Below are 72,089 nucleotides of genomic sequence, written 5' to 3'. Positions count from 1 at the left end.
CTGCAGGCAAGCTTGGATACAGATGTGTTAATACTTTTTTTTTTTTTTTTTTTTTTTTTTTTTTTGCTGTGGCTGTAGCAGAGATCCCAGCATTGATCTCCAGCTTTCTGGGTGTCAAAAAACAGGGTGGATGGCTGGGCACTGTGGCTCATGCCTGTAACCCCAGCACTTTGAAAGGCCAAGGTGGGCAGATTACCTGAGGTCAGGAGTTCAAGACCAGCCGGGCCACGTGGTGAAACCTCATTTCTACTAAAAATACAAAAATTAACCAGGCATGGTGGCGGGTGCCTGTAATCCCAACTACTTGGGAGGCTGAGACTGAAGAATTGCTTGAACCTGAGAGGCGGAGGTTGCAGTAAGCCGATATCGGACCACTGCATTTCCCGGGTGACAAATAAAAACTCTAGCTCAAAAAAAAAAAAAGTCAGGGTGGAGGCATCCATTTTGCTGTTCTATTCATCTCTGTGATATCTCCAAGTCTAGTACGATGTCTGGCACATAGTAGGAACTCAGTAAATTGATATGTGAAAGAAGTCTGTGCTACTATCAAGCTCAAATAATTACCATCCGCCATAAATTTCTTCTCTTATATTTTATTGGTCTATTGGTATATGGAGGAATGAATTCCTGTTATTAATATCAGAGAGGTAGGGAATCCCAGGAGACTATCATGCTGGTGGGAAGGGGCTTCCCAAGTGGTGAGAGTCCCTGGGAGGAGTAACCAGAGCAAAGCATTCTGGGAGGGTTTTGGGGTGCACATTGGTCATGGTAGATGTCTTCACTGTGCCTAATGACGCAGGTCCTAAAGCGCTCTCATCTCAGGCTCTTTGCATGTAGGCGTTTTTTCCTTTATTTCTTTTTATTTTTTTTTGAAACAGTCTTGCTCTGTTGCTCAGGCTAAAGTGCATTGGTGCAATCATAGCTCACTGCAGCATCAAACTCCTGGGCTCAAGTGATCCTCCCGTTTTAGCCTCCTGCGTAGCTAGGTCTACAGGCACACACCACCATGCCCTGCCAATTTTTAAAGTTTTAAAATTTTGTGTAGAGACAGGGTCACAGTATGTTACTCAGGCTGGTCTCGAACTTCTGGCCTTGAGCGATCCTTTCACCATAGCGGTCCAAAATGCTGGGATTACAGGCATAAGCCACTGTTCCCAGCCTACATGTAAGCTTTTGATGAATGCTGTTTTGTATTCTTATTATTAATATAATCATATTATATTAAATATTAAGTATATCACATATTTAATAATATCAATATATTAAATACCATAAATATATAAATATTATTAAATATATCACATATTTATTATATTAAATATATTTAATGTAAACCAAAAATAAACTGTAGATGAAAAAGTAACTCATATCCAGTGTTCTATGAAAACAGTGTCTTTGAATTTAGTTTGAGAATACATAGTTGTCTTACCTAGTATTACACGTTCCTTTATCATCGTTATGTTTCTTTCTTTCTTCTTTCTAATTTATTTATTTATTTATTTTTGGAGACAGGATTTCGCTCTGTCACCCAGGCTGGAGTACAGTGGTGTCATCATAGCTCACTGTAGCCTCAAAGTCTTGGGCTCAAGGGATTCTCCCATCTCAGCCTTCCAAATAGCTGGGACTACCGGCATGAGCCACTCTGCATGGGTAGTTTTTTTTTTTTTTTTTTTTTTTTTTGAGACGGAGTTTCGCTCGTTACCCAGGCTGGAGTGCAATGGCGCGATCTCGGCTCACCGCAACCTCCGCCTCCTGGGTTCAGGCAATTCTCCTGCCTCAGCCTCCTGAGTAGCTGGGATTACAGGCACGCGCCACTATGCCCAGCTAATTTTTTGTATTTTTAGTAGAGACGGGGTTTCACCATGTTGACCAGGATGGTCTCGATCTCTTGACCTCGTGATCCACCCGCCTCAGCCTCCCAAAGTGCTGGGATTACAGGCGTGAGTCACCGCGCCCGGCCTGCATGGGTAGTTTTAAAAACTTTTTGTAGAGATGAGGGGCTTGCCATATTGCCCAGGCTGGTCTTGAGCTCCTGACTTCAAGTGATCCTCCTGTGTCAGCGTCCCAAAGTGCTAAGATTACAGGTGTGAGCCGCTGTGCCCAGCCCAGTCCTTACATCTCTAAGTTAGCTCTTGTTCCAGCCACCTCTGGAAGGACTGTGGTCAAATCCCACAGGTGGGTCTAAGTATACTGGAGCCACTTCTTCAGTTCTCCTCCCACTCCGTGGCCTGTCTCTGTGTCATTTCCACTGGCTTGTCATTTCAGATTTAACCACCACACAGCTTCAATGTCTATTATCTCAGTATGATTCCGTCAAACGGAAAAAGAATTTCTGGAAATATAATCCCCAGCACCCAGATAAAATGAACCCTGTCTCCTAATGTCCCATCTTTTAGGTCTTCTCCACTCTGGGGGCTTCCTTCTCCCAACCCTCCCCACCCTCTTATGAACGGTGTTGGATTTGAGGCTGGAATACACCTGCTTCTCTCAGAGTCAGGAGTAGAATACCAGGGAAAAACTATTTGCCATTTGGTGACTTCCAGCTCTGGTGTTCTGACATTTGTTGCCAGATGAGAGTTCTTTTAGTTGGCTAGAAACATTAAGGCATAGTGAAATATTAAAATATCTCAAGGCTTTGGGAGGCTGAGGTGGGCAGATCATGAGGTCAGAAGATCAAGACCATCCCGGCCAACATAGTGAAACCCCATCTCTACTAAAAATACAAAAATTAGCTGGTGTGGCAGCACATGCCTGTAGTCCCAGCTACTCAGGAGGCTGAGGCAGGAGAATTGCTTGAACCTGGGAGGTGAAGGCTGCAATGAGCTGAGATTGTGCCACTGCACTCCAACCTGAGTGACAAGAGCGAGACTTCATCTCAATGAATCAATCAATCAAACAAATTAAAGTATCCAAGGCAGTATAGGATTTAAATAATCTGTAAAAGCTGGGGGGCTGGGCGTAGTGGCTCACGCCTGTAATCCCAGCACTTTGGGAGACCAGGCAGGTGGATCACTTGAGGTCAGGAGTTTGCAACTAGCCTGGACAACGTGGTGAAACCTTGTCTCTACTAAAAAATACAAAAATTAGCCAGGCATGGTGGTAGGTGCCTGTAATCCCAGCTACTTGAGTGGCTGAGGCGGGAGAATCGCTTGAACCTTAGAGGCGGAGGTTGCAATGAGCTGAGATTGTGCCACTGCACTCCAGCCTGGGTGACGGAGTGAGACTCCGTCTCCGAAAAAAAAGAACAGGGGTCTGCAAAACTTTTTTTTTTTAAGAGACAGGGGCCGGGTTTGGTGGCTCACATTCGTAATTCCAGCACTTTGGGAGGCCGAGGCAGGTGGATCACGAGGTCAGGAGATTGAGACCATGCTGGCCAATGTGGTGAAACCCCGTCTCTACTAAAAATACAAAAATTAGCTGGATGTGGTGGCACGTGCCTGTAATCCCAGCTACTCGGGAGGCTGAGGCAGGAGATTCGCTTGAACCTGGGAGGCGAAGGTTACAGTGAAGTGACATCGCACCACTACACTCCAGCCTCACGACAGAGCGAGACTCAATCTCAAAAAAAAAAAAGAAAAGAAAAGAAAAGAAAAAGAAAAAAAAGACAGGGTCTTGGAATACTGTAGTGCAATCATAGCTGACTGCAGCCCTGAGTTCTTGGGTTCAAGCTATTCTCCCATCTTAGCCTCCCAAGTAGCTGGAACTACAGGCGTGCACCACCATGGTCAGGTAATTTTTAAATTTTTCGTAGGGACAGGGTCTTTCTATATTGCCCAGGCTAGTCTCCAACTGCTGGACTCAACGATCCTCCCACCTCGTCTTCCCAAAGCATTGGGATTATAGGCATGAGTCACCCCGTCCGGCAAGCTTTTTCAGTCAGGAACCCCATAGTAAACATTTTCAGTTTACCAGGCCATATGGTTTCTGTCTCAACTATTCAACTCTGCCCTTGCTGCGGGAAAGCAGCCACGGACAGACTAGAAAGACATCGATGAACTGGCATTGCGACACTTGGCTCACTCACTGTAGTTGCCAACCCCTGCACAAGAGAACGAAATAAATCCTAACCGCACTGTGATCCTTTCAAGTGTCCTCGGTCTAAGGTCCTAATAGCCGACAACCTGCTTCATTTCTGATTCAAGTTTCAGTTATTCACACTGGGCGTGGTGGCTCATGCCTGTAATCCCAGCTACTCAGGAGGCTGAGGCAGGAGAATTGCTTGAACCTGGGAGGCGGAGGTTGTGGTGAGCCGAGATCGAGCCATTGCACTCCAGCCTGGGTAACAAGAGCGAGACAAACAAAAAAAGACTAAAATGACATATTTTATGTTATGTCTATTTTACCACAATAAAAAAGTACAAAGAAAAAAGGCAGCTGAATTCTCATATCTGCTTCTACATTTAATCTCTTGAAATACGTTGTTTTGATTAATGTTTCTGAAGAAAATCTGGCTTCATAAAAATATGTAGTCGGAAACAGGAATCAGTAATTTTCTGACATAACTGTGAATTTCGTTCTTTGATACTCCACCAAAATTGGACAAGATTAGTTGCAATGCGAAATCTGCACCTATACTCATACACTTTTTGTTACATTTAAATTAATATAACAAAGACAAGTCTGTACCTCATGTGTATTGCAACACTAGTTACAAAAATGAAGTTACAGAATTAGCCTAAGTGTCCATTAATGTATAAATGGAGAGAGAAAATGTACATATACAGCATGGAATACTATTAAGACTTTACGAAGGAGGAGATTCTGTCATTTGCAACGACATGGATGACGCTGAAGAATGTTCTGCCAAGTGAAATAAGGCAAATTCCAAAGACAGATACCACATGTTCACGTAAACACGAAAACTAAAACAATGGAACTCAGAAGCAGAGAGTATCCTGGTAGGAGTGGGGAAATGACAATTGAAGGTTACAGGGCCTCAGTTAAATAGGAGAAATATGTTTGCATTTTTTGAGATCTATTGCACAGGTTGATGAATATACTTAATAATTGTGCACTGTCAGCTGGGCGCGGCAGCTCACGCCTGTATCCCAGCACTTTGGGAGGCCAAGGTGGACGGATCACCTGAGGTCAGGAGTTTGAGACCAGCCTGGTCAACATGGTGAAAATCCATCTCTACTAAAAACACAAATATTAGACAGATGTGGTGGTGCATGCCTGTAGTCTTAGCTACTTGGGAGGCTGAGACAGGAGAATCACTTGAACCTGGAAAGTGGAGATTGCAGTGAGCTGAGATTGAGTCACTGTTTTCCAGCCTGGGCAGCAGTGAAAGAAAGAAAGAGAAAGAGAGAGAGAGAAAGAGAGAGAGAGAGAGGAAGAAAGAAAGAGAGAGAGGAAGAAAGAAAGAGAGAGGAAGGAAGGAAGGATAGAAAAAAGAGAGAAAAAGAAGGAAGAAAAAAAGAAAAGGAAGGAAAGAAAGGAAGAAAGGAAGGAAAGAGAGAAAGCAAGAAAGAGAAAAAGAGAAAGAAAAAGAGAGCAAGAAAGGAAGAAAGAAAGGAAGGAAGAGGGAAAGGAAGAGATAGGGAGAGAGACATCTGTTTACTGAGTTACCTGATTTAATGGTTCTTAGCTGGGAGTTACTTTGCTCTCCAGTTTGGCGCTGTCAGGAGAGATCAGTTGCCACACTTGTGGGTTGCTAGTGACATCTGGTGGGTAGAGACCAGAGATGCAGCTGAGCACCCCCTAGTGCACTGAACAGTCTTCAGAGCAGAGTTACACAGACCAATATGTTAACAGTGTGGAGGCTGAGAAACCTTAATCTCTTTAATGTTGACACATTTCATTATACAATATCAAACAGTGGCATTGTTAATATCGCCACCAATGTTTTTAGAAAAGTTTTTTAATGTTGGGAAGCTGTCAAGGTCATGATGGTTGATACAATTCTCTAAAAACTCTGATTTTAGCTGTAAAGCTCATACTACAAAATTTACAAAAATGTAGACTTTACTATTTAAAACAGTATACTTTGAGTTAGTTTTCTTTTTTTTCTTTTCATTTATTCATTCTTTTTTAGACAGGGTCTCACTCTGTTGTCCTGGTTTGGAGTGCAATGGCATGATCACAGCTCACTGTAGCCTCAACTCTGGGGCTCCAGCAATCTTTCTGCCTCAGCCTCCCAAGTAGCTGGTACTACAGGCACATACCATCCTGCCTGGCTAATTTTTAAGTTTTTCTTTTGTAGAGACCTGGTCGCTATGTTGACCATGCTGGTTTCAGACTGGGCTCGAGCAGTTCTCCTGATTCAGCTTCCCAAAGTGCTAGGATTACGGGATCCACCTCTCCTGGCTTAGTTATTTTTCTTGATGTTACAAATCACACTTCATTCATTTTCAAGCATCTGTCTTAGAAATCCCCAAATTTAAATCATCAGTGTTTGTCAGTTGTACATGAAATTAACAATGTTCCATGAAGAAAGGAGTTCCTGTTTCTCACAACTCAATCACAGAACTTGTTTTCCTCGAGACGACCATCATATTTCTCTATGGTACAAATGCTTTATGGGTATTCACTGTTTTTTGTTGTTGTTGTGAATGTGTGAGGTGAATAATGTAATAACTAATAATACAATTTGGTGCCATTTTTTGGATGAAGGTAGCAGTAGTTTTAGCTGCCGTTGCTTTGGAACCATCAGTGTAAATATCAATACAGTGGAAAGGCAAATTAAACCCTAGTATTAGCCAAGTGAGGTGGCCACACTACTCACAGCACTTTGGGAGGCCAGGCAGGAGAATTGCTTAAGTTCAGGAGTTCGAGATCAGTCTGGGCAACATGGCAAAACCCCGTCTCTACAAAAAAATACAAAAATTAGCAGGGTGTGATGGCAGGTGTCTGTAATTCCAGCTACTTGGGAGGCTGAGGTGGGGAGGATCGCTTGAGCTTGGGAGGCTGAGGCTGCAGTAAGTTGCAACTGTGCCACCACGCTCCAGCCTTGGTGACAGAGTGAGATCGTATCTCAAAATAAAAACAAAACCCAAAAAACCCCTAGTATTAGAAAAATATTGAACCCATGGGTCCCCCAAAAGAGTCTCAGGAATCCTCAGGGCCCAGTGATCACACTTTGAGAACTTCTGCTCTAGATGTATGTGAAAGAAATAAACCCCACTTTGTTTAAGACACACAATTAAGCTTTTAAATATGAAATAACTTGTGCCTCTAGTTCTCAAATAATTTTTGGCAGACTTGCCAAAAAGTCAGCTATTATACAGAGATAGAGACTCTTGAATTTGTAGTAATTTTCTTCAAATTATTACAATATTTCAAAAACAATACTTGTTGATTTAAATAAGCATTGTTTGTTTGTTTATTTTTTGAGTCAGAGTCTTGTTCTGTCACCCAGGCTGGAGTGCAGTAGCGGGATCTTGGCTCACTGCAGCCTTTGCCTTCTAGGCTCAAACAATGCTCGAGCCTCAGCCTCCTGAGTAGTGGGATTACAGGCCTGCAACACCATGCCCAGCTAATTTTTGTATTTTCAGTAGAAATGGGATTTTGCCATGTTGGCTAGTCTGGTCTCATACTTCTGGCCTCAAGTGATCCTCCTGCCTTGGCCTCCCAAAGTGCTGGGATTATAAGCATGAGCCACTGCACTGGGTCAAACACTGTTGACTTAAATCAACAATATTTATTGCTGATTTCTGTTAAAGGCTGTAAATCACTGCAATGTCCACCATTTAGTTTCTGATAAATAAATAAAAAACCCTTTGTATATACTGGATTAGAGTAACCCATACCACAAAACAGAACTCTATATCAGAAAACCTTGTTTAATTTTAGGGTAAATGAGATACATTTGTATACTAAAGTGCAGTAATCCTCAGGATAGAGCAAGTGAAGAAATTATGGCGCAGAGCCGTTCTTTTCTTCTGTTTGCTTCTCAAATATTTCAAATATTTACTTTACAAATATATCAGATTTTCTTTTGAAACATGGCTCATATTCTTAGTATCTCTGTGCTGTGTTCGAAAGTAGGGTAGCACGGCCTTCGCAGGCGGTTCTGCTTGGAGATCAGCACAGCACGCTCTCTCGTACCTCTCCTCCCTGTTCCCAACTGTTACAAACAGTGGATATTTATTTGGTCTATAACTGGGGACAGTAGAAAAGACACCAGCTTGGAATCAGTTTGGACCTGTGTCTGCTGAACAGCTGAATCCTTGGAAAAGTAAGTTACTTAATCTTTCTGAGTCTGAATTTTTTCACCTGGCCTATGGCAATGAAAATACATATATCTCAGATTTACTATGAGGACTAACGGAAGTAAATAAAGCACGTAAACTCTTCGCACAATGCTAGGTGCATAATAGATGCTTCATAAATGAGAATTATCATTATCTTAGTTCAGTGGCTAAAGGACTTGTTTAGATTTTATAAGGTCTGCTTTCACAATTCTTTTTCAGTGGGTAAAGGTGAATACCCAAGCCTCCTCTGGCATGCTACTCTGGAAAGTTAAGTGCTTATGAGTGTGTCTTGCTTTTTTTTTTTTTTTAAAAAACCATTTTTAAAGCAAAATTTTCTACTTCCTTTCTTATGACCATAGAGTCATTTAAAGAAGAAGAGTTCTCAGAGGTCAGGAGGTCGAGACCATCCTGGCTAACATGGTCAAACCCGTCTCTACCAAAAATACAAAAAATTAGCTGGATGTGGTGGCACACACCCGTAATCCCAGGTACTCAGGAGGCTGAGGCAGGAGAATCACTTGAACCCAGGAGGTGGAGGTTGCAGTGAGCTGAGATCGCGCCACTGCACTCCAGCCTGGGAGACAGAGTGAGACTCTCTATCCAAAAAAAAAAAAGAAGAAGAAGAAAAATGCTCTTATCCTCTTGATTTCCAAAGGGAATTTAACTTTAAGATGCTTTTGTGTGCTTATGGTTAAATGTATTACTCTACGTTAGAAGTTGAATATTACATGTTATTCATCAAATAGAAGCTCATCTAGCAAGACAGCCACAGTTTGAAACAGATCAATAGTGTGAAATAAAAACCAAAACTTATGAAAATACCTATATTATGCCCCTAATTGATCTAAATTATATAGTAAGAATACAGCTTTTGTAAGCGATTTTTAAAAATGTTTATTTTTTTGTTTGCAGCTCTTTTAGTGTGGCATGGCAGAGAGAAAAATGCGTATGCCCACACAAATACCTGCTGACGGAGACACAGTTAAGTATATCTTTCAAATATAACTCTGCATTTTGTACTTCAATAAGATTATATAGCTTCAAAATATTGACTCGGTAAACCGATATAGGCATAGATGATAAAGTCTTGTTTGTTATGTTTGGGCGTGAATTAGCTTTTATACTAATTGGAGTTAAATATCAACGATGATTTAGAAAATTGTTACATGTGTTTCGATTCCGACAACCTTGTCAGTAGTGCAAAAGACTATTTCTATTTAACACCAAAGAAATTCAAAGTAAAGCTTCTGAATCTCCCAATAAGTGAGAGGAACAGTGCTGTTTTGATGGATGTATTTGGAGAATGTATGTGCTGACAATAAATAATTTTTCAATGAAGTTATTTAGCAAATGGTTGGATAACTGCTTGCTGATTGCTTTACTCAGTGTGAGGTTGGACCAGTTTTTTTTTTTTTTTTTTTTAAGATGGAATCTCCGTCACCCAGGCTGGAGTGCAGTGGTGTGATCTCGGCTCACTGCAACCTCCGCCTCCTGGGTTCAAGCAATTATCCTGCCTCAGCCTCCCTAGTAGCTGGGATTACAGGTGTGCACCATCATGCCTGGCCAATTTTTGCATTTTTAGTAAGAGACTAGGTTTTGCCATGTTGACCAGGCTAGTCTCGAACTCCTGACATCAGGTGATCCACCCACCTCGACCTCCCAAAGTGCTAAAATTACAGGTGTGAGCTACTGTCCTCGGCCTAGGTTGGACTAAGTTTTATTTTAAGATTAGCCTTTGTACTAAGAAAACATATGGTAATTTACATGAAAACATATTAAACAAGAAAGTAGTATGTCTGAATAGGTGAAAATTGAGTTTCATAATCCTTTACAATGTGTACATTTGACATGCAGCTACATTAAATAGTGTTTGTTTATGTCAGTAATTAATAGCTTTTGGCTTTGAGTTTTCTCTACCTCCACACATGCATTTTATTTTTTTGCTTATTAGTTTGAACCAGCAAACTACTCTGTGTTTTTCTTCTTCATTTCACTGTTACTTCTCTGGAGTAAATAGTTTATGTCACTTTTACTTCTAGTTTTTTAGCCTTTTTTTAGAATTTTATTTATTTTTTTAAGATGGAGCTTTGCTCTTGTTGCTCAGACTGGAGTGCAGTGGTGCGATCTCGGCTCACTGCAACCTCTGCCTCCCGGGTTCAAGTGATTCACCTGCCTCAGCCTCCCGAGTAGCTGGGATTATAGGCATGTGTCACCACGCTCATCTAATTTTTGTACTTTTTAATAGAGATGGGGTTTAACCATGTTGGCCAGGTTGGTCTTGAACTCCTGACTTCAGGTGATCCGCCTGCTTCAGCTTCCCAAAGTGCTGGAATTACAGACATTAGCCACTGGGCCCGGCCACACACCTTTACTTTTAATCAGCCACAGTTTCAAATTTACATTTGATTCTCCTCTTAGTGTCATTGCTTTTCTTTTCGTTTTTTTTTTTTAGACAGAGTCTCATTCTGTCACCAGGCGCCAGGCTGGAGTGCAGTGGCGTGATCTCGGCTCACTGCAACCTCTGCCTCCCGGGTTCAAGCAATTCTCCTGACTCAGCCTCCCGAGTCACTGGGATTACAGACGCGCACCACCAGCCCAGCTAATTTTTGTATTTAGTAGAGATGGGGTTTCACCATGTTGGCCAGGATGGTCTCGATCTCTTGACCTCGTGATCTGCCCGCTTCGGCCTCCCAAAGTGCTGGGATTACAGGCGTCAGCCACCATGCCCGGCCTCTTTTTTTTTTTTTTTTTTTTTGAGACAGAGTCAAGCTCTGTCGCTCAGGCTGGAGTGCAGCAGCACTTAATACATATTTATGGGATACATGCAATATTTTGTTACATGCATAGAACACATCATGATCAAGTCAGGTCCTTCATGTATTTATTACCTCAAGTATTTATTATTTTTATGTTTTGGGAATATTTCCAGTCCTCTTTTTTAGCTATTTTGAAATATGCACTACTTTGTTATAAACGATAGTCTCCCTACTCTGCTGTAGAACATTCTAACTTCTTTATTCTGCCTAACTGAATGTGTGCACCCACCAGCCAGCCTCTGTTCATCCCCCACGACGCACACGCCCTTCGCAGCCTCTGGTAGCTATCATTCTACTCTACCTCTATGACATCAACCTTTAAGCTGATGCACGTGAGTGACACATTTGTGTTTCTGTGACTGGCTTATTTCATTTGACAAAATGACCTCTAGTTCCATCCATGTTAATGCAAATGGCAGGGTTTTATTTTTGTGTGTGATCAAATTGTATTTTTTTTTTTTTTTGAGATGGAGTTTCACTCTTGTTGCCCAGGCTGCAGTGCAGTGGCACAATCTCAGCTCACTGCAACCTCTGCCTCCCAGGTTCAAGTGATCTTCTTGCCTAAGTCTCCTCTCCCAGGCAGCTGGGATTACAGGCATGCGGCACCATACCTGGATAATTTTGTATTTTTAGTAGAAATAGGGTTTCCCCATGTTGGCCAGGTTGCTTTCAAACTCCTTACCTTAGGTGATCCACCCGCCTCAGCCTCCCAAATCCATATATCTGCTGAAGGACACTTAAGTTGATTCCATATTTTTGCTATGGTGAATACTGCCAGTAAACACAGGGATGCAGAGATCTTTCTATACACTGATTTTTTTTCCTTTGGGTATATACCCAGTAGTGGCATTGCTGGATCATATGGCAATTCCATTTATAGTGAAAACAAAGAGTGAGAGAAAGGATGGGTTAGATAAAAGAAGTAAAAGGAGGGATTAAAAAAAGAGTGACTAGGATCATAATAGATCTTAAGTTTCCATATCTTAGCTGTTGTGAATAATGCTGCAATGAACACAGAGCATCACACATCCTGATTTAAAACTATATTACAAAGCTATAGTAATCAGTATAGTGTGGTACCATCATAGAAACAGAAACATAGACCAGTGAAACACAATAGAGCTCCCAGAAATAAATCCAAACATTCATGGTTAGTGTTTTTTGAAAAGGGCACCAAAAGGGCATAATGAGGAAAAAAATCATCTCTTCGCTAAATGATTCCAGGAAAACTGAATTTCTATACGCAAAAAATGACATTGGATCAATATCTTACACTATACCAAGCAACCAACTCAAAATAGATAAAAGACCTAAAAGTAAGACCTGAAACCATAAAAATCCAAGAAGAGAAACTAAAAAGTTTCTGAACAGCAAATTACATAATTTTATTCCTCCTATGGCCAGATAGTATTCCATAATGTAAATGTACCATATTTCTTTGTTTTCTTTCTTTTTTTTTTTTTTGAGATGAAGTCTCAGTCTGTCGCCCAGGCTGGAGTGCAATGGCATGATCTTGGCTCACTGCAAACTCTGCCTCCTAGGTTCAAGCAATTCTCCTGTCTCAGCCTCCCGAGTAGCTGGGACCACATGTTCACCACCATGCCTGGCTAATTTTTGTAATAAATTGCCTTTCAGAAACTTTTTAGTTTTAGATCAGACAGGCACTACTTTTTATCTCTAGGAATGTTGATGTTTCAAGGAGGGAGGAACTGTGACTCTACCTCTTGTGCAAGCCTGAATCTGGAGAGTTCTCCTGTGGGGGTGCAATCACCCGAATTGTTCCAGGAAGGCTGTCTATAGATGCATCTGTGCTGTATTTCCTTGGGAGTAACCCCAGCTCTGTCTGCAGTGGTGTTCCGGGGTGAACAAGGACCCCTTCTCTCAGATCCTTTATGATCACAGAGGCTGTCTGCCTGTTGGAGTAGAGATGCAGACTTTCCCTCTGCGCCCAGCACTGCCACTGTGTCTCTGCTGCAAAAACCTTCCTAGCAGTGAAAATACCTGAGACTCAAGGCCTGCCATTCGGATTCTTTTGTCCCATGGGGTGGTCCCTTGATATGGTGCTCTCTCCCTTCTCCTAGGAATGGGACTTCCTGAGAGCCAGGCAACAGTAATTGTTAGTGCTCCTCTGGGTCTAGCAACCCAGTGGGGCTACCAGACTCTGGGCTTGTGCTGGAGAACATCTGCAAGGAATCAGGTGATGTGACCTGTCTTTGGGTCTCCCAGCAGTGGATGGCAGCACCAGCTCTATGAGGTGGCAGGGGAGTGATGTAGACTCTGAGATTCCTTGGTTGTAGATAGGCTTAGCATGCTGGCTTTCATGACTTTGGGTTATAGTTGTAATGAACTTGTCATGTGGATAGACTCAGGACCTCTGGTTAGCCAGGGTGTTGAACCCCATGGTGGCCGCTGAGGCTGTGTAGCCATTGTCTCCTTCCTCGGTGCAGTGTTATTCTACTTAGAGTGACTGTAATGGATTGCATTGTTTGGCCTCCAGCCAGGAGGTGGCACTTGCAAAAGGGCACCAGCTGTGGTAGTAGCAGTGGGATAGGAGCTTGCCCTAAGTCACCCAGGGAAAGTATTCTGATTTCTCAAGTGATGGGCAGGGCTATTAAACTCCCAAAAGTTTTATGTTATTTGTGTTAAGCTACTGGGATGGGTGGAGGGACACCACCAGGTGGAGGCAGGGTTAGGTGGGTCTGTGGTCTGACTCTCCTCGGGCAGGGAAGGACACCACCCCTGTAATGGTTGGGTTGTGGTTCTCAGGCTGCTGGGGCAGTGTTCCAGAGGGGAGTAATACTGTCTCTGCTGCACTGAAGAGTTGGCAAAGGGAGTGGGAAGTCGTGGGTGGCAGCAAGCCTCACCCAGCTCCCATGCAGTGGGCCAGGCTTGTCTCACTCCCGCAGTGCTCTGTTAATAATGCCAGATTTAGATCCAGGTAGTCTGTGCACAGAACTCAGACCTGTCCCAGGCCATAAGCTTCCCTACAGAGACAGCAAGCATGGCTTTTAGGCCATGCCCCTCCCCATCTGCCCACAAAGCCAGCTGCCTGGCTCCTGCACCAGCATCTACTAGCTCATTACTCACCCCAACCCCCTTTTGCTGCTTTCTAATCTGGGGAGTTTATCCCTATTAGAGATTTTGTCACAAAAAAAATCAGTTAGGAGCTTCTTTCACCCTGTGACCCCTCTGTGAGCTTCTTGGCTGGTTTCCCTGAGGGCCCCTGTTAGATATAGTCAGGAATGGCTTCCCCGGTTAATGCTGGAGACTGGGTATGCCTGCAGGGCACTTACATCCGCTGCTATCTCTACTTTTTTCTCTTTTTTGAGACAGGGTCTTGCTTTGTCACCCAGGCTGAAGTGCAGTGGTGCAGTCTCAGCTCACTGCAACCTCTGCCTCCTGGACTCAGATGATCCTCCTTCCTCAGCCTCCTGAGTGGCTGGGACTACAGGTGTGCACCATCATGCCTGGCTAATTTTTGTATTTTTTGTAGAGACATGGTTTCACCATGTTGCCCAGGCTGAACTGCTGCTTCTACTTTGATGTTTCACACTGCTCCCTGGAGCCATCTGAGCTCTGGGTCGGGTAAGGGCCTTCTCCCAGGGCCTGGATTTTCCGATTCCCTGGTGGGGATGTGTACCCTGGAAGCAGACTGTCTTCCTCCCCCACTCTGCGGACTTACACTTTTTTGCCCGCCTCAGGGATGCTTCTTTCAAAGGGTCTGTGAATACTTTCGGTGTTTCTGTTAAGTTCCTGCATTGGTTCTCGGAAAGAAAATTCGCAGCGTCAATCTCTACACACTATTCTGTCCTTCCAAGTGGAAGGGGCGTGCGAACTCTGCCTTCAGTCCTCCGTCTTAGAAAAAAACCGTTCTGTCGTTTTCTCCCCTCTTTTCCTATTTTGCGTGTGTGTTTTTCTAGTTTCTATAGACTTACCTTCAAATTCGCTGATACTTTCCACACAGCTGAGTCTACTGATTAGCTCATAAAAGGTATTTTTTGTATCCGTCGATGCGTTTCATTTCCAGTGTTTTCACGCGAGTTTCTTACCGTTTCCATCTCTCTGCTGAAATTAGTCATCTGCTCTAGCACATTGTGCATATTTTCTGTCAGGACTTTAACATATTAATCATAGATATTTTAAGTTCCCTATCTGACTGTTGCAACATCTGCGTCACATGTGAGCCTGGTTTCACAATTGCTTTCATCCCATTTTGTCTCCCTAAGTATCTTTATTTCCCTCTTTTTAAGCTTTGTAATTTGGGGACTGAAAACTGGACACCTTATGCAGAACCAAAGAAACCGAGATATGTAGATTTCATGTCTGAAAACTGAGACGCCCTTTCTTTTACTGGGCCTTTAGTACAGAGGTCTGTGTTTCTCGGAAGCTGGGCTTGAGATCTGATGTTGCTGCAGCGTGATTCTTACTACCCCATGGGCTTTGTTTTTGTTTTTTTTTTTGAGACACAGTTTGGCTCTTGTTGCCCAGGCTGGAGTGCAATGGCAGGATCTTGGCTCACTGAAACCTCTACCTTTTGGGTCCAAGTGATTCTCCTGCTTCAGCCTCCTGAGTGGCTCAGATTACAGGCATGTGCCACCACGCCCAGCTAATTTCATAATTTTAGTAGAGACGGGGTTTCTCCATGTTGGTCAGGCTGGTCTTGAACTCCTGACCTCATGTGATCTGCCCAGCTCGGCCTCCCAAAGTGCTGGGATTACAGACGTGAGCTACCGCGCCCGGCCTACCCTATGGGCTTTGAATGCCTCTGGTGATACCTTGTGTTGAAGGTAGGGTTAGTTTGCCAGAGGATGTTTTTCTGATGATAATTCCACCCTTAACCTTAAGTCTTCCTTTTGTTCTATGCCTCAGAAAGAGTAAGTCTCTTGCAATATTTCTTGCAAAGACTATGTCCTTTCTGATGATAATTCCACCCTTAACCTTAAGTCTTCCTTTTGTTCTATGCCTCAGAAAGAGTAAGTCTCTTGCAATATTTCTTGCAAAGACTATGTCCCGTGACAGCAGTTAGTCTGGTGGTGGAGGTAGGTGAGAATACTTTTTTATTTAATTGCCACTCCTGGACAAGCACTCTGCCTCTGGGCCCCAGGGGTACGACCTTCTCTTTCTCTTCTTCTGACATGGTTCTCAATCCACTGTGAATTTCTGCACATCTTCTAAAATTTCAGGCTTTTTTTGTGTGTGTTCTCTACTTCCAGCAGCAATGTGCTTTCAGCAGTGCCCTGAGAGAGGGCTTCTGGGCTCTGCCACCACAGACGAAGGCGTTTTATTCTGCAGAGGAGAAAGGTCTCAGGGGAGCTTCTCGCCAGCATTGCTGCTGTCGCATCTCCCGGTTCTGGACCTTGAGAGAGATTGTTTTCAGGGTTCTGTCAGTCTCTCACTGAACGTCTGGGTGGGTTCAAGGAGAAAACGTCTTCAAAGAGCTACAGATTATTTTTTGTTCTACAAAGAAGATACATGCACCCTTGTTCATTCTCTCTCTCTCTCCCTTCCTCCCTCCCTTTCTTTTTTCTTTTTCTTTCTTCCTTCTCTTTTCTTTCTCTCTCTTTCCTTCCTTCTCTCTCTTTCCTTCTTTCTCTCTTTCTCTTTCCCTCCCTCCCTTCCTTCTTTCTTTCTTTCCTTCCTTCCCTCTCTCTCTCCTTCTTTCTCTCTTTCCCTCCCTCCCTCCCTTTCTTCCTTCTTCCCTCCCTTCCTTCCTCCTTTCTTTCTCTCTCCCTTCCTCCCTCCCTCCCTCTCTCTCTCTCTCCTTTTTCTTTCTCTCTCTCTCTCTTTTTTTCTTTCTTTCATTTCACTAAGGCTGGAGTGCAATGGCAAGATCTCGGCTCACTGCAACCTCCACCTCTTAGGTTCAAGAGATTCTTCTGCCTCAGCCTCCCGAGTAGCTGGCATTATACGCATGCACCACCACACCTGGCTAATTTTGGATTTTTAATAGAGACAGGGCTTCCCCATGTTGGACAGGCTGTTCTCAAACTCTCATCTTGACCTTATGTAATTCACCTGCCTTGGCCTCCCAAAGTGCTGGGATTACAGGCGTGAGCCACCACGCCCAGCCTATTTTCTTTTATTTTTTGATTTGAGACAGAGTCTCACTCTGGTGCCCAGGCTGGAGGACACTGGGGCAATCTTGGCTCACTGCAACCTTTGCCTCCTGGGTTCAAGCGATTCTCATGCCTCAGCCTCCTGAGTAACTGGGATTATAGGCATGTGCCACCACACCCAGCTAATGTTTGTATTTTTAGAAGAGACGGGGTTTTACCATGTTGGCCAGGCTGGTCTCAAACTCCTGACCTTAAGTGATCTGCCCACCTCGGCCTCCCGCAGTGTTGGGGTTACGGGTTTGAGCCACCGCGCCCGGCCTGCAGTCGCTTTCATCTCAGGACTATTCACAATAGCTAAGACATGGAATCAACCTAGGTGTCCATCAATGGCAGATTGGATTAAAAATGTGGTGTGTATACACTGTGGGATACTATGCAGCCAGAAAAAATGAAATATGTCCTTTGCAACAACATGGATGCTGCCAGGGGCCATTATCCTAACTAAATTAATACAGGAACAGAAAACCAAATACCACACGCTCTCACTTATAAGTGGGGTAAATACTCATAGACATATGAGTATGAGACTGATGCCATAGACGGCGACGATGAACACTGAGGACTACCAGAGGGTTGCGGGGGGTGAGGGCAGAAAATCTACCTATTGCGTACTATGCTCAGTACCCAGCTGGTGGGATCACTCACATTCCCAAGCTCAGCGTCATGCAGCATTCCCGCATAACAAACCTGCACACACACTCCCTGAATCTAAAAGCTGAAATCACAAATAAAAATCATATGCACACATTAAATCAAACCTTAATACATTAAAAATATAATTCATATACCCTGTATTCTCTAGTTAGAATCACGAATTTTTAAATAAGGACAAATAAAAACCAAGCCAAAAAACAAACAAAAAAAGCAGCTACAGATGATTCCTGTGTATGGCTCGAAGTTTTTACTCTTCTGCCAAGACACATTCTAGCGATTTGCTCCTGGCTTTGGAACTGTTCTTAACGGTCTGCATCTTTCTTGCTTAGAAAAGTTGACGTTCACGTTTTGTCTTTTCCTGTGGGTTCCTGTCTCTCCTTCGATTCTGGAACAATTGGTTGACCTGAAACATCAGTACTAAGATGAGTTTTTAAAAAGTTGTGGGCTGGGCGCAGTGGCTGACGCCTGCAATTCCAGCACTTTGGGAGGCCGAGGAGAGCAAATCACGAGGTCAAGAGAGAAAGACCATCCTAGCCAACATGGTGAAACCCCGTCTCTACTAAAAATACAAAAGTTATCTGGGCGTGGTGGTGTGCACCTGTAATCCTAGCTACTAGGGAGGCTGAGCCAGGAGAATCACCTAAATCTGGGAGGCAGAGGTTGCAGTGAGCCAAGATTGCACCACTGCGCTCCTGCCTGGGCAATAGAGTGAGACTCTGTCTCAAAAAAAAAAAAAAAAGTTGTGATCTTGCCTTAGTCCATTATTTTATTCCTGTACTGTTAGTTGTGACTTTTTTTCCTGCTCTTCACATCTCTGAGCAGAAACTAGAAATGAATATAACTGATTTTTGTATATTGATTTCACATCTTGTAATTTTGATATATTCTCTTGGTAGTTCTGGTAGATGCTCTGTAGATTCTTGCATATTTTCTACCCTTTTAAAATATAAAATAAACTCTTTTGAATATTATGCTTTTTGTTTGCCTTATTGACTGGTAAAAACCTCCAGTACAGCAGGGTGCAGTGGCTCATGCCTGTAATCCCAGCATTTTGGGAGGCTGATGCCTGCAGATCACTTGAGGTCAGGAGTTTGAGACCAGCCTGACCAACATAAAGAAGCTTCGTCTCTACTAAAAATACAAAATTAGCCGGGCATGGTGGCAAGCACCTGTAATCCTAGTTACTCAGGAGGCTGAGGCAGGAGAATCACTTGAACCTGGAAGGTGGAGATTGCAGTGAGTCGAGATCGCACCATTGCACTCCAGCCTGGGCAACAAGAGTGAAACTCTGTCTCAAAAAACAAAACAAAACAAACAGAACCTCCAGTACAATGTATAAAAATGGCAAGAGCTGACATCTCTGCTTTATTTTCAATCTTGTGAGGAAAGCAATCAGATGTTTACTAGTATGATGTTAGATTTAAATTTTTTAAATATAATTTTTATCAGATTGAGGAAGTTTTCTTGAATTCTCATTTTACTAATAGACTCCAAAAATCACAAATGGATATTCAATTCAATTTGTCAAATGTAATATTTTTCATTTATTGAGTCAGTCATAGGGTGATTTTTCTTTATACTAATATTGATTTTTTAGTTTTAAATTTTTTTGGGACAGGGTTTTACTGTGTTACCCAGGCTGCAGTGCAGTGGCACAATCATGGCTCACCGCAAACTCTAACACCTGGGCTTAACTCCTGCCTCAGCCTCCGGAGTAGCTGGGACTATGAGTGTGCACCACTACATCCAGCTATTTTTTAAATTTTTATTTTCAGTAGAGACAGGGTTTGACTGTGTTGCCCAGGCTGGTCTCAAACTCCTGAGCCGAAGCGATCTTCCAGCCTCAGCCTCCCAAAATTCTGGGATTACAAGTGTGAGCCACCATGCTCAGCCCTTAACTTTTAATTTTTGTGGGTACATAGTAGGTCTATGTATTTTTGGGGCACATGAGGTACTTTGTTATAGGCATGCAGTGTGCGATAATCATATCAGGATAAACGGGGTATCCGATACCTTAAGTATTTTCCATTGCTTTGTGTTAGAAACACTTCAATTGTACTCCTTTCTTCTAAAATGTACAATCTACTATTGACTGTAGTGACTAAAATGTACAACCTACTGTTGACTGTAGTTACCCTGTTGTGCTATCAAGTACTGGGCCTTATTCATTCTGTTTAACTATATCCTTGTACCCATTAACTGTCCCCTCACCACCCCCACCACCCTTCTTAGCCTCTGGTAACCATCCTTCCACCCTCCATCTCCATAAGTTCAATTGCTTTAATTTTTAGCTCCCGCAAGTGAGAACATGTGAAGTTTGTCTTTCGTGCCTTGCTTATTTCATCTGACATGATGTTAGGTTCCATCCACGTTGCTGGAAATGACAGGATCTCATTGTTTTTAATGGCTGAGTAGTACTCCATTGTGTGTATCCACCACAGTCGCTTTGTCCTTTCATCTGCTGATGGACACTCAGGTTGCTTCTAAATCTTGGCTATTGCGAATAGTGCTGCAATAAGCGTGGGAGTGTAGAGATCTCTCCGATGTACTGATTTCTTTCTTTTGGGTGTATGCCTAGCAGTGGGATTGCTGGATCACACGGTAGTTCTATTGTTAGCTTTCTGAGGTATCTCCATACTGTTCTCCGTTCTCATTCACATTCCGACTAACAGTGTAAGAGGGTTGTCTCTTTTTACTCTTTGTGTATGCACACTTTCTTTTATGTCTCTGCACATTTATAATAGCTGTTTTAAAATCTCTGTTAGTAGATTGGGCTCAGTGGCTCACATCTGTAATCCCAGCCCTTTGGAGGCTAAGGTAGGAGGACTGTTTGAACTCAGGAGTTCAAGACCAGCTTGAGCAACATGGTGCAACTCCGTCTCTACCAAAAACTAGCCAGGCACGGTGGATCACTCCTGTAATCTCAGGATTATGGGAGGCTGAGGCAGGGGGAGCACCTGAGGTCAGGAGCTGGAGACCAGCCTGGCCAACATAGTGAAACCCCGTCTCTACTAAAAATACAAAAATTAGCTGGGCATGGTGGATGTGCCTATAGTCCCAGCTAGTCAGGAGGCTGAGGCAGAAGAATTGCTTGAGCCCAGGTGATGGAGGTTGTAGTGAGCTGAGATCTCAGCTCACTGTAATCTCTGCCTCCCAGGTTCAAGTGGTTCTTCTGCCTCAGCCTCCTGACTAGCTGGGATTACAGGTACCCGCCACCATGCTCAGCTAATTTTTGTATTTTTAGTAGAGACGGGGTTTCACCAAGTTGGCCAGCTTGGTCTTGAACTCCTCGGCCTCCCAGAGTGGTGGGATTACAGGTGTGAGCCACTGAGCCTGGCCAGGTGGCATGTTCTTGTTTTATAAAGGTACAACATAAACGTAGACAACATCTACTGAGCTGATTGTTGATGCTTCTAGGTTATCATAGATGAAAAGGCGTTTTGTATTCCTCATAGAATAGTGTTAAGAGCCGTGAGGTGTGCTGAGCTGTCATGGCAAAGTGGTATTTAATGTGCCTATAGGTGTGGAGGGGGTTGTATAATTCCCATTTTTTAAATAAAAGTGCTTAGAAATAAAAAATGAATGACCTTTTAACCTTTTAAAAATGATTAGTTGGTAAATTTGTGTATAATATTGATGGGTTTCTCATTTTCTAGAATGGTGTTATCAGTAGATTTCTTCACTATAACACAAGTCCTCAGAGGGCATATGACAAATTTGAAGTCAAAATCATTTGATGTTTTAAAAATTTAAAATTGATTTTGGTTTCCTCACATATGTGGAGGATCTGCAGCTGACAATCATTCAACTCAAATTTTTGAGCCTATGATAGGGCTCTTTTTTACTTTATTTTATAAATTGCATGAGATTTTCAATACTTTATTATAACATAAGCTTTGTCTTACTTGATTTTACCCGACTGTAGGCTGATGTAAGTGTTCTGAGCATGTTTAAGGCAGGCAAGACAGAGCTATAATGCTGAGTTATGTTAGGTGTATTTAATGCATTTTTGACTTACATTATGTTCAATTTATGATACGTTTCTTGGGACATAGCCTCATCATAAGTTGAGAAGCATCTGGATTAACGTGTGGAATTTTAATATATTGATATGCTGGAGCAGAATGAAAGGATGTTAATGTCTTTTACTTTTTTCTTAGGGAAGAAATAATTTATTGTGTCAGAGTAATACATGAGAGTTTCTTGAAGTATTTCCTTAATTCCTTATTTCTTTAATTTTTTAAATTTTTGAGATAGAGCTTCACTCTGTTGCCCAGGCTGGAGTACAGTGGTGAGATCTCGGCTCATTGCAACCTCTGTTTCCTGTATTCGAGTGATTTTCGTGTCTCAGCCTCCCGAGTAGCTGGGACTACAGAGGGGCGCCACCATGCCTGGCTTATTATTTTTAGTAGAGATGGGGTTTTGCTATGTTGGCCGGGCTGGTCTCGAACTCCTGACCCCAAGCGATCTGCCCACCTCAGCCTCCCAAAGTGCTGGGATTGCAATCATGAGCCACTGTGCCTGGCTGCTATTTCTTTTAAAATTTTGAGACAGCATCTCTTTAAGTGTGCTGAGAGATAGATTCACTTTATTTATAAAAATAACAGCCAAATCTACGTGTTTGAACACAGACTTCTATTTCCCCAAATGCACTTAGTATACTTTCACCTTGTCTGAGGTATGATAATCAAATGATAATCAATTCTAATTTCCTTGATGTACTATAATCATTTTCCTTTCAAATGACTTCATTTTCTGTTCTAACAAAAACTCTAAATTTTTTTATTTAAGCAGAAAGAAAATAATATTCGTTGTTTAACTACGTTTGGACATTTTGGTTTTGAATGTTTGCCCAATCAGTTGATGACCAGGTCTATCCGACAAGGATTCACTTTTAATATTCTCTGTGTGGGTAAGTGCCAAACACTTCATTTGAACTGTTTCTTCATTTTTCACAGTGTTCATTTCAACTTATCTTAAGCAGTGTGACACTGATGCTATTAATTCAAATATATCTTCATGTTTATGATTTTCATCTTAGCCATAGTATGTAATTTTTTTTTGAGACAGGGTCCCACTCTGTTGCCCAGGCTGGAGTGCAATGGTGTGATCATGGCTCACTGTCGCCTCGACCTCCTGGGCTCAAGGATTCCACCTACCTCAGCTTCCCAAAGTGCTGAGATTACAGGCATGAGCAACCACATTTGACCTGTAATAATTTTTTAAAATTGAAACATTTCTGTGCTCTTAAAAGTCTGATGTAGCTTAGTGTATACTGTGTTTTCCTTTTTCTTTCTTTTTTTTTTGAGACCGAGTCTTGCTCTGTCGCCAGGCTGCAATGCAGTGGCATAATCTCTGCTTACTACAACCTCTGCTTCCTGGGTTCAAGTGATTCTCCTGCTTCAGCCTCCCAAGTAACTGGAACTACAGGCACATGTCACCATGCCCAGCAAATTTTTGTATTTTTAGTAGAGACGGCATTTCACCATGTTGGCCAGAATGGTCTCGATCTCTTCACCTTGTGATCCACCTGCCTTGGCCTCCCAAAGTGCTGGAATTACAGGTGTGAGCCACCGCACCCGGCCGCTTAGTGTATACTTTCTTTCTCCATTATGTTAGTGACTGAGAGAATCAGGGCTAGCATGTACACTCTGAACACCATCTCAATCTTTGAAGTATTTGAGGCCCTTTTTTATTTTTAAAATTAATAGCATTCCTAATTGAAAAATTATAATTATATACACGTATGGATACAAGGTGATGTTTTGATATATGTTTACAATGTGGAATGATTCAATCAAGTTATTAACTTATCTATTACCTGGCTTACCTATCATTTTTTTATAAGACATTTGAAATTTACTCTCTTGATTATTTTGAAATATACAATACATTGACTACAGTCACAATGCTGTGCAGTATATCTCAAAACTTATTTCTTCTCTGTTTGAAACTTTTAGCTTGCTAAGGATGATGTCCTCTAGCTCCATCTATGTTCCTGCAAAGGACATGATCTCATTCTTTTTCATGGCTATGTAGTATTCCACGGTGTATATGTACCACATTTTGTTCATCCAGTCTATTCTTGATGAGCATTTAGGTTGATTCCATGTCTTTGCTATTGTGAATAGTGCTGGAATGATCTCTGTTAGTTTGCTAAGGATGATGGCCTCCAGCTCCATCTATGTTCCTGTAAGGGACATGATCTCATTCTTTTTCATGGCTATGTAGTATTCCATGGTGTATATGTACCACATTTTGTTCATCCAGTCTATTCTTGATGAGCATTTAGGTTGATTCCACATTTTTGCTATTGTGAATAGTGCTGGAATGAGCTCTGTTAGTTTGCTAAGGATGATGGCCTCCAGCTCCATCCATGTTCCTGCAAAGGACATGGTCTCATTCTTTTTCATAGCTATGTAGTGTTCCACGGTGTATATGTACCACATTTTGTTCATCCAGTCTATTCTTGATGAGCATTTAGGTTGATTCCATGTCTTTGCCATTGTGAATAGTGCTGGAATGAGCTCTGTTAGTTTGCTAAGGATGATGGCCTCCAGCTCCATCCATGTTCCTGCAAAGGACATGGTCTCGTTCTTTCTTACGGCTGAGAACATGTGCCAAAGCGGGGGCTAAATGATGAGAACACACGGACACAAAAAAAGGAATAATAGACACTGGTGCTGCTTGAGGGAGCAGGTTTGGAGGAAGGAGAGGATCAGACAAAATAACTATTGGGTACTATGCTTAGCACCTCGATGCCAGCATAATCTGTACAACAAATCCTCATGAGGTAAGCTGACTGGTATAACAAACCTGCACATGTGCCCCCAAACCTAAAATAAAAGTAAACAAAATGCCATACCTTTTGACCAACCTTTCCTCTCTCCCTGCTCCCCCAGCCTCTGGTAGCCAGTACTCTACTCTCTACTTTTATGAGTTCAGCTTTCTAAGAGTTTAAAAACCACTGTAGGAATTCAAAGCGTGGCTTCTTCTTAGCCCCTTTGTGCCCCTATGACAATGAATCTCTGTCTATTACAGGGGAAACTGGAATTGGAAAATCAACCCTGATTGACACGTTGTTTAATACTAACTTGAAAGATAACAAATCCTCGCACTTTTACTCAACTGTTGGTCTTCAAATACAGACATATGAACTTCAGGAAAGCAACGTTCAGTTGAAATTGACTGTTGTGGAAACAGTAGGGTATGGTGATCAAATGAACAAAGAAGCCAGGTTAGTGTTTTCTTATTTAAATTAAAAAAGATTTCTTATTTCGGGGAATTTGCCTTCCTTTGCCATACACTAATTTGTATAAGTAATACCTTTTCTTCTATATTTTAACATTTTCCTAAGTAATGTTTTTTTCTTATGAGATTAAACTTTTGTATATAATTGATTTTCTTACAAGATTTTTGTTTAACCAGTTATAGTAAAAAATTATAGCTTCTATTAGTTTTAGCTTATTTCCTTATATCTTTATTTAACTTCATTTGTACAAATTTTCCATACAGGTTGTACTAATTTACATTCTCACCAACAGTGTCTACGGGTTCCCATTTCTCTGTATCCTTGCCAAATTGTGTTATTTATTTACTTTCGTTATTATTTTTTGAGACAGTGTTTCACTCCGTCACCCAGGCTGGAGCACAGTGGCACAATCTCAGCTCACTGCAGCTTCTACGTCCCAAGCTCAAGTGATCCTCCCACCTCAGCCTCTTGAGTAAGTGGGACTCTTGAGCATGCCACCGTGCCTGGCTAATTTTAAAAATTGTTTGTATAGATGGGGTCTTGCTATGTTGCCCAGGCTGGTGTCAAACCGCTGGCCTCAAGGGAGCCTCCCACCTTGGCCTTCCAAAGTGCTGGGATTACAGGCATGAAGCACTGTACCTGGCCTGTTTTATTTTTAATCTTTTTAACCACAGCCCTTCTGACTGGGGTAAGATGATATCTCATTGTGGTTTTACTCTGTATGTTGGTCTTCTGAACAATGTCTATTCACGTCCTTTGCCCGCTTTTTAATGGGATTATTTGTTGTTGTTTATTTGCTTGTGTTATTTCTACAGTCTGGATACTAGTCCCCTGTTCCCTCTATGTTTACATTTTATATAACCATAGAGTAGAGTAAAGCATGAGCCTGATTATTGGTTCGGAATTAACATCTTTGTATGGACATGTTATGAACGTTTTATTACTACAGCAAACAGCTTTGTATACATGCATACATGTTAACTGTTTATTAAGCAGTCAAAAGCAGGCTTTAGATTTTATTAATCCATTATGCTAAATGTATAAATTATTTTTTTAGCCACCAACCAATAGTTGACTACATAGATGCCCAGTTTGAGGCCTATCTTCAGGAAGAGCTGAAGATTAAACGTTCCTTGTTTGGGTACCACGATTCTCGTGTCCACGTGTGTCTGTACTTCATTTCACCTACAGGACATTCCCTGAAGTCTCTTGATCTGTTAACAATGAAGAACCTTGACAGTAAGGTATGTTTGGTAAATTCACCAAGCTTTCTTTTCTTTTTCCTTTTTTTTTTCTTTTCTATATTTGAGACAGGTCTTCCTCTGTCACCCAGGCTGGACAGCAGTGGTGCAATCATAGCTCATTGCAGCCTCAATTTCCTGGGCTCAAGCGATCTTCCCGTCTCAGTCATCCGAGTAACCGGGCCCACAGAAGCATGCTACCAAGCTTGGCTGATTTTTGTATTTTTTTGTAGGGACGGGGTTTCACTATGTTGCCTAGGCTGAACTCAAACTTCTGGGTTCAAGTGATCCACCCACCTCGCTCTCCCAGAGTGTTGGGATTACAGGCGTGAGCCATTGTACCTGGTCCCAACCTTTCATGATGTAATATTAATTTTGAGATAATAACACAACTTGGAAGGCACTTGGATGCAAGTGCAGTTACGTATCTTTAGGTGATTTCATCATTATGCAACATCATAGAGTTTACCTACACAGACCTAGATGGTATAGCCTACTACACACCTATGCTATAGTCTTCTATGGTATGGCCTATTGCTCCTAGGCTACAAACCTGGACAGCCTGGTACTGCATGAAATACTGTAGAATTATAACATAATGGTACATATCTGTGCATCTGTTTTGTTTTTATTTTATTTTTTAATTTTTTGAGATGGAGTCTTACTGTCTCCCAGTCTAGAGTGCAGTGGTGTGATCTCGGCTCACTGCAACCTCTGCCTCCCAGGTTCAAGTGATTCTCCTGCCTCAGCCTCCCGAGTAGCTGGAACTACAGATCTGCACCACCATGGCTGGCTAATTTTTGTATTTTTAATAGAGATGGGTTTCACCATGTTGGCCAGGCTGGTCTTGAACTCCTGACTTCAAGTGATCTGCCCACCTCGGTATCCCAAAGTGCTGGGATTACAGGCGTGAGCCACTGTGCCTGGCCACATCTCTGTATCTTAACATGAAAAAAGGTAGAGTATTAGACGGAAATAATAGACACTGGGCTCTTTATAAAGAGGAAGGGTGGGAGGAGGTTGAGATGTGAAAAATGATCTCTTGGGCACAATGCTCACTGTTTGGGTGATGGGCACACTAGAAGCCAAAACCTGACTAATGCGCAATGTATCTAATTTCAACACCTGCACACAGATCCCCGAATCCAGAAATTAAATAAATAGATGTATAAATAGCCAGGCGTGAAGGCTCACGCCTGTAATCCCAGCACTTTAGGAGGCTGAGGCAGGCAGACCACCTGAGGTCAGGAGTTCGAAACCAGCGTGGCCAAGATGGTGAAACCTCATCGCTACCAAAAATACAAAATATTAGCTGGGTGTGGTAGTGGGTGCCTGTAATCTAAGCTATTCAGGAGGCTGAGGCAGGAAAACTGCTTGAACCCGGGAGGCAGAGGCTGCCGTGAGCTTAGATCGCACCACTGCACTCCAGCCTGGGTGACAGAGCAAGACTCAGTCTCAAAATAAATAAAAAAATACACATATAAATAAACAATAACAACAACAAAAAGCAAAGGTACAGTATTATAATATTATGGGACCACCATCACATATGTGGCCCACCATTTACTGAAATGCCACTATGTGGTGTATGACTGTACCTGTTATTTTGTAAGATATGTAGATATCCTAATTAGTTTTTCTGTTAATATTTAAGGCATTTGCAGTAGCGTGTTAGGGCTAGCATAGCAAAATACCATCGACTGGGTGGTTTAAACAAAGGAAATGTATTTCCTCAGTCTCAGAAGCTAGAAGATCAACGTGTCAGAAGACGTGCTTTCTTCCGAAATCTCTTTTCTTTCTGGCAGATGACCGCCTTACCTCTGTGCTCTCACATGGCATTTCTCCTGGTGTCTCCTGGGTGCCCACATTTTGTCTTTTAGGGGCGCCAGTCAGTTTGGATTGGGCTCCACTGTAACAGTCTCATTTTTTCTTTTTTTTTTTTTTTCTGTTGACACCCAGGCTGGAGTGCCGTGGCGTGATCTTGGCTCACTGCAACCTCTGCCTTCCAGGTTCAAGCGATTCTCCTGCTTCAGTCTCCTGAATAGCGGGGATTACAGGCGCACACCAATACACCTGGCTAATTCAGGTATTTTTAGTAGAGCTGGGGTTTCACCATGTTGGCCAGGCTGGTCTTGAACTCCTGATCCTAGGTGATCTGCCTACCTTGGCCTCCCAAAGTGCTGGGATTACAGGTGTGAGCCACCGCACCTTGCTCAGTCTCACTTTTTAGTCACCTTTATGAAGCCTTTATCTCAGTTAAAGTCACATTCTGAGGTAGGTTGTTAGGGCTTCAACATATAAATTTTTTGATTGCGGGGGGAGATAATTCATATTTGATAGATTTCGACCTTGACTAACCTTCTAGATCATGACCATTTGCCTATAGAGTAGCCCCCTTGGGGCTAAGTTCCAAGACCCCCAGCGGATGCCTGAAACCATGCATGATATGGAGCCTGATATATACTATGCTTTCGTCTTTTCTTTTCTTTTCCCTTTTATTTTTTTTGGGATAGAGTCTCACTCTGTCGCCCAGGCTGGAGTGCAGTGGCACAATCTCGGCTCACTGCAACCTCCGTCTCCTGGATTCAAACAATTCTCCTGCCTCAGCCTCTGAAGTAGCTGGGATTACAGGCGTATGCCACCACACCTGGCTAACTTTCTTTGTTTGTATTTTCGTAGAGGTGGGATTTCACCGTGTTAACCAGGATGGTCTTGATCTCCTGACCCTGTGATCCGCCTGCCTTGGCCTCCCTAAGTACTGGGATTACAGGCATGAGCCACCGCACCCGGCGTGCTATGCTTTCTTTAATGCATATTTACCTACGATAAAGTTTTATTTATAAATGAGATGCAGTTCTCTTTTATTATTAGTCACTATTGTTGGTTTCTTAGATGAAGACTGACGCTAACAATAGTAAGTAATAATAAAACAGAACAATTATAAAAATACACTGTATTAAAAGTTACGTGAATGTTGTCTCTCAAAATATCTTTTTTTTTTTTGAGAAAGAGAGAGAGTTTTACTCTTGTTGAACAGGCTGGCGTGCAGTGGTGCGATCTCAGCTCACTGAAACCTCTGCCTTCTGGGTTCAAGCGATTCTCCTGCCTCAGCCTCCCAAGTAGCTGGGATTACAGGTGCTCACTACCACACCTGGCTAATTTATGTATTTTTAGTAGAGACAAGGTTTCACCATGTTGGCCAAGCTGGTCTCGAACTCCTAACCTCAGGTGTTTCAGCTGCCTCGGCCTCCCAATGTGCTGGGATTCCAGGCCTGAGCTACCACACCCGGCCTCAAAATATCTTATTGTACTGTCTCACTCTGCTTATGATGACGTGAGATAATACGTTGCTACATGTTGAGATAAAATGAGGCAAATAGTGGGATAATTCATATCCAGGCTGAGATGGGGTCGCTTAACCTGACATTTCATCACAGTACTTAGAATGACATGCAGTTTAAAACTTGCACATTGTGTGTTCCTAGAATTTTTCATTTACTCTTTTTGGATTGCTGTTGATCATGGGAACTTGTGGAAAGTGAAATTGGGCTGGGCTCTGTGGCTCATGCCTGTAATTCAGCACCTTGGGAGGCTGAGACGGGAAGATCGCTTGAGCTCAGGAGTTCAAGACCAGCCTGGGCAATGTAGTGAGACCCCATCTCTACAAAAAACAAATACAAAAATTAGCCACCAGGCATGGTGGTGTGCACCTGTAGTCCCAGCTACTTGGGAGGCTGAGGTTGGAGGATCACTTGAGCTCAGGAGTTCAAGGCTATTGTGAGCCAAGATAATGTCAACCTGGGCAATAGATCAAGTCCCTGTTGAAAGAAAAGAAAGAGAGGGAGAGGGAGGGGGCTGGGGGAGGGGGCTGGGGGAGGGAGAGGGAGAGGGAGAGGGACGGAGAGGGAGGGAGACAGAGGTAGAGAGACAAGGGAAGGGAAGGAAGGAAGGGAGGGAGGAAAGGAAGGAAAAAAGTAAAGAAAAAGAAGAAAGAGAAACTGTGGATAATAGGGGATGCCTGTATTTTTAAAAATAAAATTTACTATATGATACTGTAAATAATCCCACTGATGTTTGACTAGTACCACTGATGGTGTGAAACAGAAGTCTTTTTTGATCCTGGCTACAGATTCTATCCGAGAGGATTCAGAATACAAGAGCCTGCAGGCAGCTACTGCTTGTTATATAGAAACAGCTAAGAAAAGCATAATTCTTTCCAGCCAAAACTTGGGACACATGAGGACTTCCTTTCAACAGGCCACTTAAGCCCCATGGTTTCAGCAAAATCTCAAAACTGATATGAGACTCTGTTCATTTGCTTCATTTTTCTAATTATTCAGTAGTTTTTTTGTAGTTCAGTTTGATTGCACAGAAAATCAGTCTGTTGAATGTCTGTGAAACCCAAAACGTGCAACGTTGTAGTTATATCTTTATAGAAGGAATTTTAATTTTTGTATATATAAAGGTCACAGGACTTGTCAGTGGAAGTGGCTTTTGAATATTTGCTTTATCACTTGCTAGGTATCTGTGACCTTGGGAAAAATGTTCAGAACTTTCTGTGATTAAAAGCATGGGCAGGGCCAGGCATGGTGGCTCATGCCTGTAATCCCAGCAATTTGGGAGGCCGAGGTGGGTGGATCACCTGAGGTTAGGAGTTTGAGAACAGCCTGGCCAACATGGTGAAACCCCATCTCTAGTGAAAAATGCAAAATTACCCAGGCGTGGTGGCAGGTGCTTGTAATCCCAGCTACTCGGAAGGCTGAGGCAAGAGAATTGCTTGAATCCAGGAGGCGGAGTTTCCAGTGAGCCAAGATCACGCCATTGCACTCAAGCCTGGGCAACAAGAGCAAAACTCCAAACTCCGTCTCAAAAAAAAAAGAAAAAAAAAAAAGCATGGTCAGTGGGTTCAGGCTGCCTGCTTTCACAAACTTGACCCTATTACTTGCTAGCTGTGAGGCCTTGGGAAAATGATGATGCCTCAATTTTTTCTCTGTAATCTTCATGCAAGTCTTCCATAAGTCTAAAATTATTTTTCATAAAAAATTTAGAAAGGCCAAACATGATGGCTCATGCCTGTAATCCCAGCACTTTGGGAAGCTGAGGAGGGAGGATTGCCTGAGCCTGGAAGTTGGAGACCAGCTTGAACAACATAGTGAGGCCCTATCTCTACAAAGGAGACAAAAGTAGCCAGGCATGACAGCATGTCGTCCTAGCTACTCAGGAGGCTGATGTGGGAGGATCGCTTCAGCGTGGGAAGCTGAGGCTGCAGTGAGCCGTGGTTGTGCCACCACACTGCAGACAGGGGCTCAGAGCAAGACCCTGTCTCTCAAAAAGAAAAGGTTAAGAGTATGCCTTCTTTTGTAAAACTCGAGGGCCAATATACATAAAAAGGAAATTGTCATGTTATCAGTTTCTTTTCTGCACTCAGCTCTAATAAAACACGCTGTCTTCAACTTTACTTAGTTGAAGACAACTTTATTTAGGCTTCAACTTTATTTAGTTTTAGAGAGAAAAAGTTCTAAGTTGGGTTTCCTTTAACCAAGGAGTCTCAACTTCTGCTATGTATTGTTCAAACTGAAAAGATACTTTGTACTTAATCTCAGATGTCACAAAGTAGTTGAAATAAATTCGATTTCTAGTTAAATTAAGAGCGGCTTCAAGTTCTTACTTAGTAATACATTCAATAGTCAGGAATACACACCCTTAATTGCATGGTTACCTGTTATCATCTAGCCATTTTCCAGATATGTAAAATCTCGAATTTTCACAAAGACCGTTATATAAAGATGTAGGCAAGGGTGTGGGGCTACTGTCTTTTTCTTTTTCCTTTTTTTGAGACAAGGTCTCACTCTGTTGCCCAGGCTGGAGTGCAGTGGCACGAACAAGGCTCACGGTAGCCTGGACCTTCCTGGCTCAAGGGATACTCCCACCTTAGCCTCAAGTAGCTGGGACCACAGGCACGTGCCCGCATGCCTGGTTAATTTTTAATTTTTTGTAAAGACGGGGGTCTTGCGATATTGTCAGGGTGGGTCTGGAACTCCTGGGCTCAAGTGATCTGATAGACTCAGCTTTTCAAAGTGCTGGGATTACAGCACGAGTCACAATGCCCTGCTTGTCTTTTCTTTTTCTTTTCTTTTTTTTTTTGAGACAGAGTTTCACACTTGTTTCCCAGGCTGGAATCCAATGGTGCTATTGTGGCTCACTGTAACCTCTGCTTTTTGGGTTCAAGTGATTCTCCTGCCTCAGCCTCTGGAGTAGCTGGGATTACAGGCATGGTGCCACCACGTCTGACTAATTTTGTATTTTTAGTAGAGATGGGGTTTCACCCTGTTGGTCAGGCTGGTCTCGAACTCCCAACCTCAGGTGGCCCGCCTGCCCTGGCCTTCCAAAGTGCTGGGATTACAGGAGTGAGCCACTGCATGTGGCTGTCTTCTTTATCAAGTTGGTCAGTTCTTCTTGCAATGAATGCCTTTCCCCTTAAATCTGAACATCTGAGGAATTATTGACATAGGGAGTTTCCATTTCTTTCTTTTCTTTTTTGAGACAGAGTCTCTCTCTGTCACCCAAGCTGGAATGCAGCTATGTTGCCGAGGCACGATCTCACTCACTGACACCTTAACCTCCTGGGTTCAAGCAATTCTCCAGCCTCAGCCCCCTGAGTAGCTGGGATTACAGGCACCCACCACCACCCCAGCTAGTTTTTGTATTTTTAGTAGAGATGGGGTTTCATCATGTTGGCCAGGCCGGTCTCGAACTCCTGACCTCATGTGATCCATCTGCCTCAGCCTCCCAAAGTGTTAGGATTACAGGCATGAGGCACCGTGCCCAGCCAGCCAAAAGTTTCCATTTCTTTATGTTAATGATTTACCATCACTATGTTATGTCAACTTCAAGTCCGGCTGGAGCCGCCCCCAAAGTGGCAGCAGGGGAATTCCCATAGGGTAGTGCCCCAAACACTTCTGAGATGGGACTGGTTGGAATTCACAGGCTGAAGTACTGAAATGCAAGGCATTTATGAGGGAGCGTACAGAGTGCCGCGGCAGTGCTCGTGATGGACAGCAGGAGAAAAGAGGTGTTCTATCTGGCTTTGTTCACAGTGTAGAGTTTCTGTTGTTGCTGTTGTTTGGTTTTTGTGTGTTTGTTTTTGTTTTTCATCAGATCCTGGCTCCCTGTAGCCTCAACTTCCTGGGCTCAAGTGATCCTCCCACCTTAGCCACCTGAGTAGCTGGGGCTACAGGTGCTGCCACCACACTTGGCTAATTTCTTTATTTTTAGATGGAGTTTTGCTCTTGTTGCCCAGGCTGGAGTACAATGCAGGATCTTGGCTCATTGCAACCTCCACTTCCAGGATTCAAGTGATTCTCCAGCCTCAGCCTCGCGAGTAGCTGAAATTATGGGCACTCACCAACACACCTGGCTAATTTTTGTATTTTTAGTAGAGACAGCATTTCACCATGTTGGCCTGGCTGGTCTTGAACTCCTGACCTCAGGCGATCTATGCACCTTGGTCTCGCAAAGTGCTGGGATTACAGGCATGAGCCACTGTGCTTGGCCCTAAACCTGGCTAATTAAAAAAATTTTTTTGAAGAGACAAGGTCTAACTATGTTGCTCAGACTGCTCTTGTACTCCTAGCCTCAAGCAATCCTCCTGCCTCGGCTTTCCAAAGTACAGGTTATAGAGTTTTTATGAGGGTTTAAGGATTTTGGCTTAGGGCTGGGGATCAGTTTCTTGCAGTGTTTTGGGAACAATCTGGATACCTTGATTAGTGGCTGTGAATGTCCAAGGTCCCAGTTTTGGTTCAAGCCTACTGGGAAAACTCTGCAGTTGGCTGGGTCACAGAGAGGCCAAGGCACTCTAAGATTTTTGGTCAGGACACAGAAAGAAAGCGGGGCGGGGACTGAGGGACCCCCCACACACACACTGGAGGATGTCTTTTCTAGCTTTCTCACTAATATGACCACAAACATTTACGTTAGGCTTAAATCTACTCTAGCGGTTGTCTGGTCCTTACTGGAGAAACTTTTATTTTTAGATATTAAAGTTTACACAATTTTGACTGTCTATGCTATAATATTACAGCCCTGGATTTGTCCATGGATTTGTTTTTTTTGAGACAGAGTTTCCCTCTTGTCAACCAGGATAGAGTGCAATGGTGCAATCTCATCTCACTGAAACCTCTGGCTTCCGGATTCAAGCAATTCTCCTGCCTCAGCCTCCTGAGCAGCTAGGACTGCAGGTGTGCACCACTACACCTGGCTAATTTTTGTATTATTAGTAGAGACAGGGTTTCATCATGTTGGCCAGGCTGGTTTTGAACTCCTGACCTCAGATGATCCACCCGCCTTGGCCTCCGAAAGTACTGGGATTACAGGCATGAGACACTGCACCTGGCCTGTCCATGGATTTTTTAAAAGATGTGCTTTCAGCAACCTAAAACAAAAGCAGTCTGCCTAAAATTTATATTTATGTATTTCTACTATGTTACAGATATCGATTTTGTGGAACTGTCATTTAATAAGGTATTTTAACAGTAATAAAACATTTTATAATATTGTATATTGTTATTTTCTAAAAAGTTTCACTATTTAAGTGCAAATGCAAAAGACAGGAGTGATCATATTGAAGCACTAGGAAAAATCTTTGTGGGTAAAAATTCAACCTCAAATATGCAAAAACTCAACTTCCAATGTGGAAATAATGTCTTTTTACAAAAGAAAAATAAACATATTTGTTTGCTAGTTGCTCTTACACGCACACACACAGCCTTTAGAATAAGATAACCAGGCTGGGTGAGTGGCTCATGCCTGTAATCCAGTCACTTTGGGAGGCTGAGGTGGGCTGATTACCTGAGGCCAGGAGTTTGAGAGCAGCCTGGCCAACATGGTGAAACCCTGTCTCTACTAAAACCACAAAAATCAGCCGGGCGTGGTGGCAGGTGCCTGTAATCCCAGTTACTCAAAAGGCTGAGGCAGGAGACTTGCTTGAACCCAGGAGGTGGAGGTTGCAGTGAGCCTGAGCCTAGATTGTGCCATTGCACTCCAGCCTGGGTGACAGAACCAGACTCTGTCTCAAAAAAAAAAAAAAAAAGAATATGGTAACCAAAAATATCGATATTCTTTTTAGGTGGTCTTTGGAAAACAAAAGCAAATCTATCTGCAAACACACCTAGGTGGGGCAAGCGTGTGTGAAAAGGGGACATTAATCAAGATTGATTGTTGAAAAAAGTGATGTAAAAAGTGGCAAGACGAAATCCCTTCCACAATTTTGATGAAAGGTCTTTCATTGTGTCTTTTATGACTCAGTTTAATAAGAAATAAAATTGAAAATAAATTACATAACTTACATTGTCCTACTATTTACGTTTTACTATGTCCATATGTGTAGAGGTGTAGAGTTTTTTTTTTTTTTTTTTTTGGAGATGGAGTTTCACTCTTGTTACCCAGGCTGGAGTGCAATGGCGCAATCTCGGCTCACCGCAACCTCCGCCTCCTGGGTTCAGGCAATTCTCCTGCCTCAGCCTCCTGAGTAGCTGGGATTACAGGCACGTGCCACCATGCCCAGCTAATTTGTTGTATTTTTAGTAGAGACGGGGTTTCACCATGTTGACCAGGATGGTCTCGATCTCTCGACCTCGTGATCCACCTGCCCCGGCCTCCCAAAGTGCTGGGGTTACAGGCGTGAGCCACCGTGCCTGGCCTAGGTGTAGAGATTTTTAAAGAGAAACAAGGTTGAGACTTCTAAGCCTGAATTTGGATAAAAGGTGAATCTTCGAAAGTACTGATAATTTTGGAAAATAATTTTTAATGAAGTCATGACAGCCAGTGATTATCTAGTTACACAATTTGTTGTCAGAGATTGTGAGGGCTTTACTGGAAAAACTACAGGATGAACCATGAGTCCTCGATGCCGAGGATTTGTCTGTCTTCTTTCTTAACAGGTGAACATCATACCACTGATTGCCAAAGCAGACACAGTTTCTAAAAATGATTTACAGACGTTTAAGAGGAAGATAATGAGTGAATTGATTAGCAATGGGATCCACATATATCAGTTCCCAACAGATGATGAAACTACTACTCAAGCGAACTCCTCAATTAACGTAAGCTTCAGTAACAGTATCTCACAAAGAGGCTAGAAATGAGTTTTTATCCAGAATCCAGTGTGAGAAAATTTTTATTCTTTTGATTTTGAAAAACTTTTGCCGAAAATTGATTCTTTGCAAACAGATTTATTTAGATTTAATTCATACACTATGTTACTCAAGGATTTTGGCCTATAATTTTCTTTTTTTTTTTTTTTGAGACGGAGTTTCGCTCTTGTTACCCAGGCTGGAGTGCAATGGCGCGATCTCGGCTCACTGCAACCTCCGCCTCCTGGGTTCAGGCAATTCTCCTGCCTCAGCCTCCTGACTAGCTGGGATTACAGGCACGTGCCACCATGCCCAGCTAATTTTTGTATTTTTAGTAGAGATGGGGGTTTCACCATGTTGACCAGGATGGTCTCGATCTCTTGACCTCGTGATCCACCCACCTCGGCCTCCTAAAGTGCTGGGATTACAGGCGTGAGCCACAGCGCCCGGCAGGCCTCATAAAATGACTCTGAAGGTGTTACTTCTTTTTTCTATTTTTTCAAAGAATTTGAGGATATTTTATATTCAATTTTATTTGAAAGTTTGATAGAATTTACCCATGAAGTAATCTGGTCTAGGCTACATTTTGCAGTTTTAAAAATTACTTATTTAGGTTCTCTGTTATTGGTCTCGTTAAGCTCTCTATTCTTCATTCAGTATTGGGAGGTTGTATGTCTCTAATAATTTCCCCATTCCTTCTAAGTTGTCAAATTGGTTCCTGCATAAATGCTCATAATAGTCCCTCATAATTCTGTTTATTTCTGTAAGACCAGTTGTAATGTCATCTCTTTCATTTCTTATATTATTAACATATTCTCTCTTTTTGTTGTTAGTCTAGATAAGGGCTTTGATTTTGATGTTTTTTTTCCAAATCAACTCTTAGCTTCATTTATTAATTTTTTTTTTTTGAGACATAGTCTTACTCTGTTGCCCACGCTGGAGTGCAGAGGGACAATCTCCACTCACTGCAACCTCTATCTCCCAGGTTCAAGAGATTCTCCTGTCTCAGTCTCTGAAGTAGGTGGGATTATAGCAGCGTGCCACCACACCATGCTAATTTTTGTATTTTTAATAGAGACGGGGTAGCATCATGTTGGCCAGGCTGGTCTGGAACTCCTGACCTCAAGAGATCCACCTGCCTCAGCCTCCAAAAGTGCTGGGATTACAGGCATGAGCCACAGGGCCTGGCTGATTAGAATGTTTTTTATTCTCTATTTTATTTATTTATGCTCTTATCTTTGTTATTTTTTCCTCCTGGTAATTATTGCTTTAGGTTTTTTTTTTTTCTTTTTTCTTTCTTTCTTTTTTTTTTTAGGTGTAAAGTTAGGTTGTTGATTTGAGATTTTTTTTTTTTTTTGAGATGGAATCTCCCTCTGCTGCCCAGGCTGGAGTGCAGTGGTGTGATCTCTGCTCACTGCAACCTCCGCCTCCCAAGTTCAAGCAATCCTCCTGCCTCAGCCTCCCGAGTAGCTGGGACTACAGGCATGCGCCACTACACCCAGCTAACTTTAAAAATATTTTTAGTAGAGATAGGGTTTCTCAATTTTAGCCAGGCTGGTCTTGAACTCCTGACTTCAAACAATCTGCCCACCTCGGCCTCCCAAAGTGCTGGGATTACAGGCATGAGCCACTGTGCCTGGCATAGATCTTTTTTTAAAAAAGATGTAGGTGTTTACTAGTATAAACTTCCTCAGTTTTTTATTTTAGATTCAGAGGGTGTATGTGCATATTTGTCAAATATACATATTGCATAATGGTGAGATTTAGCTTCTAGTGTACAATATTGTTATTAATACATTAATACATTTTATATTGTGTATCCATTAATTATTATAACAGTTATAGTCATTTTCAATATTTTTGTTGTTTAACTTTTATACCAGAGTTAAAAGTTATTTGCATGTTATTTCTTGAACATTCAGGGTAAAGGTGGTTCAGAGTACAGATAGTGTGAGAAAAATGATGTCTATTAAAAATCTTTTTTCTTGGCCGGGCGCAGTGGCTCATACCTGTAATCCCAGCACTTTGGGAGGCTGAGGCAGGTGGATCACGAAGTCAAGAGATCGAGACCACCCTGGCCAACATGGTGAAACCCCATATGTACTAAAAATATGAAAATTAGCCAGATGTGGTGGTGTGCACCTGCAATCCCAGCTACTTGGGAGGCTGAGGCAGGAGAATCGCTTGAACCCTGGAGGAGGAGTTTGCAGTGAGCAGAGAACGCACCATTGCACTCCAGCCTGGACGACAAGAGTGGAAACTGCGTCTCAAAAAAATAAAAAATCTTTTTGTGTGTGTTTGCTTCCTGCAGCAGGAAACCTTGGTTTAGGCTCTGCTCGGTAGACACTTTCTGGTTGTGTGCACAGCCTGAGATTAATGCTTACAGAAACCAATTAGGGCATGTTTACTCTCAAGTCTTAAAATGAGATGGAGGGTGGATCCCTGTCTAATTATTATTACAATATCATCATCTCTGTCTTTTTTTCTGAGATGAAGTCTTACTCTGACACCCAGGCTGGAGTGCAATGGCACCATCTTGGCTCACTGCAACCTCCACCTTCTGGGTTCCAGCAATTCTCCTGCCTCAGTCTCCTGAGTTGCTGGGATTACAGGTGCCTGTCACCATACCTGGCTAATTTTGTATTTTTAGTAGAGATGGGGTTTCACCATGTTGGTCAGGCTGGTCTCAAACCCCTAACCTCATGATCTGCCCACCTTGGTCTCCAAAAGTGCTGGAATTACAGGCATGAGCCACCATGCCTGGCCCTCTCTGTCATTTTTATACCAGGAGTGAGCATAGTGGAGTAAGCTATGGCCTATTACTCTCACTTCTGTTATTAATTTATAGCATTCTTGTTTTCTAGGGACTATTGCCCTTTGCTGTGGTTGGCAGTACGGATGAAGTGAAAGTTGGAAAAAGGATGGTCAGAGGCCGTCACTATCCTTGGGGAGTTTTGCAAGGTAAATATGAAAGAGGGCAGGCTTTGCAATGATTAAGTTAAATATGTGTATCATTCATAGTCTCAAAATAATATTTTCACGAGCTAATATTGGTAACTCTTGCTAATCTGTAAGTTAATAGTTACTAATGAGGAACAAAAACTGTTTATTTAAACTAATCACTTACTAATGACTGTGATTCATTGTCATAGAAGTTTGCTGAATGCTGCTTTAAGCCAAAATCTACAGAGGCTGTGTTGACCCCTGTGTTGACTCTGTGTTGACCCCAGTGCACCACGTGCATATTTTCTGTCTCTGTGCAAACCATAACATTCAGAATGCTGGAAAGCACTTTAAACAAAATGAAGCAAATATACTAGTGTTTACACATGTTACATAAACTCATTACTACCTAATATATAAGCCATTTTAAACTGGTCACTAGAAAAAAGAATGATAAACTTCTTAGAACAAGACATGATAAAGACAGGAGAGAGCCATACAAAATATTTTTCATTAATTAATCTTAATTTACAAATAAAATTGTATGTACTTATCATGTACAGCATGATGTTTTGAAATACATACACATTATGGAATGACTAAATTGATATAATTAACATATGTGTTATCTCAATTATTTTTGTGATGAAAACTTAACATCTTAGCAATTTTCAAGAATATAAAATATTGTCATTAACATAGTCACCATGTTGTACAATAGATCTCTTTAACTTGTTCTTATCTAACTAAAATTTTGTATCCTTTGACCAACATCTCTCCTACCATACCCTCTACCTAACTCACGTAACCACCATTCTCTTCTGTTTCTACAAGCTTAACTTTTTTTTCTTTTTTTGAGATGGAGTCCTGCTCTGCCACCAGGCTGGAGTGTAGTGGTGCAATCTCCACTCACTGCAAATTTCCGCCTCCTGGGTTTAAGTGATTCTCCTGCCTCAGCCTCCCGAGTAGCTGGGACTACAGGCGCACACACCCATAGGCTAATTTTTTGTATTTTTAGTAGAAATGGGGTTTCATCGTGTTGGCCAGGATAGTCTCAATTTCCTGACCTCGTGATCCACCTGCCTCAGCCTCCCAAAGTGTTGGGATTACAGTTGTGAGCCACCGCGCCCGGCCAAGTTTAACTTTTGAAGACTTGATATGTTAATGAGATCATTTACTATTTGTCTTTCTGTGCTTATTTACTTAGTGTAAACTCCTCCAGTTCCATTCAGGCTGTTGCAAATGATAGGATTTCCTCATTTTTAAGGATGAAAAATAGTATTCCATTGCATATATATGCCACAACTTTTTTCTTCATGCGTCCATTCATGGACACTTAGATTGCTTCCATATCTTGGCTCTTGTGAATAATGGTGCTGTAGGCATCTCTCCGACACACTGACTTCATTTCTGGGAGGGAGATACCCAGTAGTAAGATTGCTGGATCATATGCTAGTTTTATTTTTAATTTTTTGAAGAAACTCCATACTGTTTTCATAATGCCTGTACTAATTTACATTCCCATCAACAGTGTACAAGGGTTCCTTTTTTTCATGTCCTCACCAGCACTTGCTTGTCTTGATAATAGGCATTTTAGCATGGGTGAAGTAACAGCTTATTGTGTTTTTAATTTTTTTTTTTTTGAGATGGAGTTTAGCTTTTGTTGCTCAGGCTGGAGTGCAATGGTATGATGTCGGTTCACTGCAACCTCCACTTCCACGTTCAAGCGATTCTCCTGCCTCAGCCTCCTGAGTAGCTGGGATTGTAGGCGTGCACCACCATGCCCGGCTAACTTTCTTGTATTTTTATTAGAGACAGAGTTTTGCTATGTTGGTCAGGCTAGTCTCGAACTCCTGGCCTCAGGTGATCTGCCCACCTTGGCCTCCCAAAATGCTAGGATTACAGGCGTGACCCACCACGCTTGGCCTGTGTTTTTTAATTTTTAATTTTCATGGATACATAGTAGGTGTGTATATTTATATGGAACATGAGATATTTTCATACTGGCACTCAGTGTGTAGTAATCACATCAGGGTAAATAGAGAATCCATCAGCTCAAGTATTTATCCTTTCTTTGTGTCACAAACAATCCACTTACACTGCTTTAGTTATTCTAAAATGTATAATAAATTATTGTTGCCTGTAGTCACTCTTTTGTGTGCTGTCAAATACTGGATCTTATTTATTCTATGTGACTATATATTTGTACCCATCAACCATCCACACTTCTCCCCGCCGATCATTTCCTAGCTTCTGGTAATCAGCATTCCACTCTCTATCCCCATGGGTTCAATTGTTTTAATTTTTAGCTCCACAAATGAGTAAGAACATGGGAAGTTTGTCTTTCTGTGTCTTGCTTATTTCACTTAACATAATGTCCTTTGTTCCATCCATGTTGTTGCAAATGACAGATCTCTTTTTTTATGGCTGAATAGTACTCCCTGTGTATATGTACCACATTTACTTTGTCCATTCATCTGATGATGATGGATGCTCAGGTTGCTTCCAACTCTTGGCTACTGTGAATAGTGCTGTAACAAACATGGGTGTGGAGCTATCTCTTTGATACACCTACTAGTGGGATTGCTGGATCATATAGTAGTTCTATTTTTAGTTTTTTGAGGAGACTCCATACTGTTTTCCATAGTGACTGTGCTGACTGACATTCCTACCAACAGTGTACAAGGATCCCTTCTTCTCTACATCCTCACCAGTATTTGTTATTGCCTGTCTTTTCAATAAAAGCTTTTCTAACTGGGGTGAGATGATATCTTATTGTAGTTTTTATTTGCCTTTCTCTGGTAATCAGTAATGTTAAGCACCTTTTTCTTTTCTTTTTTTTTGAGACAGAGTCTCACTCTGTTGCCAGGTGCCAGGCTGTAGTGTAGTTGCACCATCTCGGCTCACCGCAACCTTCGCCTCCTGGGTTCAGGCAACTCTCCTGCCTCAGCCTCCTGAGTAGCTGGGATTACAGGCACGCGCCACCATGCCCAGCTAATTTTTTGTATTTTTAGTAGAGACGGGGTTTCACCATGTTGACCAAGATGGTCTCGATCTCTTGACCTCGTGATCCACCCACCTCGGCCTCCCAAAGTGCTGGGATTACAGGCGTGAGCCACCGCGCCCGGCCTTGAGTGAACTTCTTATACACATTCTGGTTATTAATCTCCTGTCAGATAGTTTGCAAATGTTTTCTCATTGTGTGGGTTGTCTCTTCGCTTTGCTGATTGTTTACTTTGTTGTGTAGCAGCTTTTTAACTGGATATGATCCCATTTGTCTATTTTTGCTTTGGTTGCCTGTGCTTGTGGGGTATTACTCAACAAATGTCGTAAAGAGTTTCCCCAATGTTTTCTGTAGTAGTTTCATAGTTTGAGGTCGTACATTCAAATCTTTAATCTATTTTGAGTTGAGTTTGTGGTGAGAGACAAAAGTCTAGTTTCTTTCTTCTGCATGTGGATATCCAGTTTCCCAGCACCATTTACGGAAGAGCTTATCCTTTCTCCAAAAGAAATGGTCAGACTACTTTTCACGGTGGCTGAAGTAACTTATATTCCCACCAGCAGTGTATATACGTTCCCAAGAGAAAAGAGAATTCTTAAACACCACTGGGGGGAATTTAAGTTGGTACAGCCATTTTGGGAAATAATATAAAGGTTCCTCAAAAACTAAAAATAGTATTATCGTGTGATCCAGCAATACCACTTCTGGGTATGTACCCTGGTGGAATGAAATTGATCTGTCAAAAGACATCTGCACTCACAGTTTTATTTCAGTCTTTAAAATATATTAAGACTTACTTTGTGGCCTAACATATAATCTATCCTGAAGAATGTCTTGTGTTTATTTGAGAAAGATGTATATTACATTGCTGTTGGATGAAATATCCCACATATGTCCATTAGGTCTATTTGCTCTAAAGTGTAGTTTAAATTGACATTTTCTTACTGATTTTCTGTCTGGATAATCTGTCCGTTTCTGACAGTGGGGTATGTAATTCCCTTGCTATTACTGTATGACAGTCTGTCTCCCCCTCAGGTCTACTATTATTTGCCTTATATATTCAGAAGCTCTGATATTGGGTCCATATATAATATTTACAATTTTTTTTTAAATGAACGGATCTCTTCATCGTGATATGATGACCTTCTTTATATCGTTTTACAGTTTTTGACTAAAAGTCCATCTTCTGTGATAGGAGCATAGCTGTCTGTGCTCTTTTAGTTTCTAACTGCGTGGAATATCGTTCCATGTCTTCACTTTCAGTCTCTATGTATCATTAAAACAGCTTTGTGAATTTACTGATTGATTTTGAATATTGACTAATGCTGTCTCTAAATATCATATATAAATGGAATTTTATAACTAAAGTATTTGCCATTGCAAGGCATTTTTGCTAGCAGAATTTACTTTGATAAAATTATTTACACTAGTGATGTTATATTATATATTCTGTTAGCACTCCAAAACACCCAGAGGGTAGTTTGTAACATACTAACACGATTGTTAATGAAAACCTATAGCGTATATGCATATAACATATTATTTCACTATTTTCTGCTTACTCTTCAGGTAGTAAGTTTAAAGCAAATTTGCTAACCTATAATCTCTGCCTATAGTTGGTATGTATAATAGAACCATATTACACAGTTAAAGGAGTTATAGCTATTAATCAAATTGATCAATTGTGTGTTATTTTAAATGTGTTTTTTATTCATGTATTCATTCCTGAACGCTTACTGATTGTCAGGGATTGATAATGCGTGGAGTTGATTCTTTATTTTTTATTACTAGTGGAAAATGAAAATCACTGTGACTTCATTAAGCTCCGAGATATGCTTCTTTGTACCAATATGGAAAACCTAAAAGAAAAAACCCACACTCAGCACTATGAATGTTATAGGTACCAAAAACTGCAAGAAATGGGCTTTACAGATGTGGGCCCAGACAACCAGCCGGTTAGGTGAGTAAAAATATTGCTAGTTCTGGCAAGTACTGGAGCCCCCCTCACCCCAAAAAAGAAAAAAAATATATTGCCAGCCCAACCAAATGGATAATTTAGGAGTTCCCTAAACACAGTTACAATAATTTGAGTAAGAGAATAATTCTTCTTCCATCCTGAACCATCTTGAATGCTAGGTGTTTTTATCGTCTTTTGATGAAGACAGAGATAGTGGGAACAACACGCTGCAGGGTCTCATTTTCATCCTGAAATACGTGTGTTCAGTATGTGCATATGCTGAAATGTGCGTCCAAGAAGAAACCATCACTGCGTTTTATTTTTTGTATTTATATGAAAGAATGGAAAAAGAAAAAGATGAAAAAATGTTAGCAAAGTTTGACAAAAGATATTAAGAAGGGTTTCATGGGGATACAAGCTGAAAAACAGTACTGCAGTGTCCTGGAAGTTAAATGAGAAAAGTCTGAGAGCATGTGTATTTCTCTATCTTGAAGAATAGAGCCTGGCACAGTGGCTCCCACGTGTAATCCCAGCATTTTGGGAGGTAGGCAGATCACCTGAGGTCAGCAGTTTAAGACCAGCCTGGCCAACATGGCAAAACCCCGTCCCTACTAAAAATACAAAAATAATTAGCCAGGCATGGTGGTGGGGACCTGTAATCCCAGCTACTCAGGAGGCCGAGGCAGGAGAATCGCTTGAACCTGGGCGGTGGAGGTTGCAGTGAGCCAAGATTGTGCCACTGCACTCCAGCCTGGGTGACAAAGCTAGACCCCGTCTCAAAAGAACAAAACAAAAAAGAAAGAAAGAAAGAAAGAAAAAGGACTTGTGTCACTACTATATACACTATGTCACTACAGTGTTTATAATCCAGTTATATCATTAATTGTTCTCTGCAGACCCAAAATTTAACTATCGTAAATGAATGATAATGATATTTTTAAAGACTCTTTATTTTAGATGATTTTGAAAATCGTCTCTCATCTGAATTTTGACAATGTTTCCCTGAATTTTATTGTCAAAAGATACGAAGAAATATATGATATGCTGGAAAATGTGGGGATAAGAGTTCACTCACATAAGTGTTGGAAAATTCTTTACATATACTCTCTATATAGTCTGATCTTAAATACCGTGCCTCAATTTTTACATCTTATGATACAGAAATTTCCATTTTGTGTTGCTAAACATGAGATCCCGTTGGCAAATTTCCTTATATAAGATGTAACATACAATATATATTTGTACATGTTTATACTAGCATTTATTTTATTTTTATTTTTTGGGATGGTGTCTTGCTCTGTCTCCCAGGCTGGAGTGCAGTGGCGCAACTTTGGCTCACTGAAACCTCCATCTCCCGGGTTCAATCGATTCTCCTACTTCATTTTAATATAAAACTAAGAAAACGTTTCTCTTTAGTTTTCAAGAAATCTTACAAGCCAAAAGACAAGAGTTCTATGATCAATGTCGGAGGGAAGAAGAAGAGTTGAAACAGAAATTTATGCAGCGAGTCAAGGAGAAAGAAGCAACATTTAAAGAAGCTGAAAAAGAGGTCAGTACTCACAGTTGATAGAATTTGTATTAATTTGTAGGTGTCCTATTAATTTGGGGGTCTTACTCTCAAGAGTTTAGTTGATGTTTTTGGAGGATACTTGCTAGTTTTCAAAAAGTAGCTTTTTACATCTAGATTTGAATATAGCCTTTACAAAATTACAGTCTGCAGTTTTTTTTTCTAGAGCAGTTGGAAAATTTTCCCTTTAAATAACCCTTAAGTTAATTTCATAAAAATGTATTTATTTTATAAAATAAATTTTTATGCATAAAAGTTTAATTTGTGACAAACCCAAGCTATTTACATCTGAGAAGAGTCTCATACTATCTAATGCTATTAATGCACTAGAAAATTGTCTTCACTTTTATAAATAAGCAAATGTTCACTAATGCTTGCCTTAATTAATGAGAAAATTTTAAGTTGGTAAATTATGTATTTATTTATTTTATTCCATGCCATTTCTAATAAAATGGAAAAGAAGGCTATTAATATAATTTTAATTATTTGCCACAGATATGTTTTTGGTGAAAACATACTTTTGAAACCATAATTTCTTTCTCTCAAGTGTAGGTGTCTTTAGTTGAAGAATATTTAGTTTTATTAGATAAATTGGAACATAAACTTGCTTTTTCATAAAAACAAAATGGTAATTAGGTGCTATAGGCCAGATGTCTCACTCAGAGACAGTTGAATTATAAGTAATAAAAATTCTGGCTGAGCTCGGTGACTCAAGGCTATAATCCCAGCACTTTGAGAGGCTGAGGAGGGTGGATCACCTAAGGTCAGGAGTTCAAGACTAGCCTGGCCACCATGGTGAAACCTGTCTCAACAGAAAATAGAAAAATTAGCAGGGCATCGTGGTGCACACCTGTGATCCCAGCTACTCAGGAGGCAGAGGTTGTAGTGAGCTGAGATCATGCAACTGCACTCCAGCCTGGGTGACAGTGAGATCCATCTCAAAAAAAAAAAGCAAAAAAAATTTTCTTTAGCTTTGGTATAAATGGAAAGTTTGGATGTATACAAGGGTATGTCATGGCATCCAAGAACAAGAGGCATAGCTGGGTCTCATGAAGACTTTAACCAAGACTAGGAAGTGGCCAGAAACCAGAGCAGCCATTTACATTTTCTTTCTCCCGCACCCCCCTTCCCTTAGTTATGAACCTTATTCTTGTACGTCTGCTTCCTTTTTTCTTTCTGGAGATTAGTTTCTTTTCCATTATCTCAGCTATGTGTTCTCTTAGTGTTGATTACATATCTTCATTATTGTCAACTAATGCTGCAGTGAACATGAGAGTGTAGATATCTCTTTGACAATTTGATTTTATTTCCTTTGAATATGTAACTATTAGTGGGGTTGCTGAACCATATGGTTATTCTATTTTCAATTGTTTATGAATTCCCAGATTTTTAAAAATAATATCTGTCCTAATTTACATTTTTATCAACATTTTATAAAATCATTCTTGTAAACACTTATCTTTCTTTTTTTTGGTAATAGCCATTGAGGTACTATCTAATTGTGGCTGTAATTGGCATTTCTCTGATGATTAATGATGTTGAGTATTTTTTTATACCCTATTTGCCTTTTATATCTTCTTTTAAAGATGTTCAGGTTCGGCCAGGCACAGTGACTCACTCCTGTAATCCCAGCAATTTGGGAGGCTGAGGTGGGTGGATCGTTTGAGGTCAGGAGTTCGAGACCAGCCTGACCGACATGGTGAAACCCCATCTCTATTAAAAATACAAAAATGTAGCTGGATGTGGTGGTGCCTGCCTGTAGTCCCAGTTAATCTGGAGGCTGAGGCAGGAGAATCGCTTGTACCTGGGAGGTGGACTCCATCTTAAAAAAAAAAGTTTAAGTTCTTTGCCAATTTTCGGAATGAGGTTGTGTTCACACTGTTGAAATATCTGAGTTCTTATATATTTTGGGCATTAACCCCTTAGATGTATGGTTCACAAATATTTTCTCACATTTCATAATTTGTTTCTTTACTCTGTTGATTTTTTTCTTTGGACGTACAGGAGCTTTTTAGTTTGATAAAATTTTATTTGTCCATGTTTGCCCATGTTGTCTGCACTTTGGAGTTTGTATTCAAAAAATCATTCCTCAGACCCAAGTAAAGAAACTTATCCCTACCTTTTTTTTTTTTTTTTTGAGACAAAGTCTTACCCTGTCGCCCAGGCTGGAGTGAAATGACTCCATCTTGACTCACTGCAACCACCACCTCCCGGGTTCAAACGATTCTCCTGTCTCAGCCTCCCAAGTAGTTGAGATCACAAGCGCCCGCCACCATGCCCAGCTAATTTTTGTACTTTTAGTAGAGACAGGTTTCACCATGTTGGCCAGGCTGGTCTCGAACTCCTGACCTCGTGATCCACCTGCCTCTGCCTCCCAAAGTGCTGGGATTACAGGCGTGAGCCTCTGCACCCAGCCCAAAACCCAGGTCTTAGAGTCTCATTTGAAAATATTCACTCTTGCTGGCACAGTGCCTCACTCTCATAATCCCAGAACTTTGGGAGGCCAAGGCAAGCGGATCACTTGAGGCCAGGAGTTTGAGACCAGCCTGGCCAACATGGTGAAATCCTGTCTCTACTGAAAATACAAAAATTAGCTGGGCATGGTGGTGAGCACCTGTAATCCCAGCTACTCAGGAGGCTGAGACAGGAGAACTGCTTGAACCCAATAGGCAGATGTTGCAATGAGCCAAGATCATATCACTGTGCTCTCACCTGGGCAACAGAGCAAGACTGTCTCAAACAAAAAAAAAGAAAGAAAAAGAAAAAGAAAAAGACCTGGGTTTGAATTGTAGTTTTGTCACTTGCTAGTTCTGTGGGCAGATACATAATCTCTTTGGGTCTCAATTTTCCTCTTCTGGATATGGTACTGGGATACAGTATCAACTTCAAAGGGATAGCAATGACATACAATAGTTGTTGTGATTCCCCTCATATGATCATGCCACATTTACACACCTGTTAGAATAGAAAGAATTATCTAAAGTAGGCCAGGCATGATGGCTCACGCCTGTAATTCCAACACTTTGGAAGGCCAAGGCAGGTCGATCACTTAAGGTCAGGAGGTCAAAAGCAGCCTAGCAACATGGCGAAACCCCGTCCCTACTAAAAATATAAAAATTAGCTGGGCATGATGATGTGGACTCATAATTTCAGCTACTCAGGAGGCTGAGGCAGGAGAATCACTTGAACATGGGAAGCAGAGGTTGCAGTGAGCCAAGATTGTGCCATTAGATGGGAGTCCAGAGCAAGACTCCATCTAAAAAACAAACACAAAACAAAACAAAATAAAACAAACAAAGGAATTATTTAAAGTAGCTAGACTCCATTATTCTATTCTAAGTTTTTTCCTTTGGTGTCAATATTTGCATTTCTTAACTGATACTGCTGCATAAAATGAGAAGATGGATTGGTTTGTGAAGGTGACATTTCCCATGTCAGTCACCAAATGATTTCCTTTAGATCAGCAATCAGGTTCTAAGCCTGGGCATGGTGGTTCACACTTGCAATCCCAACATTTTGGGCAGCCAAGATGGGAGGATTCCTTGAAGCCAGACTGGGCAACATAGCAAGACCCCATCTCTACAAACAATAAAAATGAAAAAATTAGTCAAGTGTGATGGCAAACACCTATAGTTTGCCAGATATTTGGGAGGCTGAGGTGGGAGAATCGATTGAGTGCAGCAATGTGAGGCTACAGTGAGCTATGATTACACCACTGCACTCCAGCCTGGGTGATGGAATGAGGTCTGACTCAAAAAAAGAAAAAAATTATTTCCCTAGGAAATTTATCATTTTAAAGCCACCTTTGCTTACTTTACCAAGGCAGTACTTGATCAGATGCTTTTTAAAAATTAATAGACAATTTTAGTCCGGGGGCAGTGGCTCACACTTGTAATCCCAGCACTTTGGGAGGTTGAGGCAGATGAATCACCTAAGGTCAGGAGTTCGAGACCAGCTTGGCCAACATGGTGAAACCCTGTCTCAACTAAAAATACAAAAATTAGCCAGGCGTGGTGGCAGGTGCCTGTAATCCCAGCTACTCAGGAGGCTGAGGCAGGAGAATCACTTAAACCCGGGAGGCAGTGGTTGCAGTGAGCCAAGATGGTGCCACTCCACTCCAGCCTGGGTGACAGGATGAGACTGTCTCAAAATAATATAAAATAAAAATTAAAATTAAAATTAATAGGCAAATTTTAGAGCAGTTTTAGATTTACAGAAAAATTGAACAGAGTTCTCATATACAGAGTTCTCATGTAACCCTGCCCTGGATGTAGTTTCCTTATTATTAACACTGTATATTAGTGTGGCACATTTGCTATAGTTATGTAGATTTCCTTAGTTTTTACCCAATGTCTTCTTTTTCCCACTCCAGTATTCCAGCCAGGAGATGACATAACATTTAGTTGCCATGTCTCCTTGGGCTTCCCTTGGTTTTCATAGTTTCTCAGACATTCCTTGGTTTTGATGTTTTTGGTTATTATTATCTCCTTTTGAGACGGAGTCTTGCTCTGCCACCCAGGCTGGAGTACAGTGGCACAATCTTTGCTCAATGCAACCTTCACCTCCTGGGTTTAAGTGATTCTCCTGCCTCGGCCTCCTGAGTAGCTGGGACTACAGGCACCCGCCACCACACCCTGCTAATCTTTGTATTTTTCTAGAAATGGGGTTTCACCATTTTGGCCAGGCTGATCTCAAACACCTGACCTCAGGTGATCTGTCCCCCTCAGCCTCCCAAAGTGCTGGGATTACAGGCATGAGCCACCGCGCCTGGCCAGTTTTGATGGTCTTCACAGTGTTGACAAGTTCTCATCAGGCTTATTGTAGGCCACCCCTCTATTAGGATTTGTCCGATGCTTTCCTCATGACTAGACTGGGGTCCTGTCTGTTCGGGAGGAAGTGCAGAGGTAAAGTGCCATGTTTAGGGCATCATATCAAGGGCACATACTACCAATGCGAGTTATCAGTGTCGATGTTCTCCTGGCTCAGCTGGCTGGTTGTCAGGTTCCCTCACTGTGGCTACTCCTCCCACTCCTTGTCATATTCTTTGGGCAGAAGTCAGCAGGCACAGCTTACACTTGAGGAGTGAGGAGTCATGCTCCCCTCCTTTGCAGTACAGTAGTTACCTAATTTTTTCAGAATTCTTCTGCATGGGAGATTGATCAACTGCAACTGCGTTAGGATGCAAACCTACCGTCACCGTCCGCCAAGTCATAACAATCTCTTTGGTGGCGGCCGTGGCCCTGTGTTTTCCAGATTAGAACCATAATGTGGTCTAGGGAGACCTCTTGTGGTAAAATAAGGGCATAACCAGCCGGCTACACTCTAATTTTATGCCCCTAACCCTCCTTCAGTGCAGTGGTTCTCAATCAGGGTCAATTTTGCCTGCTAGCCCCAGGGAACATCTGACAATATGTGGAGACATTTTTGGTTGCTGCGACTTTCGTAAAGCGATTTTATTGGCATATACCAAGTAGAGACCAGAGATGCTTCTAAACATACAGTGCTTAAGACACAAACAAAACATTATCTGAGCCAAAACATCAATAGTGCTGAGGGTTAGAAACTCTGTGCTTAACAGCTTCATAAAAGTTACAGATAATGCTCAAAGGGATACATTGTAATGAGAAGGAGGAAAAGAACTTATTTTCTGAAAAAAGGATGCATTCTTTTAAAAAAATGTACAGCTGGAAGGGTAGCAGAATATGTCACACCAAAAAATGCCATTCTGGCATATTCTTTTGAGCTGAAGACAATGGAGAAGAAGGAAATACAAAGAAGACTCTCTGCCCTCCCCATGTTTGTCTAAAAGCAGGTCATGAATTTGTAAAGGTGGCCCCTCTCCTGAGACAAAGTTTGTGTTGCCCAGGCTGAAGTGCAGTGGAACCATCATAGCCCACTGCAGTCTTGACCTCCCAGGCTCAAGCGATCCTGCCGCCTCAGCCTCCTGAGTAGCTGGGACTACAGGCTTGTGCCACCAAGCTGGGCTAATTTTTCTATTTCTTGTAGAAACAGGGTCTCCCTGTGTTGCCCAGGCTGGCCTCAAACTCCTGGACCCAAGTGATCTGCCTGCTTTGGCCTCCCAAAGTGCTGTGATTACAGGCGTGAGGAGCTCTGCCTGGCCAATTTATTTTTGAGTCAGGGCCTCACTCTGTGGATGAAGGTGCAGTGCAGTAGCATGATAATAGTTCATAGCAGCCTCGAACTTCCAGGCTAAGGAATCCTCTGCTCTCCTCAGCTTACCAAGTTGCTAGGGCAACAGACACTTGCCATCATACATGGCTAATTTTTATTTTATTTCTATTTATTTATTTGAAGACAGAGTTTCACACTTTTTCTTTTCTTTTGAGGTGGAATTTCAGTCTTGTTGCCCAGGCTGGAGAGCAATGGCATGATCTCGGCTCACTGCAATTTCTGCCTCCTGGGTTCAAGTGATTCTTCTGCCTTAGCCTCTTAGTATCTGGGATTACAGGCATGTGCCACCACATCCAGCTAATTTTGTATTTTTAGTAGAGATGGAGTTTCTCCATGTTGATCAGTCTTGTTTTGAACTCCCAATATCAGGTGATCCGCCCACCTCAGCCTCCCAAAGTGCTGGGATTACAGTAGTGAGCCACCCCACTCAGTCCATTGTTTTAGCCCATAATGCTCTTAATTTTGAGAGGGAGGAAAAAAACACCTCCCAGTCCTATTACAACTACAATCTGCAACTATTTTCACTTGTATCTCAGATCCTACACGTGCATATTTCTATGTCATTGGAATTAATGAATATAACCACTTGCATTCTGCTTTTCTCACTGAATCGAATATTTGAAATATTTTTTGTTTCTAGTGTCTCTGTCTTATATATATATGTGTATGTGTATGTATATATTTATTTTCTTTTTTTTTTTTTTGGTGAAGTTTTGCTCTTGTTGCCCAGGCTGGAGTGCAGTAGTGCGATCTCAGCTCACTGCGACCTCTGCCCACGAGGTTCAAGTGATTCCTCTGCCTTAGCCTCCCAAGTAGCTGAGATTACAGCCGTGTGCCACCATGCCAGGCTAATGTTTTCGTATTTTTAGTAGAGACAGGGTTTTGCCATGTTGGCCAGACTGGTCTTGAACTTGTGACCTCTGGCAATTCGCCTGCTTGGCCTCCTAAAGTGCTGGGATTACAGGTGTGAGCCACTGAACTGGCCTGTTGGCTTATTTTTCTTTTTTGTTTGTTTTGTTTGTTTTTAGACAGAGTCTTGCTCTGTTGCCCCGGCTGGAGTGCAGTGGTGCAATCTTGGCTCACTGCAACCTCTGCCTTCCGGGTTCAAGAAATTCTCTTGCCTCAGCCTCCTGAGTTGCTGGGATTACAGGTACGCGCCACCACACCCTGCTAATTTTTGTATTTTTAGTGGAGACGGGGTTTCACCATGTTGGTCAGGCTGGTCTCTAACTTCTGACCTCAGGTGATTCACCCACCTCCGCCTCCCAAAGTGCTGGGATCACAGGTGTGAGCCACCACGCCCAGCCGGCTTATCCTTTTTCACAGTAGTCTCATGGTCATTTGCATTTCCTTGGCATCCATGATAATGTGTACTCTTCTATTTCTGATTTTATTTGTTTGAGTTTTATCTCTTTTTTCCTTAGTTTTTCTAAGAGTTGTTCATTTATCTTTAAAAATTAACTGACTTATTTCATTGATTTTTTTCTATTGTTTTTCTAGTCTATATTTTATTTATTTCTGCTATGATTTTTGTGATTTTATTGATTTTACTGACTGCACTGTTTGGTTTTTTCTCTTTCCTTGAGGGGTGAAATTACATTATTTGATCTATTTTTTTTAAATATAGGCATTTATTGCAATAAGCTTCACTCTTAAACTGCTTTTGCTGTATTCCATAACTATTGATATGTTTTTATCTTCATTTGTGTCAAGATATGTATATTTTTACATTTTAATTTTTAATTTTTGTGAGTACATAGTAGGTATACATATTTATGGGATACATTAGATATTTTGATACAGGCATACAATGTTTAATAGCCACATCAGGGTAAATGGGTTATGTATCACCTCAAACATTTGTTCTTTGTGTTACAAGAAATCTAATTATACTCAGTTATTTTAAAAAGTACATTATTATTATTGAATATCGTCACCCTGTTATGCTATCGAATACTGGGTCTTATTCTAACTATATTTTTGTGTCTGTTATCTATCTTCACTCCCCCCACCCCTACTACCCTTCCCAGCCTCTGGTAATCATCATTCGATTCTCTAGCTACATGAGTTCAATTACTTGGCTGTTTTTTTTTTTCTTTTTTCTTTTTTTGAGATGAAGTCACTCTGTCACCCAGTCTGGAGTGTGGCAGTGGGATCTCAGCTCACTGTAACCTCTGCCTGCTGGGTTCAAGCGATTCTTCTGCCTCAGCCTCCCAAGTAGTTGGAATTACAGGTGTGCACCACCACACCCAACTAATTTTTGTATTTTTAGTAGAGACAGAGTTTTACCATGTTGGTCAGGCTGGTCTCAAACTCCTGATCTCAGGTGATCCACCTGCCTCAGGCTCCTGAAGTGCTGGGATTACAGGTGTGAGCTACTGTGCCCGGCTGAGTTTAATTTTTAGCTCCCACAGGTAAGTGAGAACATGTGAAGTTTATCATTCTGTGCCTGGCTTATTTCATTTAACATAAGGTCCTCCACTTCCAACCATGTCGTTGCACGTGACAGGGTCTCATTCTTTTTTATGTCTGAATAGTAGTCCACTGTGTATATGCGACATATTTTTTCAGCCACTCATCTGTTGGTGGACAGTTTGGTTGCTTCCAAGTTTTGGTTATTGTGATAGTGCTTCAATAATAAAATAACTTTCTGTTATTGATTTCTAATATACCATGGCGATAAAAAGATACATAATATGATTTCAAATGTTAAAATTTGTTAAGACTCATTTTGTGGCCCAGGATATGATCTATGTTGGAGAATGTCCCTGTGCTCTAGAGAAGAGTGTATTCTTCGCTGTTGGGTGAAATAATCTATATGCCTATTGGGTCTATGTGGTTGATAGTTATTCACATCTACTGTTTCCCTGCTTACTATTTGGATGGACTGTTCTTACACTGCTGTAAGTTCCTCCTTTCAGTTCTGGTAATTTGCTTTACGTATTAGGTGTTCCAGTGTTGTCATATATTTGATGATTGTTATAACCTCTTCATTATAGAGTGATGACAAAATTTGACCAAACCCTAATTGTCTGCAATAAGTGTACCTGCCCTGTCCTCTTTTGCCTGTAATTTGCATGGAATATCTTTTTCTTTTTGAGATGGAGTCTCACTCTGTCACCCAGGCTGGAGTACAGTGGTGTGATCTTGGCTCACTGCAACCTGTGCCTCCTGGACTCAAGAGATTCTTCTGCTTCGGCCTCCCCAGTAGCTGGGACTGCAGGTGCCCACCACCACGCCTGGCTAATTTTTTTTCCTATTTTTGTTAGAGATGGGGTTTCACTGTGTTGGCTAGACTGGTCTTTTTTTTTTTTTTTTAATGGAGTTTTGCTCTTGTTGCCGAGGCTGGACTGCAATGGCGCGATCTCAGCTCACTGCAACCTCTGCCTCCCAGGTTCAAGCAATCCTCCCATCTCAGTCTCCTCAGTAGCTGGGATTACAGGCGCATGCCATCACACTCAGCTAATTTTTGTATTTTTAGTAGAGACGGGGTTTCATCATATTGGCCAGGCTGGTCTCGAACTCCTAAGGTGATCCACCTGCCTTGGCCTCCCAAAGTGCTGGGATTACAGGTGTGAGCCACCATGTCTGGTCATCCTTTTCTATTCTTTCACTTTTAGTCTAAGTGTGTCCTTAAAGCAAAAGTAGGTCTCTTGTCAGACACATATTATTGAGAATTGTTTCTTTATTCATTCTGCTACTGTCTTTTGACTAGTGGGTCTAATCTATTTACTTTTAAAGGCACTTTTATAGGTAAGGACTTACTATTATCATTTTATTGTTTTCTGACTGTTTTGTAGTTCCTTTTTTCCTCTCTTTCTGTCTTCCTTTGTGATTTGCTGGTATTTTTTGTAGTGATATGCTTTTTTTTTTTTTTTTTGACATGGAGTTTTACTCTTGTTGCCCAGGCTGGAGTGAAATGGCAAAATCTCAGCCCACTGCAACCTCCACCTCTCTGGTTCAAGCAATTCTCCTGTCTCCGCCTCCCAAATAGCTGGGATTACAGGCAGGCGCCACCATGCCCGGCTACTTTTAATTCTTTTGAGACAGAGTCTTGCTCTGTTGCCCCGGCTGGAGTGCGGTGGTGAAATCTCAGCTCACTGCAACCTCCACCTCTGGGGTTCAAGTGATTTTCCTGCCTCAGCCTCATGAGTAACCGGGATTATGGGCACTCACCACCACTTCCACCTAATTTTGGTATTTTTAGTAAAGACAGAGTTTTACCACGTTGGCCAGGCTGGTCTCAAACTTCTGACCTTAGGTGATCCAGAAACCTTGGCTTCCCAAAGTACTGGGATTACAGTCGTGAGCCACCAGGCCTGGCCTCTAATTTTTTATCTTTTGTGTATCAATTACAAAAGTATGGAATTTTGGAATTGTGGACACCATTATATAAAAATTGCTGGAGGTAATTGTTTCGGACTGAGTTTCTGCACTAGGCCCCAGCAGATTGGGCCCGGAGGAGGCCAAACCAGCATGAAGTCAAGATGTTATTTTATTTTAATTTATTGTGTTAAACAGCTTTAATCTTGGTTGTCTCGGCTTCTCAGCCCAGTAAGAAACACCGCACATGATCAATATGTTTTGTTCCGGGGAAGGGGGCAAGGGCAGGGGTATCACCTGCTTAGAAAGTCCAGCCCAAGTTGGGAGGGCCGAGCGGGTGGGGACAAAACCTTCCCTGTGCCTGTGGCAAAGTGCAGGAGCCCCACCCCCAAACTAACCTGAGTCCAGCCCCTCTGGGGAAAGGAGGGGTGCATGAACTTCCCCTATTTCACAGGTGCCTCCCTGTGGCCCGAGGCCCACTCCACCCTCCAGCTTGCAGCCCTGGCAGGAGCTATTTTGCAGAAGTGTTCTCACTGAAGGTCACACACTCGAGGTTATATATAGGGGCTCAGAGGAGGGAGATGGCCCCTGCGGCCCCCCAGCTGCCCCATGACACCTGGGAGAGCTGCAGGGGTGTGGGGTATACATAAGAGAAGGCCTCATGCTGCCCCAAACTGGAAAGGGTGACATGGCTTTACCTGGGAGGAGATAACCATCCTGCCCTCCATTGCTACCCCCACAAACTGTCCATGTCTTGGGGGGGTACTGTGAGCCCTGGGATCTTCTCCGGGGTCCCTCACCTGCCTGTGGCAGCTGTGGAAGGACCCAGGGGTAGGGGGCAGGGCTGGGGAGCCCTCTTCTAGTCATACCGTCCAGGCCCCGACTCTGGGGCGGAGGCAGTGGCGGGCAGCCTGAGCCGTGCCAGCGTTGAAGCTGGCGGAGGTGGAGTCAGGCCCCCCACGGGGCTGGGGGTGGGGCAGGAGCAGCAGCGGTGCCAGTGCGGGGCGGCCCCGGGGGCGGAGCCGTGGGCGTGGCCGCTGCACGATCTTCTGGGCACCGCAGGGAGCTTCCACTGCAGGTGGAACGGATGCAGGTGGCGGGTGCGGGGCCACTGCCCGGGTCCCAGAGGCTGGTGCTGGGGCAGGCGCCGCCTGAAGCTGCTGGGCGGCCTGGGCGGGATGTTCGCACACGAGCCTTGGAGGGGAAGATGCGTGCATAGCGGGCGGGGGATGGGAAGAAGCCGCGGTCCTGGAAACTGGACCAGGGCGCGCAGTGAGGAGGAGGGCGCCTTCTGGAACCCGGCAGCCTCCGCCTCCTGCGTTCAAGCGACTCTCCTGCTTCAGCCTCCTAAGTAGCTGAGATCACCGGTGTGCACCACCACGCCCAGCTAATTTTTTTTGTATTCTTAGTAGAGACGGGGTTTCACTATGTTGGTCAGGCTGGTCTCGAACTCCTGACCTCAAGTGATCCACTCGCCTTGGCCTCCCAAAGTGCTGGGATTACGGTGTGAGCCACCATGCCAGCTTCAAGTTTTAGTATTACAGTTATTTTCAATACTTTTGTCTTTTAACTTTTATGTTAGAGTGAAAAATGATTTATACACTACCAATGCAGCATTAGAGGATTCTGAAGGGGACGGTATATGCGCCTTTACTATTGAATTATATATATATATATATATATATATATATATATATATATATATATACACACACACACTTTCATGTGATTAACGCATTCTTTCTTTCCTTATTTTTGAGATGGAGTGTTGCTCTGTCGCCCAGGCTAGAGTGTAGTGGCATAATCTCAGCTCACTGAAACCTCCACCTCCTGGGTTCAAGTGATTCTCCTGTCTCAGTTTCCCAAGTAGTTGAGATTACAGGTGCCCCACCACCATACGTGGCTAATTTTTTTGTATTTTTAGTAGAAATGGGGTTTTGCCATGTTGGCCATGCTGGTCTTGACCTCCTGACCTCAGGTGATCCACCTATCTCAGCCTCTTAAAATGCTGGAATCACAGGCATGGGCCACCGTGCCCAGCTGCATTCTTTCATTTTTACTTGAAAAACTCCCTTAAGCATTTAAGGTAAACCTAGTCATCCTGAATTCCTTCAGCTTTGTTTGTCTAGGAAATATGTTATTCTCCTTTCTTTCTGAAGGATAGCTTTGCCAGACATAGTATTAGTTGCTGGCAGTATTTTTCTTTCAGCACTTTGAGTATATTATTTGATTCTCTCCTCACCTGCAAAGTTTCTTCTGAGAGATCTGCTGATAGTCTACTGAAGATTCTCTTGTCTGTGTCCTGCCACTTTTCTCTTGCTGCTTCAACATTTTAAAAAATCTTTGACTTTTTACTATTTGATTATATCGTGACTTGGTGAGTATCTATTTGGTTTCAACCTCTTTAAGAATCTTTAAGCTTCATGGGTTTGGATGTCTAAATCATTCCCATGATTTAGGCAGTTTTCAGCCATTCTTTTTTAAAATAAGCTTTATTCTCTTTTCTCTACTTTCCTTCTCAAACTCCCGTAACATGACAGTGGTTTGCATAATGGTGTCTCTTTGGCTTTGTTTTCTCTTTTTTTTTTCCTTTGTTTTGAGATGGAGTCTTGCTCTGTCACCAGGCTGGAGTGCAATGGTGTGGTCTCAAATCACTGCAAGCTCTACCTTCCAGGTTCATCAACTCTCCTGCCTCAGTCTCCCAAGTAGCTGGGACTACAGGTGCATGCCACCTCACCTAATTTTTATGTTTTTAGTAGAGACAGGGTCTTACTATGTTGGCCAGGCTGATCTTGAACTCCTGACCTCATGATCAGCCCACTTGGACCTCCCAAAGTGTTGGGATTACAGGCGTGAGCCACTGCGCCTGGCCTTCTTTTCTTTTCTATGCTTCTTTTCTTTGTCCTCTGACTGGATAATTTCAGAAGATCTATATTCAAGTTTACAGATTCTCTCTCCTATTGAAGTTTACTATTGCATTATATCACCCAGTCTGGTCTTGAAACCCTGGGCTCAAGTGATCCACCCACCTTGGCCTCCCAAAGTGCTGAGATTACAAGCATGAGCCACTTAACCCAGTCAGTTCCTGCACTTTGGGAAACTGAGGTGGGAGGATCACTTGAGCTCAGGAATTTGAGACCAGTCCAGGCAACATAGTAGGACCATGTCTCTAAATTTAAAAAAAAAAAGTCTTTGGGAGGCCAAGGTGAAATGATCACATGAGGTCAGGAGTTTGAGACCAGCTTGGCCAACATGGTGGAACCTCTCTTTACTACAAATACAAAAATTAGCCGGGCATGGTAGTGCACAGCTGTAGTTTCAGCTACTCAGGAGTCTGAGGCAGGAGAATCACTCAAACCAAGGAGGTGGTGGTTGCAGTGAGCGAGATTGTGCCACTGCACTCCAGCCTGGGCAACAGAGTAAGACTCCATCTCAAAAAAGAATAAAGAAAACAAGAAAAGAAAAATTCCATATCTGGGTGTTTGCTCATGAGTGTTTAAGATCGTTATTAAGATCATGCTGTACTCTGATGATGGGGTTGGTTTGATAATGAAAAAAGCATGGTTTTTGGGTGTTCAGCCACACTGTGCTCTGGTGTCACAACTGCACACTGGTTTCACAGCTACAGGACAAGTTTGAGCATCTTAAAGTGATTCAACAGGAGGAGATAAAGAAGCTCGAAGAAGGGAAAAAACAGCTGGAGGGAGAAATAATAGAATTTTATAAAAGGAAGGCTGCCTCTGAAGCACTGCAGACTCAGCTGAACACCAATACAAAGAAAGACAAAGATCGCAAGAAATAATCATTTCTCTTACTATTCTGTCTGAGAGCCCTATCATTCTACATCCCATCTTCCTGTGAGATTGCCTTTGTAGCATTTAACTCTGATTGCAGTTCTCATTTTAAAAATTGGTTTGCTTATTGTATATTTTTCTTAACTAAAGTGTGAAATCCTAGCTGAGTACAGTGGCTGACACCTATAATCCCAGCACTTTGGGAGGCCAAGGTGGGCAGATCACCTGAGGTCAGGAGTTCGAGAATAGCCCAGCTAACTTGGGGAAACCCCATCTCTACTAAAAATATAAAAATTACCTGGGTGTGGTGGTGCACACCTGTAGTCCCAGCTACTTGGGAAGCTGAGGCAGGAGGATGGCTTGTACCCAGGAGGCGGAAGTTGCAGTGAGCAGAGATTGTGCCACTCCACTCCAGCCTGGGTGACAGAGCGCTATGAGCCACCACACCTGCTATGAACCACCGTGCCCAGCAGACAAAGACTTTTATACATATTGTTAAATCATCTTACAGATTTTATAACTGGGAAGAAGAAAAAGTTTACTAAATGATCTTTTAATAGAAACTTTACAAGAACCAGAATCTTTGCTTTGTTCACTTATGTATCAATTCCTAGGCCTAGAACAATGTCTGTCATGTAGCAGCAATTATTTGTTGAACAAATGGACCCAGTGATAGTATGTTAGCTATACTATATGCATAAATTAAAAATGTAGATTATTGACTTTCAAAAGATAATTAATGTAACTTCTTACTGCTTTTGAACATGTTGAGTTACATTGCTGAGGAACTTTATCTTCTCATTTTTTCATCTCAATCAAATGTTATTAAAATTGAAATCACCAATATTATTCCATATCTAAAATTAATATCTACTTTGTAAACATTATGACTTTGCTGCATTTAGAATAGACTTTTTAGGTAATAATGGTATAATCCATGGGGATTTTTAGGGCACAGAAGAATTCATGCTAACAAAATTTTGCTTTCTATTTTCCCAAAGCTATAAAACATATTATATGATAGTATAAGGCACATTTTAACTGTTTTCATAATATTTTTTCTTAAAAAATTAATGTTTGTTTCCCATGTAACTTTTAAATTTATAAATAGTTCTTTGTCTCTTTCAGCTCCAGTTTTATGTGAAATAAGAGTTTTGAGATTTATGTAGCATGGAAAGTTTTAATAAGTCAGAGTTCCTGATTTTTGCCAGTCATTTTCTCAATAATTTACTTCTTTTATCGCTTGTTGATTTTTTTGTAGTGACATGTTTTGTTTCTATTCTCATTTCCTTTTGTGTATATTTGATGTATATTTAGGTTTTGGTTACTCTGAGAATTACGTATAACATCCTAGAGTTATAATGTTCTAACCTGAATTTATTTCAACTTAACTTTAATCACATACCAAAATTCTGCAGCTATACAGCTCTACTCTTTTTATGTTATTGATGTAACAAATTCTATCTTTATTCATTGTACACCACCTAACAGATCTATAATTACATTTTATGCCTTTGTCTTTCAAATCCCGAAGAAAATAAAAAGCGGAGTTACAAACCATAATTACAATAATACTGTTTTTATGTTTCGTTACGTATTTACCTTTACCAGAGGGCTTTATATATTCATATAGCTGTCTTATTTATTTATATAGTTAATGCCTAGAGTTCATTTATTTCAACCTGAAGGACTTCCTTTAATACTTCTTGTATGGCAAATTTAGAGAGAAATTTTTTCAGCTTAAAAAAATCTGTAAATGTCTTAATTTCTCCCTCATTTTTGATGGACAAGTTTTCCAGCTATAGATTTCCTGATTGACTGGTTTCTTCATTATTTTAAATGTGTGATCCACTGCCTGACTTCAAGTTTTCTACTGAGAAATCAGCTGCTAGTGTCATCCGAATCCCTTGCCTGCGAGAGTTGCTCTTCTCTCTCAGCTTTCAAGAGTGTCACTTTTTTTTTTTTTTTTTGAGACAGAGTCCTGCTCTGTCACCCAGGCTGGAGTGCAGTGATGTGATCCCAGCTCACTGCAACCTCTGTCTCTTGGGTTCAATTGATTCTCTCATCGCAGCCTCCCAAGTAGCTGGGGCTACAGGCATGTGCCACCACACCCAGCTTATTTCTTTGTATTTTTAGCACAAATACAAAGGGGTTTTGTCATGCTGTCCAGGCTGGTGTCAAACTCCTGGCCTCAAGCAATCTGCGTGCTTTGGCCTCCTGAAATGATGGAATTACAGGCATGAGTGACAGGCCACGCCCTGCCTTGTCTTTTGACAATTTGGCTGTAATGTATCTCAGTGTGGGCCTCCTTGTGTTTATCCTACTAAGACTTTGTTGAGTTTTCCGGATTCATAAATAATCTTGATCCCTTAGCTGCAGATGTGTCTAGGTAGGACATCTCTTTTCTCTCACTGTGCATGGTGAGGGTTGCTGCAGCACTTTGTAAGCGAATTCCCCCTAGTGCTTTGGACTGACAACCCTGGGATTTAGTGTTTACTTCTTTGGAATGTTTCTTGGTCCCATCTTAGGATAGTTTGGGGCACTCCCTTGTGGGAACCTCCGTGCAGCCACTTCTGGGACGACTCCGGCCAAGGGTTTGATGGGAGGAAACAGTTGGCATACCCGGTAGGATTCCAAAGAAATGGCTGGGGAAGAGGAGACTGCCGGGACGTCCGGGATGGCGGTGAGGGTCTGTGTGGGCTTCCCCATGGTCTGCTGGATCCCCCGGGATGACAGATGCTCCAAAAGGCCCAGCAGGCTTGACTGGCCGGGCGGAGGATTGAAAATGGCAAACAGCGGCAAGGAAGTCCAGCAGCTGGTGGTGGGGATAGACTGGCCTCTGTTGTGAGCTGTCCACCTGGCCACAGAGGCTCAGCTGCCTTCTGAAAGCAAGTGCACCAAGTAGAGAAAGGATTACAACCGGAAAGTGACACGCACTCCTCTGCCACTCTCTCATTCACGTGGTGGGAAAAATGGAACAGGGGGACCGGCCAAGAGGCGCTCAGGAAGCCCACGGCTTCAGTCCTGGCACAGGGCAGCTCTGGGTGGCGACAGCAGCATCTCCAAGTGGTGGAGAAATGAGAAGAAGAGGAAAAAGAGGCAGTGCTGTGTACTCTGAGCTGGCTTCAAACTTGCTGGTGGCTCTGGGTGGCCAGGGGCAGCAGCAGCAGCTCAGTCAGGCCATGCCAGGCTGGGCTGGGGTGTGTAGCAGCACTGCCATGGTGTGGATGGCAGGTCAGCCAGGTGCCGTGGAGTGGGAGGGCGATGGTGGCACCCATGGCCCGATGTGTCTGCACTGCCTGATAAAAAGGGGCACATCGGGACTGCGGCACTAAAGAAAAAGAATCCTGACCTCAGGCAAAAGTCTAGTGACACAAGTACAAGTCCTCCAAACAGCCAGCCCCAGGGAGACTGTGGATTAGAAGTTTCTGTGACTGAGGGAGGACTGCTTTGGACCCTCTGGCACAGGAAGTGTAACCAGTGAATGCTCGTTGGCTTCTGGTCACCATTGTTCAGGGGGCTGACCAGCACTCTACATTGTTGGGAAGACAGTTCCTTGCAGCTTAGCAGACCTTCTTGCAAACACAGCTCTCACTGCAGATACGCCAGTGGAGGGAGAAACAGCTTACCCTGTAAAGGGGTGGGTGGATGGCCTATTTGCCGGGCCTACATCATCAGCCATAGCACAACACGGCACTGTGGTTAGGTGACACGCACATCTCCAGCAGAGAGGACACCTTATATCTAGCTCTCTGTCTATAGAACTATAGGCCCTACTGGGACCACGACAATATACTGTACTTTTAATTAATTAATTAACTTATTTTGAGACAGAGTCTCTTTCTGTTGTTCAGGCTGGAGTGCACTGGTGCAATCTTAGCTCACTGTAACTTCTGCCTCCCAGGTTCAAGCGATTATTGTGGCTCAGCCTCCTGCGTAGCTAGGACTACAGGCTTGCGCCAACATGCCTGGCTAATCTCTGTATTTTTAGTGGAGATGAGGGTTTCGCCATGTTGACCAGGCTAGTATTGAACTCCTGACCTCAAGTGATCCAGCCGCCTCAGCCTCCCAAAGTGCTGGTGTTACGGGCTTGAGACACCATACCCGGCCTCTCCACAGACACTTTAGATTTAAAATCAGTCTCAACACTACTCTCAGAAAAACCCCATGAAATAAGAAAAAGACGGGAAGTTGCCCGAGGAACCTTGATACACAGATAATTCCAGCATGTGTCGGCCCCCAGGTAGACTGCCATAGCCATTCAGCCTTCCGCTGATACCATAGGGGGAGAATCTGGTGTTGCAGCCCATGGGCAGAGTTATACGCTGTCTGTTTAGTGATCTGAAAGAGCCACACTCATAAACTCTGTGCACTTGTTCCTTGGCTGGCATGAAACTCTTGACACTGCGAATAACTCAGTGATAAAGGATCAATAGTCCACAAATGGAAGGCTATTGTGGCGGGGGCGTGTTCCTATGGTCCCAGCTACTTGGAAGGCTGAGGTGGGAAGATCACCTGAGCCCGGAGAGTTGAGACTGCAGTGAGCCATGATCACACCACTGCACTACAGCCCGAGATCCTGTCTCAAAAAATAAATAAAAATTAGCCAGGCACAGTGGCACCTGCCTGTAATCCCAACTACTCAGGAGGCTGAGGCAGGAGAATCACTTGAACCCAGGAGGTGGGTGTTGCAGTAGGCTGAGATCATGCCACTGCATTCCAGCATGGACAACAGAGCCAAGACTCTCTCTCAAAAAAAAATCAGGGTATACCATGTGGAACTGGGCATAAGGCAGTGTCTGATCTTTTCCATGCTGGCATGGCTTGCACCAGGCAAGCCAACGTTCCTCCCAAAACAAGGGCCTCATTTAAGACACATACAGCTTTCATTAAAACCACGGCTCAATTTCTCAATAAGGGGAGTTCTGTCGAGAGCTTAATTTGTTCCTTTAAGAGGTCATTTTTTCGCTCTCTTGGTCCTGCTCCCTATGGGCTGCAAAACATAAAATTGCCATAACTGCCCCCTTTTAGGCCCCATCTTGGATTAGGGAGCCTGTGAAGTGTGTTTCTGGATCATCAGTAACTGTGCTTGGGGTGCCACACATTAGATGCAAGGCCCTGTAGAGATGGCGTCTTCCCTGTTGCCCAGGCTGCTTTCCAACTCCTGGGCTCAAGCAGTCCTCCCACCTAAGCCTCCCAAAGTGCTGGGATTAGAGGTATGCGCCACTTCACTGCCCTCCCTGAATCTTTTGCTTATCTTGTCCCATAATGTCTCGGCAGGGAACCCTGAGATGAGATCTAGGGTGAAAAATGCTACAGGGCTGGGTTGCTTTCCTTCTTTCCCTGAGGAGGCCACCACCTTAGTGGACCCAATTCCCACTTTGCTTTCTGATGAAGGACCCTGGGAGATGCATTGGCAGTGAGCAGACCATGCTCCCCTACTGATGGGTAGGTACCAGAGTGATAATAGTCTGCTGGATTTCACCCAGCCCTCTGACTGGAGTCTATGTGTCCTTCCACACTGCAGTGAAGTTTCAGTGTAGCCCTTCAAGAAACATTTCAAAAGCTATTTATATTATTGAGCTGGACACAGTGGCTCATACCTGTAATCCCAGCATTTTGAGAGGCTGAGGTGGGCGGATCACTTGAGGTTAAGAGTTTGAGACCTGTGTGGCCAACATGGTGAAACTCAGTCTCTACTAAAAATACAAAAATTAGCTGGGTGTGGTGGCATCTGTAATCCCAGCTACTCAGGGGGCTGAGGCAAGACAATTGCTTGAACCTGGGAGGCAGAGATTGTGCCACTGCACTCCAGCCTGAGTGACAGAGGGAGATTCTGTCTCAAAACAAAACAAAAGAAAACAAAGATTATTGCAGACTGGGAGTCTAATACAAGTTTTATTATAGAGGAGGGTAGGAGGCCCATCTATGTGCTCCTAATACATTTTTGTCTTTTTTCTGTTAGCTTGGGCTGTCTTCTTGTTATATTATATCCACTAGTGCTTGGATATCTTTGGAGAATATTTTCCTGGCCTGGGACCATCACACTGCCATATACAAGGTCAATCTGACACCTGGGTGTGCAGCCTTATGCCCCTGAGTAGCCAGGGAGAAGTTCCCTGGTGGACTGAACTGCTACTGAGTAGGACTGGATCTCTGTACAAACCTGGGTAACTTAACAATGCATGGAAGTAGGTGACCTAGATACCTCTGACGTCAGTTGTTTCATAGACCCCACAGTCATGGGGCTGGGTAAAATTCACCAGACTAGTATCACTCTGGTGCCCATCAATAAGGGGGTATGGCCTCCCCAATGCTAATGCATGTCTCAGGGTCCTTCATCAGCACACTAGACAAAGACTTTTAATAAATTTTTTAGGCTGGGCACAGTGGCTCATGCCTGTAATCCAAGCATTTTGGGAGGCCAAGGTGAGCAGATCATTTGTGGTCAGGAGATTGAGACCAGCATGATCAACATGGTGAAACCCAGTCTCTACTAAAAAAACAAAAATTATCCTGGTGTGGTGGTGTGCATCTGTAATCCCATCTACTTGAGAGACTGAGGCAGGAGAATCCCTTGAACTCAGGAAGTAGAGGTTGCAGTGAGCCAAGATTGCACCATTGCACTCCAGCTTGGATGTTGCAGTGAGACTCCTTCTCAAGAAAAAAACTAAATTGTTTACAATATGCTCAAAGAGCTATTCACAAAAAGAAAAACACAGAAGCAACCTAGGTGCCCATCAACAGTGGACTGGATAAAGAAACGGTGGTACATATACACCATGGAATACTATGCAGCCAGAAAAAAGAACAAAGTCATGTCCTTTGCAGCAACATGGATTCAGCTGGAGGCCATTATCCTAAGTGAATTAACACTGAATCAGAAAGCCAAATACTACATGTTCTCACTTATAAGTGGAAGCTAAGCATTGCATATACATGGACATAAAGATGGGAACAACAGACGCTGGGGACTCCTAGAGTGCAGAGAGAGTGGGAAGGGAAAGGGTTGAGAAACTACATACTGTGTACGATCCTCACTACTTGACAAGATTATTTGTATTCCAAACTTCAGCATGACACAGTATACCCATGTAACAAACCTACACATGGACTCCCTGAACCTAAAATAAAAATTGAAATTATAAAAAATAGAAAAATAATGTAGATGTAAGATGACCTTTGTTCCATTAAAAAAAGGCACAAAGAGCCAAAGAAAAATGGACAAAGAACTTACAGAAATAAAAAAAAAAAATGAACAAAATTATTTCACTTGAGATTATACTACAAAGGTATATGAACCAAAAGAGCATGGTATAGGCATAAAAACAGACAGTGTAGATAAATGGAACAGAACAGAGACCCTAGAAATAAATCCACACATTTAAAGTCAATTCATTTTAGACAAAGCTTCCCAGAGCATACACTGGGGGGAATACAGTCTCTTCAATAAATGTTGGTTTGAAAACTGGATATCCACATGCAGAGGAATAAACTGAGATCATGCCACTGCACTCCAGCCTGGGCAACACAGTCAGACTCCTCTGTCTCTCTGTTTCTCTGTCTATCTCTGTCTCTCTGTCTGTCTGTCTGTCTGTCTGTCTCTCTCTCTCTCTCTCTCTCTCTATATATATATATATATACACACACATATATATGATCAGTCTGTGCACAGGCAGGAAGAGGCTTTTGCAGTGTCACAGCCTCAGCAGGCAGGGATGGAATTTGATTCCCTCTCATGCTCCTGTCCAGGCATTTGGGATATTCAGTTAGGTTAGACAATGCTGTTTGCTTCTAGCCTGCAGCATAGCCCAAGGCGATAGGAGTCATTAGCCCAGTGGCTCAACACCAAACCTCTATACTGTTTGGTGATGGCTGTGGTGTGGAATCTCCCTCCACATTTCCCAAATCACAGTTTTGTGGTTCACCTGTTCTCTGCAGCATCAATGATCCAACTCAATGCAGAGAAGGGTAAGTGCCCACACTTCACATAAACTAGGGCCCAAGGTCCATGTCATCAGTGAGGTTGCAGCTGCCACTCACAGTCTAAGAGAAGCAGCCCTCTGGCCCATCAGTGCCAGTTTCCCATGGCAGCAATTGTGGCTAGGCCTGCAGTGGTGTGTGGAAGGAAATGCCTTCCTCTATACACCGGGGCAGTGCAGAGGCTGCTCAGCTGGTGGGAAGGGGATGCTACTCCTTCCTTGAAGCTCAAAGAACACAGTTTGTGTCACTGCTGGATGAGGAGCCACCCCTATACCCCAAGCAGGAAGCTCTCAGGCTCTGAAAAGAGTTTGCTTTGGATTTCTTTGTCTCAGTGGCTACCCGCTTGATGCACTGCTTGATAAACAGTCACATTTAAACAGCAAAACAAGCAAATTGAATCAAGTAGCACATCAACATTTTTTTCATCGCTATCAAGTAGGCTTTATTCCTGGGGTGCAAGTTTGGTCCAACATATGCAAATCAATTAAATATGATTCAGCATATAAACAGAATTAAAAACAGAAACCATATGATCATCTCAATAAATGTAAACAATGCTTTTGATAAAATCCAACAGTGCTTCATGATATAAGACCCTTAGTAAACTAGGCATCAAGGGAAAATACCTCAAAGTAATAAAAGCTATCTATGACAAACTCACAGCCAAGATCATGCTGGGTGAAGAAAAGCTGAAAACATTCCCCTTAGGAACAGGAATAAGACAAGGATGCTCACTCTCACCACTCCTATTCATCATAACACTGGAAGTCTTAGAGCAATCAGGCAAGAGAAAGAAATAAAAGCCATCTAAATAGGAAAGGAAAAGTCAAATTATCTCTGTTTGCTCATGATATGATTTTGTAACTAGAAAACTAAACACTACCAAAAGACTTCTAGATCTGATAAACAGCTTTGGAAATGAGTCAGCGTCCAAAATTAGTATGCAAAAATCAGTAGCATTTCTATACAATAATCACATTCGAGCTGAGAGCTAAATCAAGAACATAATCCCAAGGTTTGGTACGGTGTCTCACAGTTTGAAAGGCCAAGGCAGGAGAATTGCCAGAGGCCAGGAGTTTGAGACTGGCCTGGGCAACATGGTGAGACCCTGTCTCTACAAAAATATAAAAAAATTAGCCATCAGCAAATCACACTGCCACATATGTACCTATGCAACAATCTTGCATGTTTTTCACATGTACCCCAAAACCTAAAATGCAATTAAAAAAAAAATTAGCCAAGCATGATTGCATGTGCCTGTGGTCTCAGCTACTCAGGAGGCTGAGGTGGGAGGATCACTTGAGCCTGGGATGCTGAGGCTGCAGTGAGCCATGTTTGCACCACTGCACTCCAGCCTGAGTGACAGGGCAAGATTTCATCTCAAAAAAAAGGAGAACACAATCCCATTTACGAGAGCCACAGGAAAAAGGTAGCTAGGAATACATCTAACCAAGTCAATGAAAAATCTCTACAAAAACTACAAAGCACTGCTAAAAGAAATCAGAGATGACACAAACAAATGGAAAAACACTCCAAGCTCATGGATTTAAATGATTAATATTGTTAAATGGCCATATTGCCCAAAAGCATTTTAAAGATTCAATGCTATTTCAATCAAACTATCAATGTCATTTTCTTTACAGAATTAGAAAAAAATGGCAGGTGCTGTGGCTCACGCCTGTAATCCAGCACTCTGGGAGGCTGAGGTGGGTGGATCACGAGGTCAGGAGTTCGAGACCAGCCTGACCAACATGGTGAAACCCCATCTCTACTTTAAAAAAAAAAAAAAGCTATTCTAAATTTTATGGAAAACAAACAAAAAACCAGAATAGCCAAAGAAATCCTAAGCAAAAAGAACAAAGCCAGAGGCATCACATTACCCACCTTCAAGCTATACTACAGGGCTACAATACCCAAAATATCATAGTACTAATACAAAAACAGACACATGGCTGGGTGTGGTGGCTCATGCCTGTAATCCCAGCACTTTGGGAAGCTGAGGTGGGTGGTTCACCTGAGGTCAGGAGTTCGAGACCAGCCTGGCCAACATGATGAAACCCCATCTTTACTGAAAATACAAAAATTAGCCAGGTGTGGTGGTGGGCACCTGTAATCCCAGCTACTTGGGAGACTGAGGCAAGAGAATTGCTTGAACCCCAGAGGTGGAGGTTGCAGTGAGCCAAGATCATGCCATTGCATTCCACCCTGAGCAACAAGAGCAAAACTTCACCTCAAAAAACAAACCAAAACAACAACAACAACAACAAAACAGACTTATAGACCAAAAGAACACAATAGAGAACTTGGAAATAAAGCTACACACCTACAACCATCTAATCTTTGATGAAGTTGACAAAAATAAGTAATGAAGAAAGGTCTCCCTATTCGATAAATAGTGCTGGGATAACTAGTTAACCATATGCAAAATAAAACTGGACCACCTCTACCACTCACCATATACAAAAATGAACTCAAGGTGAATTAAAGATTTAAATGTAGAACTCAGGATTAAGAAATGAACTCAGAACTGCACAACTTCATGGAAACTGAACAACTGGCTCCTGAATGTCGACTGGATAAACAATGAAATGAAGGCAGAAATAAAGAGTTCTTTGAAACCAAAGAGAACAGACACAATGTACCAGAATCTCTGGGACATATCTAAAGCAGGGTATAGAGGGAAATTTATAGCAACAAATGCCCACATGAGAAGCAGGGAAAGATCTAAAATTGACACCCTATCATCAAAATTGAAAGAGCTAGAGGAGCAAGACCAAGAAAACTCAAAACCTAACAGAAGACAAGAAATAACTAAGATCAGAGCAGAACTGAAGGAGATAGAGACACAAAAAACCCTTCAAAAAATCAATAAATCCAGGAGCTGGTTTTTTGAAAAGATCAACAAAATAGACAGACTGCTAGCCAGATTAATAAAAAAGAAAAGAGAGAAGAATCAAATAGATGCAATAAAAAACGATAAAGGGAACATCGCCAGCGATTCCACAGAAATACAAACCACCAATAGAGATTATTACAAACAACTCTATGCACATAAACCAGTAAACCTGGAAGAAATGGATAAATTCCTGGACATATGCACACTCCCAAGCCTAAATCAGGAAGAAGTTGAAACCTTGAACAGACCAATAACAAGGGTTGAAGTTGAGGCAGCAGTTAATACCCTATCAACCAAAAAAAGCCCAGGTCCAGATAGGTTCACAGCCAAATTCTACCAGACATACAAAGAGGAGATGGTACCATTCCTTCTGAAACCATTCCAAACAATCAAAAAAGAGGAAATCCTTCCCAAATCATTTTATGAGACCAACATCATCCTGATACCAAAACCCAGCAGAGACTCAGCAAGAAAAGAAAATTTCAAGCCAATATCCATGATGAACATAGATGCAAATATCTTCAATAAAATACTGGCAAACCAATTGTAACAGCACATCAAAAACCTTATCCATCACGATCAAGTAGGCTTCATTCCAGGGATGCAAAGCTGGTTCAACATACTCAAGTCTATAAATGTAATTCACCACATAAACAGAACCAAAGACAAAAACCACATGATTATCTCAATACATGCAGAGAAGGCCTTCAACAAAATTCAACAGTCCTTAATCCTAAAAACTCTCAATAAACTAGGTATCAAAGGAACATATCTCAAAATAATAAAAGCTATTTATGACAAACCTACAGCTAATATCATACGGAATGGGCAAAAACTGGAAGCATTCCCTTTGAAATCTGGCACTAGACAAGGATGCCGTCTCTCACCACTCCTATTCAATATAATATTGGAAGTTCTAGCCAGAGCAATCAGGCAAGAAAAAGAAATAAAGGGTATTCAATTAGGAAAGGAGGAAGTCAAATTGTCTTGATGTGCAGACAACATGACTGTATATTTAAAAGATCCTATCAT

At 42.3% G+C, this 72,089-nt stretch overlaps 1 protein-coding gene across 1 annotated transcript; it reads left to right on the top strand.

The window, feature by feature from the left end:
* Positions 1 to 26,214: 26,214 nt before the first annotated feature.
* SEPTIN14 (septin 14) lies at positions 26,215 to 60,340 on the top strand. The gene is made up of 6 exons (XM_064375323.1): positions 26,215 to 26,274; positions 36,210 to 36,371; positions 39,266 to 39,362; positions 44,137 to 44,305; positions 45,719 to 45,851; positions 60,007 to 60,340. The coding sequence occupies exons 1-6, from the start codon at positions 26,254 to 26,256 to the stop codon at positions 60,184 to 60,186; spliced, it is 762 nt and encodes a 253-aa protein (XP_064231393.1). The 5' UTR covers positions 26,215 to 26,253; the 3' UTR covers positions 60,187 to 60,340.
* Positions 60,341 to 72,089: the final 11,749 nt, after the last annotated feature.

Source organism: Aotus nancymaae, unplaced genomic scaffold (assembly GCF_030222135.1).
Source record: "Aotus nancymaae isolate 86718 unplaced genomic scaffold, 86718_ANA_hifiasm-v0.15.2.pri h1tg000012l, whole genome shotgun sequence".
In the NCBI taxonomy this organism is placed as follows: domain Eukaryota; kingdom Metazoa; phylum Chordata; class Mammalia; order Primates; family Aotidae; genus Aotus; species Aotus nancymaae.
Note: the sequence above shows the minus strand (reverse complement) of the source record. Positions and strands in the feature narration are given on the sequence as shown.

Coding starts and splice junctions, on each gene's coding strand:
- SEPTIN14 (XM_064375323.1), top strand. CDS start 26,254: ATGAAGAACCTTGACAGTAAG. Junction 26,275..36,209: donor TGAAGAACCTTGACAGTAAG/GTATGTTTGGTA, acceptor CTTTCTTAACAG/GTGAACATCATACCACTGAT. Junction 36,372..39,265: donor AAGCGAACTCCTCAATTAAC/GTAAGCTTCAGT, acceptor CTTGTTTTCTAG/GGACTATTGCCCTTTGCTGT.